Source organism: Pituophis catenifer, unplaced genomic scaffold (genome assembly GCF_029215685.1).
Source record: "Pituophis catenifer annectens isolate HBS135680 unplaced genomic scaffold, rPitCat1.0.hap2 SCAF_8, whole genome shotgun sequence".
Taxonomy (NCBI): Eukaryota; Metazoa; Chordata; class Lepidosauria; order Squamata; family Colubridae; genus Pituophis; species Pituophis catenifer.
In genome coordinates, this window is record NW_027256888.1 from 77,642,603 (window position 1) to 77,714,691 (window position 72,089).

At 43.3% G+C, this 72,089-nt stretch overlaps 1 protein-coding gene across 1 annotated transcript; it reads left to right on the forward strand.

The window, feature by feature from the left end:
• The first annotated feature begins 14,042 nt into the window (after window positions 1-14,042).
• SUCLG1 (succinate-CoA ligase GDP/ADP-forming subunit alpha) lies at window positions 14,043-43,501 on the forward strand. Its single transcript, XM_070948573.1, has 9 exons — window positions 14,043-14,165; window positions 21,219-21,322; window positions 23,968-24,084; window positions 28,402-28,614; window positions 30,979-31,036; window positions 33,246-33,329; window positions 38,546-38,697; window positions 40,503-40,691; window positions 43,248-43,501. The coding sequence occupies exons 1-9, from the start codon at window positions 14,114-14,116 to the stop codon at window positions 43,272-43,274; spliced, it is 996 nt and encodes a 331-aa protein (XP_070804674.1). The 5' UTR covers window positions 14,043-14,113; the 3' UTR covers window positions 43,275-43,501.
• Window positions 43,502-72,089: the final 28,588 nt, after the last annotated feature.

Here is a 72,089-nt window from a genome sequence, read left to right on the forward strand (position 1 = left end):
TTTGTAATTAGGTGGACTTCTATACCTATGTCTATCAGTGGAAGACTGTCTGCTGTTGTATTTACTTCTGTATTCTGATCTATGTCTTTCTTTGGTAATTTTGGGGCAATCCCTCCTACTATGTTCTTTGGACCCACAATTGTGACATCTAAATGTTTCATGATATCTTTCTTGAAATGTTACCTTTCTATACTGTTTGTGTTCTGTATGGTTGTCAGAGCGACTCCTCCTTGAATTGTCCTCAGCTATTAGCTTATTGGATAGACTTTCTATGGATAAGTATCCTAGATTGATTGTGTCTAAATGTGACATATAATTATCCCATGATGGGTCAAGTGAGTTGATGATAACACTTTTCATTGTTTGATCTGAAATCACCTCCCCCCTCAAATGCAGTTCTGCTCTAATTTTGTTTAAAGATATTAAATGTTCACTTATGGTAACCCCTGGCTTTATCCTGGAAGAGAAAAAATCTTTAGACATTCTTGTGGTAGTAGCTACACTATCACTGTGAAATAAATTGAACATACATTGAATAATTTCTGATACAGTCAGATTCTGCTTAATGCTGTGATACATGGCAGGAGACACACTGGAAATTAATAAGAAAAATGCTCTATGGTGTAGGCAATCTAACTCTAGAGTCCAAGGTCTTTTTGGGGGATTAGTGATAAAAAACAATAAGTTTTCCTTCATAAAAACAACCTGGAGCTGCTGATACCATTCTTGCAAATTAATGCCATCTATTCTCAGCTTTGGGAAGTCACTGGGTAAATTCCCAACGTTGTTGGGTCCATTACTTACAACCGGGGGTAGTCCGTGGTCTCGCAAATGCTGGAAATGGCAAAACGGCGTGGGAATGCTCGCAACGAGTCTGCATGATTCTCTCCGCATCTCATGTCTTCCTGGGTCGTCCTCGTAGTCCTGCGCATGCGCGTTGCTCATTTCTTTCTTGTAGTCGTCGTGAGAGGTTCTCGCTGCTGCAGCTCGTTCACCCTGCTCTTCTTCCGATGAATCGGTCTCCGGCTCTATCTTGGGAGTCCTGGTGATGGTGGGTGCTCGTTTCCTTCTGCTGAAGGCGCTGGTCCTTGGATCAATCTGAGGCGTGGGGTGGTATCTGCAAGGCTCTCTGGGTTCAGGTGTCGGTGCTCTCGTTGTCTGGATAGAAGCGGGTAGATTTTGAGGCTCTGGCTTGTTTGCTTGTTTTTTGGTTGACTTTTTAGTGATCTTCAGTTTCGGTCCAAATGCAGCAAAAAGCGTTTTCATTGCTGATTTTATTTGTAAGTCTGTTGAATCTTCTTCGTTCTCTGATTCTGATTCTTCTGAGGTATACATTTTTTCTTCTTTATTTTCTTTGTCGAGTAGGGCCTTTCGCGCCAAAAATTTTGAATCTTGCTTTCTGATTGGCTCTGCTTCGCTCATCTTGGGTGTCAGTTGAAACCAAGATGGCTGCCATTCGAAATTTTGCGCGGGATCGCTGCCCCTCTTCTTCACTGCGTTTTTGTCTGCAAGCGTTTCACTCACCATTTCTGAGCCCTTTATCTTTTCTGTAGCGATGTGCTTCTCTCTCGCTGCTCCGCTGTTCCTCAGCATATCTTGGAGGTTCGCAATGAGAATTTCATCGCTCTTTTGACTTTTTAAAAGCCTTAGTATCTCTGACCTGAGTTCGTTGTTTTCTATTTCTTTTTCCTCCTGGTCATCATCTTCATTTATTATTTCTTCGTCTTCTGTGGTGTATTCTTCAGATTCTCTTGAAATTGCATTCGTGGACTCATCGATTATTTCTTGGTCCGTTTCCATTTCTTTGCTGTATGCCCTGGTGTTGGGCCTATCTCTTTTAGACATATTTAAATTTTTATTGAGTCAATTCAACCATCCTCTGCTACCAGATTGTTACGATATTTTCAGGATCAGACTCAATAAAGTATTTGAGAATTAAGAGTTCAAATATATCTCTCTTTATTTACATAAGGCATTCTATATTTACTGAGTATTCACAGATAGAAGCAAAGAAGGGATGTATGCAGCTCCTTATATATACAATGGGTGGAGCTAGAAAAAAGGGATGATGAGGTATGAATACATTAAGAAGTGAAGAATAAATTAACCCTTGATACCCTGTTCATATATTATTTACATAATGGAGAATAAGGCATTTACTTGTGACATTCTAAATATCTTACCATAAATTTAAATTCAGGCCATGTAGGTAGTCCTCGACTTACAATGTTTCATTTAGTGACTGCCGGAAATTACAACGGCACTGAAAATGGGATCCACATTTTCACATTTACAACCTTTGCAGTATCTCCACGATCACGTGATCAAAATTTGGACGCTTGGCAACTGACTCATATTTATGACGCTTACAGTGCTGTTGCAGCCGGGGCCTCACGTGATCCTCTTTTGCGACCTTCTCACAAGCAAAGTCAATGGGGAAGCCAGATTCACTTAACAACTGTGTTACTGGCTTCTGTGATTCACTTAACAACCGTGGCAAGAAAGGTCGTAAAACGGGGCAACATTCACTTACCAACTGTCTCGCTTAGCAACAGAAATTTTTGACCTCAATTGTGGTCGTTAAGTGGAGCTCCTTCAATATTCCTAGAATCTCATCCAGAGATTCAATAGGCTTTCAATTCTGTTTAATTTACTGCAGAATAGGACAAGTTTACTTTACTTGAACGATTAAACTGTATAAAGTTGCAGAAATGATCAAACAGCTAACGAAGTCAGATTCCACCAGCATACGGAGACAATTTGAGAAACAGAAATTATACATTTGACTTCCAGGAAGTAGAACATTTAACTGTTGCGTAAAGCTTTTTTTTTTTTTTCTTTTCTTCTTTTGTGCATATTTGGTCTGTCGGATTATGGCCCAAAAAATCTGAGCTGGATAAGAGATGTAAATTCAAACAAATCAAAAATATGATTCATTCTTAAAGACAACACTGAGGGCAGATAAGGGGAAATTTGTTTTTCTTAATCTGCATCATTTTAATGGCAATCAAGCAAAGAAGGTTAATTCACGATGCTTTCATCACTGGTCCAGTTTATTTATATGCTTATTAGTCATTATTATTAGAGGTGGAGCTCTCGCCTCACAATCAGGAGGCTGTGAGTTCGATTCTAGATAGAGGCAGATATTTCTCTCTCTGGGCACGATGAGAATATATCTGCTGAACAAAACTCCGCACTGGCGACAGGAAAGGCATCCGGCCATTAAAACACTCTGCTAGCTCCATTCAGTTGCCCAGACTCCACCCCTCAAGGGATTATGGGGCCATTAAATGAAGATGATGATTAGTCATTATTATTAACCATGTGAGTGGCTGGCAATCCGGCAACGTATACATTGAATAAATTATTATTATTATTATTATCAACATCCCTTTCAAGGTGTATAGTTAGTCCTTGACTTGCTACTGTAATGGAACCTGCCCTTCATGGCTGTAAGTTCTGACGGTCATAAAGCAGGTCGCTCGCACGACCGACCTACTGGTAATTTCACAGGCAGTCCTCGACTTATGACCCCAATTGTGGCCCGGATTTCTGTCGCAAAGTAAGACAGTTGCTAAGTGAGCCATGCCCAATACAGGTAGTCCTCGCCTTACAACGGTTCATTTAGTGACCATTCAAAGTTACAATGGCACTGAAAAAAGTGACTTATGACCATTTTTCACAGTTTTTGTGGCGGTTGTTAAGTGAATGCTGTACCGTTAAGTGAGCCAAATGTCAGTTTTGACACAAAATGGAACTAAATGCTAACTTTCAGCAAAAATGTCATAAGATGCAGCCACGTGGCTGCCGATTGCTTCAAGTATAGTGACCCTGGAGAAGGGAAGCCATTGGAACATCAAGACCAAGTTATAAATAGCTTTGGCGTTGGGAAACTGTTGTAGCTTCAAACAGTCGCTAAGCCACCTCTTGTAAGTTGAGGACCCCATGTAGACCATAGAATAGAATAGAATAGAATAGAATAGAATAGAATAGAATAGAATGGAATGGAATGGAATGGAATGGAATGGAATGGAATGGATGGAATGGAATGGAATGGAATAGAATAGAATAGAATAGAATAGAATAGAATAGAATAGAATAGAATAGAATAGAATAGAATAGAATAGAATAACAGAGTTGGAAGGGACCTTGGAGGTCTTCTAGTCCAACCCCCTGCTTAGGCAGGAAACTCTACACCACTTCAGACAAATGGTTATCCAACCTCTTTTTAAAAACTTCCAGTGTTGGAGCATTCACAACTTCTTGTGGCAAGTTGTTCCACTGATTAATTGTTCTAACTGTGAGGAAATTTCTCCTTAGTTCCAGGTTGCTTCTCTCCTTGATTAGTTTCCACCCATTGCTTCTTGTTCCACCCTCAGGTGCTTTGGAGAATAGTTTGACTCCCTCTTCTTTGTGGCAGCCCCTGAGATATTGGAAGATGCTACCATGTCTCCCCTAATCCTTCCTTTCATTAAACTAGACACACCCAGTTCCTTCATATGTTTTAGCCTCGAGCCCCCTAATCAACGTTGTTGCTCTTCTCTGCACTCTTTCTAGAATCTCCACATCTTTTTTACATCGTGGCGACCAAAACTGAACACAGTATTCCAAGTGTGGCCATTGTTTTAACTATTGTGATGCATATGGAAAAAGAAGATTCCCTGAATACGACAATAGTCTCAAGAATAATAGCATAACAGAGTTGGAAAGGATCTTGGAAGTCTTCTAGTTCAATTCCCAGCGCAAGCAGGAAACCCTATTCTATTTCAGACAAATAGTTGTCCAGTCTCGTCTTAAAAACCTCCAGTGATGGAGTGTCCCCAACTTCTGAAGGCAAATCATTCCACTGATTGATTGTTCTCCCTGTCCGGAAATTTCTTCTTAGTTCTAGGTTGCTTCTCTCCTTGGTTAGTTTCCATCCATTGCTTCTTGTCCTGCCTTCAGAAGGTGCGTTGAAGAATAGTTTGACTCCCTCTTCTTTGGGGCAGCCCCTGAGATATTGGAAGACTGCTATCATGTCTCTTCTAGTCCTTCTTTTCATTAAACTAGACCTACCCAACTGTTCCTCATATGCTTTAGCCTCCAGGATTGTATGTCTTTGCTGGCAAAGTTTCTAGAAATAAGGGGTCTTTGGTGTTCTCTGAGCTAACTTGTTTTCCTGCAGATTGTTTTTTATTATTGTTGTTGTTGTTGTTGTTGTTGTTGTTGTTGTAACTTGTATGCCGCCCTGTCTCCAATGGACTCGGGGAGGCTCACAACAATTAAAACAAAACAAACAAATCATTAAAACAAAAATCCAGGTTAAAATTAACAAAAATTCAATAAAAACCCAGTTAAAATTCTATTAAAATCCCCATCAGTCCAGGGTGGCCAGGTGAAATAGCCACGTTTTCAGGCCACGGTGGAAAGAGCGAAGGTCTGGGGCCACCCGGAGCTCCTGAGGGAGTTGATTCCAAAGGGTAGGTGCGCCCACAGAGAAAGCCCTCTCCCTGGGGGTAGACAGCCGACACTGTCCGGCCGACGGCACCCTGAGTAGGCCCTCCCTGTGGGAACGCACCGGGCGATGGGAAGCTGTTGCTGGCTGCAGATAGTCCGCCAAATATCCTGGGTTTTATTACTCAAACTAGGTAACATCATCAGTGCTGCAAGAAAACACACAAGCTCAGAGAGCACCAAGGACACCTCAGGTCAACCCTGAGCTACAAATATTCTCTTTTATTCATTTCTAGACGTTCCTAGAAGGTTCTAAGGCATCTGAAAGCAGGTACCTCTTCCCTTTGGGTGAAAATATAAATAGGGCACCTCTGTTAGACAATGGGGGAGGTTGCTGAATGTTGCCAGATGCCTTCTGATGTTATATTTGGGCTGTGTGGGCTGGAGGTACAGTGTAACTCAAAATAAGAGGAGGAATCTATAACCAAGGGGCATAGCCGAATCAGAAAGACAGATCTGAAGGATGGAGTCTGATGGTGGAAAGGCTTCCAAGACTGTGTCCTTCATAAAGGACACAACAGATGTCCCTGAGGAAAGCTTGATAAAAGTCCTAAATGTCCCAAAAGTTCAAGAAAGAGCTATTTTTTAGCTTTGGGCCCCCCACCTCCTCTCTAAATTAAAAGGAAGTCTGAGAAATTGAAGTTGTTTAAATTTATCGGCATTTGATAACACAGCACCTGTGTTGACCAGGGAGAGACATGGTTGAGCTACTCTAAACAGCTCGGCTTAATAACACATGCTTAATTTGTATGAAGTACGGTTGCAGCATTGTGTCTAATTGGCTGTGTCTAATCTAATGAACGCTTACTCCTGGGGAAGAAAGCTATGGCAAACCTAGACAGCAGACTAAAAAGCAGAGACATCACCCTGCCAACAAAATAGTCAAGGCTATGGTTTTCCCCGTTGCAATGTCTGGCTGTGAAAGTTGGACCATAAGGAAGGCTGAGCGCCAAAGAATGGAGGCCTTGGAACTACGATGCTGGAGAAGACTCCTGCGAGTCCCTTGGACTGCAAGGCGATCCAACCGGTCAGTCCTAGAGGAGATCAACCCTGACTGTTCTTTAGAAGGCCAGATCCTGAAGAGGAAACTCAAATCCTTTGGCCACCTGATGAGAAGGAAGGACTCCCTGGAGAAGAGCCTAATGCTGGGAAAGATGGAGGGCAAAAGAAAAAGGGGACGGCAGAGAACGAGGTGGCTGGATGGAGTCACTGAAGCAGTCGGCATGAGCTTAAATGGACTCCAGAGGATGGTAGAAGACAGGAAAGCCTGGAGGAACGTTGTCCATGGGGTCACGATGGGTCAGACACGACTTCACAACTAACAACAACAACAACAAATCTAATGAAGAGAAGGACTAGGGGTGACATGATGGCAGTCTTCCAATATTTGAGGGGCTGCCACAAAGAAGACGGGGGGGGGAGGTTCAACCTATTCTCCAAAACAACTGAAGACAGAACAAGAAGCAACAGATGGAAACTAATCAAGGAGAGAAGCCATTAACCACTGGGACGACTTGCCTCCAGAGATTGTGGGTGCTCCATCACTGGAGATTTTTAAAGAAAAAAACTGGGCAACCATTTGTCTGAAATGGTATAGAGGAGTGATGACTAACTTTTTTGCCATCGGGTGCCAAAAGTGGGGAGAGTATGGTGGGGTCACTCACGTGCGTGCCCACACCCATAATTCTATGTGCCCCACCCCCCGCACATGTGTGTGCGACCCCACCGCGCTCCCCCCACTTTTAGCATGCAATGGCAAGGTAGGCCCGTTTTCCGCTCTCCCCAGGCTCCAGAGCCTTTCTAGGATGCTGGGGAGGGCAAAAATGGCCTTCCCCACTCGCCCGGAGGCCCTCTGGAGGCCGGAAACAGCCTTTTTCCTGACTTCCTGTGGGCCCAAAAGGCCCGAAAATCAGCTGGACGGCGCGCGCATTCACGCCGGAGCTGAGCTCGTGTGCCCACCGATATGGCTCGATGTGCCACCTGTGGCACGCGTGCCATAGGTTTACCATCATGGGTATAGGGTTTCCTGCTGCTTGAGCTTGGGGTCAGACGAGAAGACCTCCAAGGTCCTTTCCAACTCTGTTATTCTGTTTCTCTTAAGCTAATACATTAGAAGTACTGTAGCACAAAGTAATTACTTAAAAAACACTGTGAGAACAATCATCTATGTAATTTAGACACAAACTTACTTACCGTCTCACCTTTACAGGTGTGTAAATGACCTTCCTGTTCCCACAACTCTGTCAAATAATTTACTTAGACTGTATTATTATTTTAGTAATACAATTTAGTATAATTTACTTAGACTGTATTACTATTATTCTTCTCTTCCTTACTAGTACTGTATCTATCTCTTCCCATTTATTACTATAACCACGTTGCTTGCATCTTTCAATTTATACTGTTTTTATTTGTTTCCTAGTACGATTTGATACCTTGACTATCACTAAGTGTTGTATCTTGATGAGTGCATTTTATTCTCCTTATGTACACTGAGAGCATATGCACCAAAGACAAATTCCTTGTGTGTCCAATCACACTTGGCCCATAAAGAATTCTCTTCTATTCTATTGCGCATCTAGAAGTTCTTACCTCTATGTTGTGCTTTTGTAAACCTGGTGTAGCACTGTAGTCCTGATTGCCAGCCGAAATGTCAAGTCTGTTTTTGTGACGATGTTGCTTGGGTAACTCTTTGTAGAGGATTTTTCTCTCCTTTGGTGTCCCTCATACCGCCAAGGGCAAATGGAACGAGTTATTTTATCTAGCCTTCTTCAGATAACAACTCCAAAGTCAAATCTTTAAGCCATGCAGTAAGAGTGACATCTGGTGGACTTTCCATGAATGTATGGAAAACAGGGAAATTTGACTCAAAATTTGAGATTTTGAGCTGGCAAAGAGTCCGTTGGAGATCAAAAGTTCAAAATATAGTTAAATCAGCCAGTGGAACAGAAGTTGCCTCCGGAAGTTGTGAGAGCTTCATCACTTGAGACTTTCAAGAAGAGATTGGACTGCCATTTGTCAGAAATGGTGTAGGATCTCCTGCTTAGGCGGTGGAGGGTTGGACTAGATGACCTATAAGGCAGGAGTGAAATCCAGCAGGTTCTAACAGGTTCTGGAGAACCGGTAGTAGAAATTTTGAGCAGTTCAGAGAACCGGTAAATACCACCTCTGGCTGGCCCCCGAGTGGGGTGGGAATGGAGATTTTGCAATATCCTTCCCCCAGGAGTGGGGAGGGAATTGAGATTTTGAAGTATTCTTCCCCTGGAGTGGGGTGGGAATGGAGATTTTGCAATATCTTTCCCCTGCCACGCCCACCAAGCCACGCCCCCAGAACCGGTAGGGAAAAATTTTGGATTTCACCCCTGCTATAACTTTCTTAATCTGTTATTCTGTTAACACGGTTCAGGTTAGGTATGTCTAGTCTAGTGAGAAGAAGGACTAGGGAGCTGGGGTGGGCTTCCAAAATTTTAGCAAGGGGTTCTCTGCCTGGTTGCTGGGTGGGTGTGGCCATGGTGGGTTTCACGCCTAAGGCGGGAGTAGAATTCACAGTCTCCTAGTGATTGGCCCAATGTTAACCAACCAGCTTTCAGGCCTAAAGCAGGACTACATTTCACCATCTCCTGGTGATTGGCCTAAAGTCAGCAAGCTGGCTTTCATGGCTAAGGAAGGATCTGAACTCACAGCCTCCTGATTTCTAGCCTCGTGCCTTAACCGCCAAATGGGCTCTCTCTATATCGGTGGTCCGTGGACCACTGATGGTCCGTGAGAAAATTTTGGTGGTCCGCAGAAAAATTGTTTGCATTTTTTATACCGCACTAAATCAGGGGTCCTCAAATTACGGTCCCTGGACTGGATACGTGCAATGAACGTTTGTGTTGCTGCAGAGAGTCTCCCCCTTCAGGGTCTTCTTGTGTGGGTTGGAGGGGGGAAGAAATTCCGACTTGGGGTCTGCTTCGGCCTCCTGGTGTGGGGATTTGGGCGAAGGCTGGAGGGAAGAGCCGCTGGTGGTGAAGAGCTGGAGGGCCTCGTTCCAGTGGGACTGCATCATGGCCTGGAACTGGCTGACCATCTCAGCCCACTGAGCCTCCAGGCGCCGGTACCTGGCCTTGCACTCCCGCAGGTCTTCCCTCTGCTTGGAAAGCCTATGCTCCTAGTCCTCAGTGAGGTGCTTCTGTGGCGCCTCCTTCTTGGCCAGATTTGAACTGAGCTGTTTTGCCAACTCTTTTCTCCTGGTGGCTGCTTAGCTCCAACAACTGCTTCCTGTTGGGGTCCTAAGGAGCCCAGGTGGGGAGGTGAGGAGAAGCTGGGAGGGGAGGGGCAAGTAGAGGCCGGCGAGGCGCCCATCGACGTGAGTGACATTGAGTTGGCCATGCCCACCCAGTCACATGACCACCTAGCCACACCTACCCAGGCGATCATTTGGCAGATCATATTAGTGGTCCGTGGGATTTAAAATTATGAATGTAGTGGTCCCTGAGGTTCAAAAGGTTGGAGACCCCTGCGCTATATGGCTCTTTTACAACCAAAAGGCTAAGAAATCCAGCAATTTGGATTTCTGCAAATACTCTCCAATCCCCATTTTTGAAGAACATCCTAGAAATGCAATCCTTCTAGGTTTTTTTCTTAAATAAGTGTAGGAAGTTAGCACCCACCCCTTTCCTGGAAGAATGAAATATTTTAGGAAATATTGAAAAGGCAGAATATTATGTTTCCCTGGTTGAGAAATGGAGAAACATGTTTTAAAGACAAAGCAGAAGAGCCTTGGTAGTACAGTGGTCTAAAGCACCCTGTTATTAAGAACAGCGGCCTGCAATTACTGCAGGTTCGAATCTCGCCAAGGCTCAAGGTTGACTCAGCCTTCCATCCTTTCTAAGGTAGGTAAATTGAGGACCCAGTTGTGGGGGCAATAAGCTGACTTTGTATAAATATACAAAAGAATGAAGGCTATTGCTTAGCGCACTGTAAGCCGCCCTGAGTCTCCGGAGAAGGGCGGCATATAAATCAAATTAAAAAAAAAAAAAAGCAACTCCCACCTTCCTGCCCCCCTCCCTTTGTTAATGGGCCAGAGGCAGAAACTCAATCTTTGACAATAGGACCCATCTGCAACACAATAGCAACAGAAAAGTAACACAATGGGACCCATTAAGCAACAGAAACTCACCACATGGCACCTGGGAAGATTACATCAGCCAGCAAGGCTAGCTAAGACCCCCACCCCCTGGAAGTCTGACAACCAATCAGGATATTCTTTCGGGGCCCCAGGAAGTTCAAAGCCAGAGAGGGAATAAAACCTGGGGACTCGCAGCATCTCCCCCCTTTTCTGTTCAGGAACTCAAACCATGTGATTCTGTCCACCATTAAACCATCTTTCCAAGCAGTCTCCATGTTTCCAGTGTCTTTTTCCCCACTTGGAGCAGAACCCAGAAGGATATTTCTTCCAACGATAGTAAATAATATAACCCTGAACAGAAGAAGAGAGAGAATGTCAAGGGGCTTTAGCAGATAACAATTTCTTTTTTATTTGCCTCTGGGCCACTCAGAAGCCACTCAAATGTCAAGATAACTTTTAGCAGATAACGGTAGGGAAGGGGTGCTGAGTGATCCCAGCTGAATACGTACCAAAGAATCTAAAGGCGGCCGCTTTTCAAAAGACCCGGGCAGGCCATTAAAGCATCCGTCTCAAAAGGGAGACACTGTGATAAGAAGGTCAACAGAGAGGAAAGCCAATGACAACAAGGAAACGCAAGCGACAGCAACACAACCGGAACAAGGCACACAATGGTGTCAAAGAATGTGAATGAAATAAGGGATCCGTTCAAGTGGTAAGTCAGTTTTTCTCCAGCCTGATCAACGCTCTGATATATAGAGTCCGTCTTTTGGAATTTGTTTTGTGAGTGAAGGTACAAAATAGCCGCAATCGCAAAAAGACACACGGATCGGATGGAAATGAGCAGGATGGCATTATTATTATTATTATTATTATTATTATTGTTGTTGTTGTTGTTGTTGTTGTTGTTAGGGTGTGTGTAAAAAGTATTTGTTGCTTGTGCAACGAGCAGAGCAGAAACACACAGGGAAGGAGATAAACGTGCAGCTCGTGTGAGAAAAATACTTTATATACAAGATAATAAGCAGTCTCGGTGTAGGTAAAACAGTCCAAGGTCATAAACAGTAATATCAGTCCAGTAAGTATCTTCCCTTGCCAAAGCAAACAGACTTTAGTAACTCTCGGTATACAGTACCATATAACAATCCAGTCTAACACCAATCAGCAGAAAGACGCAGGAAGCAACAGGAACAGGAACAATCAGGAAACAAAGAACGCTTCTCTGCGCTGCTTATGTATGCACTGTAGCCTAATTACAGGGTTCAGCAAACCCTGATTACGTGGCTCAGTTGTTTCTTAAAGAAACAGATATATTGCCTGACCAACAAGTTAGGAGTAAGCTACAAGCTGAACCTAACAATTATTATTATTATTATTATTATTATTATTATTATTATTATTATTATTATTATTATTATTTATTCAATTTGTATACCGCCCTTCTCCTAGTGGACTCAGGGCGGTGCACAGCCAGAACTAAAATACATAACAATACAAAATTTAAAATTAATTAAAAGAATTATATACTTTGGCCCGAATTAAAACAATGCGAATTAAAACCCATTAACAGATTAAAACTAAACAATTAAAAACTAAAAAAGGGGGCGGGGAACAATGCCATTCAGGTTATTTTTAACCTTGTTTTTCTAAGCAAGGACAACAGCGTCCCAATGGATTATTCTCCTTATCTGCCGGGATGGTTAAACTGAGATGCTTCCTTTATCTCTCTCTTTTTTTTAAAAAAAGTCAAGACTTGACTGCCAAGAATGAATCTCAGCTTCCTATTTCGGTGGTGTCAAATTGTCTGGGTTCATGCATTGGGATAGGATAGGATACAGGGGTGCTATTCAATAGGTTCTGACAGGTTCTGGAGAACCGGTAGCGGAAATTTTGAGCAGTTCGGAGAATCGGCAAACACCACCTCTGGCTGGCCCCAGAGTGGGGTGGGAATGGAGATTTTGTAATATCCTTCCCCCAGGAGTGAGGAGGAAATGGGGATTTGGCAGTATCCTTCCCTGTCTCCATGCCACCAAGACACGCCCACCAAGCCACACCCACAGAACTGGTAGTAAAAAAAAAATTGAATTCCACCACTGGTAGGATAGGATAGGATAAAGAATAGAATAGAATAGAAAATATGGAATGGAATGGAATGGAATGGAATGGAATAGAATAGAATAGAATAGAATAGAATAGAATAGAATAGAATATTGCTTAACGCATTGTAAGCCGCCCTGAGTCTCCGGAGAAGGGCGGCATATAAATCAAATTAAAAAAAAAAAAAAAGGAATAGGAATAGGAATAGGAATAGGAATAGGAATAGAAAATATGGAATGGAATGGAATGGCATAGCATAGCATAGCATAGCATAACATAGAACCGAACCGAACCGAACCGAACCGAATAGAATAGAAAATATGGAATAGAGTGGAATGGAATGGAATGGAATAGAATAGAATAGAATAGAATAGGAAATATGGAATGGAATGGAATGGAATGGAATGGCATAGCATAGCATAGCATAGCATAGAACCGAACCGAATCAAACCGAACTGAACCGAACTGAACAGAATAGAATAGAAAATATGGAATGGAATGGAATGGAATGGAAAGGAAGAGAAGAGAAAAGAAAAGAAGAGAAAATATGGAATGGAACAGAACAGAACAGAACAGAACAGAATAACCTTATTGTCACTTTGCATGTACACTGATCAGCATACATTAAAATGAAATTTCATTTCTGCAGGGATTACTCATTTAACAGCTGCAGGGACTAGGTGGCTCAGAGGCTAAGACACTGAGCTTGTCGATCAGAAAGGTCGGCGGTTCGAGTCCCTAGTACAGGTCTCTTGCGGTGAGCAGTGGGGTTGGACTAGATGGTCTCCAAGGCCCCTTCCAACTCTGTTACTGTTACAGATACAGTAATCTGACTTGTTACTTGAGAAACGTGGCAAGGAAAGTCGTAAAATGGACCAAAGCTCACTTAATTTCTCACATAGCAACCTAAATTTTGGGCTCAATGGGGGGGGGGGGGGTCGTAAGTTGAGGACTACTTGTACACGCTGCGAATAGCATGCTCCTCTCGCCGTTTAGCTCAAGACATTTCCATCCCTGAACTACCTCCCCCATAATTCCTCGCGGCAAGGATTGGGTAGGGCCTCTTTCCTAAGGATTAGACACCTAAATGCCTGATTGATTTGCCAACCCACGGCCGGACAGAGAAAACGGCCTTCCTCGTGAACGCACACATACGTATCCCTATTGTTCTGGATGGCGCTGGGGTGGGGGGAATTAAAAAAAAAGGGGTGAAAAAGGACCGAGAGGATATTCCTCTCAGGCGCAAAGGCCACCGCTCCGCGCTCTCCGACGCATGCGCGATGCGGTCAAGAGGAGGGGATTTTAAAAAAAAACCCTGAGGACCCCGACCGGAAGAGGCGGGCCTTAGCGCCATCCCCGCCCGGCGCCCCTTGTCATTGGCGGCCCTGCTTTGGAGGCACCGCAGGGACGGCGGCGATGTCTTGCTGCGGAAGCGGCGCCGGAGGCCTCGGCCGCCTCCTTCTGCTCCGTAAGTGTGTGTGTGTCTGGCCGAAGGGGGGGGCGCCCTCCCCTTCCGGCCGGGGTCACGTGACCGCGGGGGCCCCCTCTTGTCCGAGGGACTACAAAGCCCATCATCCATCCCCCAGGGTAGTTTCAGGGCGAGGCAAGCTGGGGATGATGGGTGGTGGTGGGGAGAGGAGGGAAAGGCTAGGCCACGCTGGCAGAACGGGGGGGTGGGTGGGTGGGAAAGGGACTACCTCCTTACCCATCATCCCCAGCCGGCCTCATCCTGGCCCAGTTAACGTTGGGCGACAGGACAGGCCTGGCCTGGCCTTTTTTTTCCTTCCTGGCTAACCTGGAGCATCTTTTTTTTTTTTTCTCCCCTCTCCCAGCCTGGCCTTTTTTTTTTTTTTTCCCCTTTCCTTCCCCTTTTGGTCCTGGACTACAACTCCCATTATCCCCAGCCAGCAAGGCTTCTCTCTTTTTTTGTGATTCCCCCTTTTTTCCCCCCTACTTCCCATGGTTCCCATCGCCTGGGGGAGGATTATTGTTTTTTTTTGGGGGGTGGGGGGTGGGGATCAAATCAAGGTGTCCCATCCAGGAGTCTTTTAAGGACCTGAAGTGACCTAAAACCCCCCCTGAATAAAATGAAATAAATAAAAAGTGGAATAAAGACCAAATAAAAATGGAATCAATGAAATTCTCTTGCGACGGAACTCCCTTCAGCCGTATTTCTGCTGGAGTGAGGCCTGTGAGTTACAAGACGGTTGGGGCCTCCTTGCCTTGCTACTACAGGGTTACTCTCCTGGAAAAGGAACCGATTCCATCCATTCAGATTAAAGGGAATCGATTCGGAGAGTTAAAAGTTTGGTCCGAGTGGTTAAGGCGCCTGGTTAAAAAGCAGGTGACGGTGAGTTCTAGTCCCGCCTTGGCTATGAAAACTGATTGGGTGACTGTGGGCCAATCACCAAGAGACTGTGAGTTCTAATCCCGCCTTAGCTATGAAAGGCAGCTGTGACTTGAGCCAATCACCAGGAGACATTGAGTTCTAATCCTGATTTAGGCATGAATGCCGCCTGGGTGACTTTGGACCAATCACCAGGAGACTGAGTTCTAGTCCCACCTTAGCTATGAAAGGCGGCTGTGACTTGATCCAATCACCAGGAGACAGTGAGTTCTAGTCCCACCTTAGCTATGAAAGGCGGCTGTGACTTGAGCCAATCACCAGGAGACAGTGAGTTCTAGTCCCACCTTAGCTATGAAAGGCGGCTGTGACTTGAGCCAATCACCAGGAGACAGTGAGTTCTAGTTCCACCTTAGCTATGAAAGGCGGCTGTGACTTGAGCCAATCACCAGGAGACAGTGAGTTCTAGTCCCGCTTTAGGCACGAATGCTGCCTGGGTGACTTTGGACCAATCACCAGGAGACCGTGAGTTCTAGTCCTGCCTTAGCTATAAAAGGCGGCTGTGACTTGAGCCAATCAACTCTGTAAAATGTTTTTTTTAAAAAAAGAAAGTGGGATTTTCATTTGAATACTGGCAGATCTATTGTATCCCGAATATCTGCAGAGAACAAGAATTGGATACTTTCATTGCTAAAATTGTGATGAGTTGATAACTGCCCTGTGTGGACAGCTAGTGTGTGCACCATCCTCACAAAAGTGTGTTTTGTTTGCAGATGGGGCTGGGCGCTTGATAAAAGTAACAACACGTAGTAAGGCAATTCTGCTTGGAAAGTTTAGCTTGGGTGTCGTGCGCACAATCGTGGCTCCTTCAAAACATTTAACTCCTATTTGTTGGTACTTATAAAATGCAAATACAATTGTCAATCTGTGCAGGAGAATCTCAAGAGCTACATTTCCTCATTTTGCTCTTAAGTTCTGTCGACCTGCATTCCTTCTCTTTCTTAAAACAGCAAAATAAAAAAATGTAATAATGCAATATGAAGTTCAGTTCCTGGCTAAGTATTAAGTCGGGCAAAGGTCTGAGTCTTAATTGCTCTGTAATTCATTAAACAAGAGGTAACTAATGCAACAATAATAAGCTTTGGGTGACACCCAGTATAGCAGAGGTGTCCATCTTTGGCAATTTTTAAGACTGGCGGACTTCAACTCCCAGAATTCCCCAGCCAGCCAGCATGGCTGGCTGGGGAATTCTGGGAGTTAAAGTCCACAGGTCTTAAAGTTGCTAAGATTAGACACTAAACACTACACGGTTTCACTCCTTAACCTTCCTAACTGGAATGTTGGCTATTTCCAACATTCCCTCGGGAGAAGGGTGGTATACAAATATAATAAACTAACTAACTAACTAACTATTTCTGTATCTTTGATGTAATTCACATTTGGCTGGAGAATCAGTGAAGACTTTTAAAAAGAGTTTTAAAATCTCTGTTCTCCTAAATATACTGAGCAGGGTGGATTTGATTTAAATCGAGTTGATTTAAATCACAATTTAAATCACGATTTAAATCACTAGTAAAAAGGCTTGATTTAAATCAACTCGATTTAAACCATAATTTTTAAAGAGCAACTGTCATCTCTGCTACTCCTTTGACCCACTGTTGACTCACCGATAGTCCCAGTGTTGCAGAATATACAGCCTCCTGCTACATAAAAAAACTAAGAAACTAAGCTCCATTTCATGCTGAATAAACTAAATTATTTATGTATCTTAAATAGAAAACTATCTTACGATAGATTTTTACCCCCAAAGTTTTTTATTAAAATAAATTCGATAAAAATCAAAAAAATCCAATTTAAATAAAAAAAATCTGATTTTTTTGATTTTTTTTTTTAAAAATCATTGATTTTTATCCACCCTGATACTGAGACACATCTTCCGAATGTTGCTGCTTTTCTTTTTCTGGAGTTTTTAAAGAAGTGCCATTAAAGGTGCAAACACAGGTATCTACCTGGTTCCTTCCACACCTGGTCCATCCTTTGTAACCAACTGACCTATGGGCCCATTCTCCAGTCTTAGCCTTCTCCTCCCACCTCTGCTTACGAATACAAGATGGCCACGGTGAAACATGGTGGAACCCAGTTTCCGATCTTACCATGTTGCCCAACATTATTGGAGCCTGGCTCCTTTCCCCATCTACACGATTAAGTAGATCGTTCTTAAAATCGTGTGGCAATTGCAAGCGTCAGCTCTTTCTTTACAGGTTGAAATTAAAATAGGTTTAATTGCAGTGCGCTGAGATAATCAGAACTATAAAGAACCTAAGACGAAGATAATACAGTTGTGTGCTTAAAGAAGGTTAGGTGGGATACGCATCACAAGGGGGCAACCACACAAGTGAAAATGGCTTAAACTTAAGCAGCGACAATCCATGAAAAAAGAGCTGTGGTGGCGCAATGGTTAGAATACGATATTGCAGGCTAACTCTGTCCATTGCCAGGAGTTTGATCCTGACCAGCTCAAGGTCGATTCAGCCTTCCATCCTTCCGAGGTCGGTAAAATGAGGGCTCAGATTGTTGAGGGCAATGCGCTGACTTTGTAAACCGCTTAGAGAGGGCTGTAAAGAATTGTGAAACGGTATATAAGTCTTTTTTTCTCCAAGTTTTTTATTTTTTATTATTTTTTTTACAAACGTATCAATGCATGAACAGTGGCACCTGGGTGTCATACATTCTAATACAAGAGCCTTGGTAGTACAGGGGTTTAAGGCACCCTGTTATTAAGCTTATTAAGACCAGCTGCCTGCAATTACTGCAGGGTTCGAATCTCACCAAGGCTCAAGGTTGACTCAGCCTTCCATCCTTTCTAAGGTAGGTGAAATGAGGACCCAGTTTGTGGGGGCAATAAGCTGACTTTGTATAAATATACAAAAGGATGAAGGCTATTGCTGAGCACATTGTAAGCCGCCCTGAGTCTTCGGAGAAGGGCGGCATATAAATCAAATTAAAAAAATAAATAAAATAAAAATAAAACTAGTAGAATTAATCATAGTTATTACATTCAATCAACTTCTATATTTCTAATAATAATACACATATTAAGTTGCAGTCTGTCATTGTTCAATTATTCCACATTTTCTTTTGTTATTGCTTTTATTTTATTATTTAAAAGGATATTTATTTATTATTTATTTATTAGTCATATTTCTATGCCGCCCACTCTCCGAGGATTCTGGGCGGCTTACACCAAAGACAGTATACTAAATAGCATATTGCCCCCAACAATCTGGGTCCTCATTTTACCCACCTCGGAAGGATGGAAGGCTGAGTCAACCTTGAGCCGGTGAGATTTGATCCGCTGATCTGCTGAACTAGCAGTCAGCTGAAGTAGCTGCAGTACTGCACTCTAACCACTGCGCCACCTCAGCTCTTATAAGTATATCGGTATACACTAATATTCCCCCTTCTCTTATTTCTATCTCTTCTTCTAAGTTTTAATCATGTTACCCTTTATTAAAAAACGTTTTCTTTCTATCCTGCCTAACTTCTAGTCATGTCACCTACCTGAAAAAAGAAAAGAGAGAGAAAAAGAAAAGCAAATCAGAACAACAACAAAAAATAAATCATCTATCCATCGTCTCTTGCCCACTTCAGTACTTTAATTGCTATACTTTTTTTTGACTTGCCTCCCTCTCATATTCCTCTTTTGGATCTTTATCTCTGTCTGTATCTATTTCTTTGCTGTCCAATCTAGATATTTCTCCCACCTCCGTGAAGCGGTATATATAACTCTTTAAGTGCTATTGCTAAAAGGAAATAAGCTATGGCTAAAAAAAATGGGGCTGAAGAAGGAAAGGAGCGTGTCCCTCACAGAGCTCAGATTTTTCAGGATTAGCCAGCATCCTGGCTGCAGAAACCAAGCCTCTTCCCAGATCGTACATAAAACCAGGGTGGATTTGATTTAAATCGAGTTGATTTAAATCACAATTTAAATCATGATTTAAATCACTAGTAAAAAGGCTTGATTTAAATCAACTCGATTTAAATCATAATTTTTAAAGAGCATCTGTCATCTCTGCTACTCCTTTGACCCACTGTTGACTCACCGATAGTCCCAATGTTGCAGAATATACAGCCTCGTGCTACATAACTAAGCTCCATTTCATGCTGAATAAACTAAATTATTTGTGTATCTTAAATAGAAAACTATCTTACGATAGATTTTTACCCCAAAAGTTTTTTATTAAAATAAATTCGATAAAAATAAAAAAAATCCGATTTAAATCAAAAAAATCTGATTTTTTTGATTTTTTTAAAAAAATCATTGATTTTTATCCACCCTGCATAAAGCACACCGACATAGAAAAAAACAGAAGGGACAGATTCTCTCTTAGAAAAGTCTACTGCCTTGCTAGAGACGGGTCCACCCTACAGTAGTGGCCAAAATTGTGGAAATCTTTTGGGAAAAGTGTATTTTTGAGGTTTAATGGCAAATAACACCACTTTTTTTCTTTTGGAGTTTCAAGATCATCCTATTCCACTGCTGGAATGGCCTGGGAATAGCCCAGACCTTCACCCAATTGGAAATATATGGAGCTGACTAGAGAAACTTGTTAGTCAGAAGCGACCTAGCAATAAAACCCAGTTAATAGAAGCCATCATTCAATCTTGGTTTCACATTATAACAGCTGCAGAACTCAAAGACTTGGTTCACTCCATGGGAAGACGTTGTAAGGCTGTAATTCATGCTAAAGGTGACCCAACTAAGTATTAACTGACATGGGGATCATTCTTGTATCTCTCGTTTTTTCTATGGTGATCATTTTTGTGTAGCTCGTTTTTTCTATGTGTTTCACTTTTCTTCTTTATACTGTAACTGCTATTCTAAGAGCAAATCCTTCATCAAAGTTATTGCATTACATTCTTGACTAAATTATCTTTCCATTGATATATAATTTTATGGTACTACTCCCCCCCCCCAAAAAAGTGATGTTATTAGTTACTTTTAGAAAATACACATTTCCCAAAAGGTTTCCACAATTTTGACCACTACTATAAAGCCCAAGGAAAAGTTTAACCAGCCAGAAATGGGGCTAGGTCAGGGGTGAAATCCAGCAGGTTCTGATAGGTTCTGGAGAACCGGTAGCGGAAATTTTGAGTAGTTGGGAGAACCGGCAAATGCTACCTCTGGCTGGCCCCAGAATGGGGTGGGAATGAAGATTTTGCAATATCCTTCCTCCAGGAATGGGGAGGGAATGGGAATTTTGCAGTATCCTTCCCCTGGAATGGGGTGGGAATGGAGATTTTGCAATATCCTTCCAGGAGTGGGAGGGAATGGAGATTTTGCAGTATCCTTCCTCCAGGATTGGGGAGGGAATGGGAATTTTGCAGTATTCTTCCCCTGGAGTGGGGTGGGAATGGAGATATTGCAATATCCTTCCCCCAGGAGTGGGGAGGGAATGGGTTTTTTTGCAGTATCCTTCCCCTGGAGTGGGGTGGGAATGGAGATTTTGCAATATCCTTCCCCCAGGAGTGGAGAGGGAATGAGTTTTTTTGCAGTATCCTTCCCCTGGAGTGGGATGGGAATGGAGATTTTGCAATATCCTTCCTCGAGGAGTCGGGAGGGAATGGAGATTTTGCAGTATCCTTCCCTTGGAGTGGGAAGAGAAGGGAGATTTTGCAGTATCCTTCCCCTGAAGTGGGAAGGGAAGGGAGATTTTGCAGTATCCTTCCCCTGGAGTGGGGAGGGAATGGGTATTTTGCAGTATCTGTCTCCTGCCACGCCCACCAAGCCATGCGCACAGAACCAGTAGTAAAAAAATTTGAATTTCACCACTGGGTTCCCAGTATTACTCTGATCAAGTTAACTGTCCAATCAGTTTCCAGCTTTTTCCTGTGCATTTGTTCCAATGTGTGTATGTGTGTGTGTGTGTGTGTGTGTGTGTATATATATATATATATATATATATATATATATATATATATGTGTGTGTGTGTGTGTGTGTGTGTGTGTGTGTGTGTGTGTGTGTGTGTGTATGTATGTGTATATATATATTTATTTATTTTAAATAGCAGGGCGTCTTTCCTATAATTGATGCATCTTAAGCTGCTGAAAATTTGCAGATGCTCTAAAGATGAATCATTTATCGTTTTTCCCTTTTTTCGTGTTGTTGTTTATAGTGCAGAAGAATGGGGTACGGCACTGCTCCTATTCGGCCACCCGGAAAAACCTGTACATCACTAAAGATACAAAGGTTATTTGTCAAGGTTTCACTGGCAAACAGGTACGTGCCCGAATGGCCAATTTCTTGTACCTTTGCTCATGTCGTAGTCCAGTAGCTTTTGCTGTACGTTTGCGGGAAGCGTAGAATTCCTTATCAGGGCTTCCTTATTGCAGAGATCAGAAGTACAAGCAGGCCTGCCTCTACTTACCATCGGTTGATTAGCGACTTTTTGAAGTTTACCATGGACCCCCCCCAAAAAAGGGATTTACGACCCGAATCTGAAGTACTGATGGCCTCTCACACTCTCTCTGTGTCTCACACACTAAAGGTCACATAACTGCACTTCAGGGGCTTAGCAACACAGTTGTATGTAAGATGAGATGAGACAAGCAAGAAGCAAAGATAACCTTTATTATCCTTTTTTTACTGGGAGCACACGGGCCCACATTAAAAATGAAATTCTGTTGCCTGCTGTCAAAAGAAATGATAATTGATGTATTGCACACATACACATTCTATACACACATCTATTCATCCATCTATTCTACACTGTACTGTACTATACTCTCTCTCTCTCTTTCTCTTAACTATACTAATACGATACTATACTATCCATCCATCCATCATCCTATCCTATCCTCTCTCACACACACACTATACAATACTAATACTATACTGTATTATACTAATTCTATACTTATACTATATTATACTAACCCTATGCTATACTATGAGGAGATCAACCCTGACTGCTCTTTAGAAGGCCAGATCCTGAAGAGGAAACTCAAATACTTTGGCCACCTAATGAGAAGGAAGGACACCCTGGAGAAGAGCCTAATGCTGGGAAAGATTTGAGGGAAAAAAGAAGAAGGGGACGGCAGAGAAGGAGGTGGCTGGATGGAATCACTGAAGCAGTCGGCATGAGCTTAAATGGACTCCAGGGGATGGTAGAGGACAGGAAGGCCTGGAGGAAAATTGTCCACGGGGTCGCGATGAGTCGGACATGACTTTACAACTAACAACAACAACAAAATGCTATGCTATATTATACTGATACTATATTATACTAATACTATACTAATACTAATACTATACTATTACTATACTATATTAATACTATACTATACTATATTATACTAATACCGTGATGGTGAACCCATGGCATGTGTGCCACAGGTGGCATGTGGAGCCATATCGGTGGGCACGTGAGCTCAAAAACGGACCTTCGGTCCCACTGGAAGTCAGCAAACAGGCCATTTCTGGCCTCCGGAGGGTTTCTGGGTGGGGGTGGGGAAGGCCTAGAAAGGCTCTGGAGCCTGGGGAGAGCGAAAAAACGGGCCTACTGGGCCCGCTGTGCCAAAAGTGGGGGGGGAGCGCTAGGGAGTCACACCCATGCACGGGGCATATAGAATTACGGGTGTGGGCACGCGCATGCGCGCCTTCCCGCACTCCCTCCACTTTTGGCACACGATGGCAAAAAGGTTAGCCATCACTCTACTAATACCATACTATACTATATTATACTAATACTATACTAATACTAATACTAATACTAATACTATACTATACCATACCATACCATATTATACTAATGCCATACTATATTATGCTATATTTACAGCCGTTTGCTACATCCAGCAGTTACGCAATGGCATTTTGCAACGATTTTGCTAAAAGTTGCATGCAACGAAATTTCATTTTAACTTCCCCCTTTTTAAATGTGGAAATTTTAAATTTTTAAATTTTAAATTCGTCTTTTTATAGGGGTATGGGTAAGGCATTTTAAATTGGGGAGCCATTTTAGATTTAATTCTGTTTTAAACGTATTTTAATTGTTTATATTGTATGTTTTTTAACTTTGGCTGTGCACCGCCCCGAGTCCTTCGGGAGAGGGGGCGGTATAAAAATCTAATAAATAAATAAATAAATAAATAAAACAGGCCTACTATACTATACTATACTATACTAATGCCATACTATACTATATTATACTAATACTATACTATACTAATACTTATACTAATACTATACCATACCATACTATTATACTAATTATATACTATTATATTATATACTATTATATACTATTATACTAATACTATATAATACTAATACTATATATACCATACCATACCATATTATACTAATGCCATACTATACTATATTATACTAATACTATACTATACTATACTATACTATACTATACTATACTATACTATACTAATACTAATACTAATACTAATACTAATACTAATACTATACCATACCATACCATACCATACCATACCATACCATACCATATTATACTAATGCCATACTATATTATATTATACTAATACTATACTATACTAATACTATACTATACTATATTATACTAATACTATACTATACTTCCATCCATCCATCTATCTATCTATCATCTATCTACGCCCATGCAGTTATATACATGTAAATATTAATCACTGTCCATTTTGAATACATAGCGGAAAAGGGAAACTTGAGAATTGACAAGGCTGATGCTATATTTACAGCCGTTTGCTACATCCAGCAGTTACGCAATGGCATTTTGCAACGATTTTGCTAAAAGTTGCATGCAACGAAATTTCATTTTAACGTATGCCGATCAGTGTGCATTCAAAGCGACAGTAAAGTTGTTCTAAGTCCATTGCATCAGTTGTGCTTTTTGATTGTACCTCCCCACACAGGGCACTTTCCACAGTCAACAGGCCTTGGAGTACGGTACCAATTTAGTAGGAGGGATTTCGCCAGGCAAAGGGGGCAAAAGCCACTTGGGACTTCCAGTTTTTAATTCCGTCGAGGAGGTAAGACCACGGAACCACTATACGCCGAGCGCTGTTTGGGTCATTTCAATTCCGTTTCATCGCCTTGATGTTTTCTATGTGGCTGCTTTTTTAAAAAAAAATAGTTGTAAATTTTCTCGAGACAGAATTATCAGGTGTTTGAACCCCATCGTGCAAACTGTTCGGCTAAGATGGGTTGTGATAGAAGAAAATATTCGTAGCTCAGGGTTGAGCTATGGAATCCTTGGTGCTCTCTGAGCTTGGTGGTTTTCTTGCAGACATTTTATTACCAAATCAGGCAACATCATCAGTGCTAGAAGGGACTGGGGTTTGCGGAATGGAGAAGAGGAGGAGGAAGAGGACTGTTGGGGATCCTCTGTGTTCTCTGAACTTGGCAGTTTTCCTGCAGATATCTGTTCTGCCCCAGCTATGGACCCCAAAGAATGCAGCACACACAAAAGTCCGTTCAAACCTTAGTTTACTAAATAAACCAGTTTTTTACAACAACGGCTGTTAATTAACTGCATTAGTAGCCGCCAAGAATTCAAAGACTACTGAAAGCTTACTGTGATTTGCAGAATGCCCAGAAGCAATTTGCAGGAAGCTGATAAGATAAGCAAGGCAAGACACGAAGGTATGTGAACAAAGTCGTTCCCTGCAAATTGCTTCAGTCGGCGTTTCTCAAATAGGTTAAGGGAGTGGCCAATTAGCCCCAAGCCTTACTCTCGAGGAGACCTCCTCCTGAGGAGCCACTTCTGCCTTTTGGCAGCTCTGCATGCCCATGCATTGAGAAGAGGCTCCTCCTCTTCATCCTCTTCACCCATGGAAGCTTCTGGAGGTTCTGAAGGCCCTAGCTGAATCCTCACCTCTGGCACCACATCTTCTCCAGCCTCCTCATTGTCCAACTCGAGTGCCAGCTGCACAGGCTGCTGGCGTAGCACCACACCAGCCTCCTCGCTGTCGGAATCAGCTACTAGCTGCACAGGCCCCCGACGGGCCACAACAATATCTCATGACCAACCTAGGTAACATCATCAGTGCTAGAAGGGATGGTTATTTTGTTCGTCTGAGTTGATCAGCCATCAACAGGCATGTAGAGATAAACAACATCTACATGCCATTCGAAAGAGACAACCATAAAGCTAAAAGACCATAAACCATAAACAGCCTTAGTAGTACAGTGGTGTAAAGCACCCTGTTATTAAGACCAGCTGCCTGCAATTACTGCAGGTTCGAATCTCTCCAGGCTCAAGGTTGACTCAGCCTTCCATCCTTTCTAAGGTAGGTAAATTGAGGACCCAGTTGTGGGGGCAATAAGCTGACTTTGTATAAATATACGAAAGGATGAAGGCTATTGCTTAACGCATTGTAAGCCACCCTGAATCTCCGGAGAAGGGCGGCATATAAATCAAATTAAAAAAAACAACAACTCATCAGCAATCAACAGCCAGATAAGCAGAGATTAACACAGAGATTAATACGAGACCAACAATCAAATAAAGAACTACCAACTCGGGCAACCAAGTTTAACAGTAAGCAACAACATAATCAAGGAACCACCAAGAAAATCCTCACCAACACTGACAGGGCAAGCCACTAATGTATTTAAAAGTGCCTTCTGTCACTGATGATGTTATCTAGATTGGTAATAAAACGTCTGCAAGAAAACAACTGAGATTGGTGGCCTGTGCATTTGATGGCTGAAGTTAAAATGCTGTTTTTTTTAAAAAAAAACCTTTAAAGTCCTGAATTTTTTGAAACCAGATTCTTGGAAAGATAGCTTTTACCTGCCTGGGCCCTAACTTTTAAATTTCTGAGGTTCTGCTTGCTTGCTGGCCCTGCACAAACCCTCAGATTGTAGCATCTTTTTGACATGACTTCTCATCTTTAGATTTCCCTGTCATTTGGATTTTTTTTTTTTTAATAAAAATCCATTTTTTGTCTTGGTTTCATTTACTGTGTGTTTTCATTACAGCTGATTCATTTGTTAATTTGTTCATGGACCTTTTTTCTTAAAGATAATTGCATGTTTGTTACTCTCTGTTAACAACAATAACCTGCATTTTTACATTTTTTTTTTTAAACTAGCAGGGTAGGAATAAAATCGGGAAGAGGTGGTGGGAGGAGATTAAGCTAAAATGTAAGATTGTAAAGGTATATACCAAGAACATTTTCCAACAGAGTGAGAAGTGTGTTTGTTCTGTCGAAAGTTGTTAGTTCCTCAGGGTGAAAATTGTTGCGGAACCAGTCTCAAGAATAAAAAGTGGGCAGAGCATCTAATTGTATAATTACACCCTTTTAACTTGAAATTAGATATTTAGATTTTAACGGGGCCGTGTGAAACATTCAGAAGAGGGCTTCGCAAAGCTCATTAATGTGAATTAAGACCCTCTTATCAAATTGTTCAGGCAACTGCATCTTTTGCAAAGCTCTTGTAAAGGCCACAGGTGGACGACGAATAAACCGAGCGCGGCGGTTCAGGAGGGCTGACGATTTGCAGGTTTGCGTTTGAGACCCGGTTGCTGTCACGAGACTGGGTGAGCTCCAGTCACGTGTTCCAGCTGACCCAGCAATTTGAAAGCAGCGGCTGCAAGTCGATAGATGGGTACCACTTTGGTGGCCAGCTTAACGGGGACACAAAAAGAGGACCCCCAACTGGGCATCCCCTCAGCAGCGGTGATGTAACCTTTCGTCCTTTCAATCCGGAAGCTCTTCGGTGCTCTCCACATGACTGTACTAGCGGTAGTGTGCAAACGCAGCCATTGTGTGCAAAGATGTATGCTGAGAGCCAGAGATGGCTTTTAAAGCAGCAGCTACCTGAATCTTTCAAAAGATGCAGGTACTTTAATGAGACAAAGAGAGGTGTTTCATTTGTACTCAAAAGATGTTATAAATCATTTAATTCAATCGCCAAGAGACAATGAGTTCTAGCCAGAGTGGATTTGATTTAAATCGAGTTGATTTGAATCACAATTTAAATCATGATTTAAATCACTAGTAAAAAGGCTTGATTTAAATCAACTCGATTTAAATCATAATTTTTAAAGAGCAACTGTCATCTCTGCTACTCCTTTGACCCACTGTTGACTCACCGATAGTCCCAGTGTTGCAGGATATATAGCCTCATGCTACATAACTAAGCTCTATTTCATGCTGAATAAACTAAATTATTTATGTATCTTAAATAGAAAACTATCTTACGATAGATTTTTACCCCAAAAGTTTTTTATTAAAATAAATTCGATAAAAATAAAAAAAATCCGATTTAAATAAAAAAAAATCTGATTTTTTTGATTTTTTTAAAAAAAATCATTGATTTTTATCCACCCTGGTTCTAGCCCCACTTTAGGCATGAAAGTTGGCTGTGTGGGTGACTTTGGGCCGATCACCAGGAGACTGAAATAGTTGTGACAATTCAGCACTTCCATTTCCTTTTTCACTTTTAGAAGTCTTTCAGACTCTTTCCTCCTCTACTTCAGGATGTTAAGCCAGTTTTCTGAAGGCTTCAGAGCATTTAATCTATGCTGGAGAATTGCTTTAAGGTTTAAAGAGACAGTCAAATGAATGTGGGCTGTGTCCTTTATTGATATAGGTCGGTGGCCGAATCTCCCCCATGGTCCTGTTCTGAGCTAGGCTTCCCCAGCAGCATGAAGCCGGATCCTCGTCCCGATAAACCCCTTTTATTTAATTTACTTTATTTAATTTTATTTATTTAATTTAGTGAATTCCTCTCCAGCAAAGTCTTTCCTCTCTCAAGGTCTTTCAAGATAGTTCAGAATTACCGACCTTTATCAGGCTTGGAGAGTGGCCAGGCCGATATCTTTCAGACTCCCGCAATACTTGGCAAGAATGCAGGAATGAACTAATTGTCTCCTGCAAACTCCACTCTCCTTTTGCTCCTCTTTTATTCCTTCTGGGAGGGGCCATTCGTCGTCCACCTGTGGTCTTACTCCCAAGTCGCCCCTTGTTCTTTAGCTGTTCCCTTTGTCTGGCAACTCTGCGCATGCGCACACTGGGAACAGGCTCCAGCTGTTCCTCTGCCTCACTGATGTCTGACTCCGAAGGCAGCTGATACCTGTCAGACGGCCCTGACCCCCTCTCTGCCTCTGACGCAGAGCCCTCATCAGAGCCTTCCCCAGGCTCCAGGACTGGCCCATGTTCCTCCCCAACCTCCTCACTGTCCGAATCTGCTGCCAGCTCATTTCAGTCGCGCCTCAGGAAAGCCAGGGGGGCAAGAACGGGAATGCCTAAACGACAGATGTGTTCTTACAGCATGCTGGATTGCCTCAGTGGAAGAGTGATCTTTTTTTTTGTAAAAGAAGTGTATTTGGATCTTAGGCAAAAGTAAAAACGGGTGCTACCGCCTCGTCCATATACGTGCCGCCGCCCTTCGCTGCCGCTGCCATCAATGAAGCCATTGACGCAGAAATCTCCCTTGTTGTGTGCATTACAGAAGGTATTCCCCAGCAGGACATGGTGCGCGTCAAGCACAGGTTGCTTCGTCAGAACAAGACTCGACTGGTCGGCCCAAATTGCCCGGGAGTCATCAACGTAAGGGGGGGCGGGGCGCTTGGGACGGGGAAGCTGGCGGGTTCTTCCTCTTCTTCTTTGCCCAAAGGGATCTGTGCCATGAGATTGGTAGGCCAAGGGCCAGTTTAAGGGAGGTAGTGAAAGCATTGGAGTAGTAGTCCATTGTCAGTAGTGGGGTCTTGAAGGTTGACTTCATATCTCCCTCTCTTTTCCCGTCAACCCCTTTCCTGCAGTCTTCTCCTCTTTCCTTTCCTCCCCTCCCCTCTCCGGTCCTCCTCCCCTTCCCCTTTCCCTTCCCCCTCCCCACCTCTCCTCGCCCTATTCTGTTCTCTCCTCCCCTGCCCTCCACCCTGCCCTCCTCTTCCCTTCCCACTTTCCTCTCCTCCCTTCCCTCCTCCCTCTCCTCTCCTCTCCTCTCCTCTCCTCTCCTCTCCTCTCCTCTCCTCTCCTCTCCTCTCCTCTCCTCTCCTCTCCTCTCCTCTCCTCTCCTTTATTTATTTATTATTTATTTATTAGTTTGATTTATACACCGCCCTTCTCAGGAGACTCAGGGCGGCTTACAATGCTTTTAAGCAATAGCCTTCATACTTTTGTACATACCTGCTTAGTAGGGCTTTTTGCCCCCCCCCAGCGGTATTCTTTTTTATACAAAGTCAGCTTATTGCCCCCACAACTGGGTCCTCATTTTACCTACCTCGGAAGGATGGAAGGCTGAGTCAACCTTGAGCCTGGTGAGATTTGAACTCGCAGTAATTGCTGGCAGCTAAATACTACTTAACAGTAGTTTCGCCACCAGGTTCTTTCCCCTCTCCTCTCCCCTTCCTCTCTGTCTCCTTTCCCCTCCGCTCCTCTGTCCCCTCCTTCTCTCTCCCTCCTTCTCTCTCCTGTCTACCTCCCCCAACGCCCACCCCCCCAATCTTGCAATCATCAAATGCCTCCCCATGGCTCAGATCATTCAACCCCCATACCTTATCTTGTAGAGTTGAGGCTCTGAGGCTCAAACGAAGGGGATCCCATCATGGAAACTGTCTTATGTTGAATTCTACTGCATAGTGCAATATTAATGCAGCATCCAGAATACTGCATTAATTCTTAGAATTAATGTAGAATTATTACAGAATTAATGTAGAATTATTACAGAATTCTACTCTATAGCGCAGTATTAATGCAGGGGTTTTCAATTCAATTGTGTAGGATGTGTGTTTTTGTTTTATTTATTTTTTTATAGTTTTCCTATGTAGCATATACACTGAAGATGGCATTTAATTTCATTGTACGAGGTGCAGTGACAATAAAGTAAACTTAACTTGAACTGGAGAAAAAAGGATAATATAAATCTTTGGATAATAAATACTCTAACCCGATCTTTGCCGTTATCCTTAGTGACTGTTAGGGTTAGGCATGGGGAAACATAAATTCAAAAGTCCACTTAGCTCAGAGATTCTCATTCGTTTCTTCAGGCCAGATTAACACTACTATGGAGGCAATGAAGTTTGAGGATGTTTATAAGCCTTTCTTTCTTTCTTTCTTTCTTTCTTTCTTTCTTTCTTTCTTTCTTTCTTTCTTTCTTTCTTTCTTTCTTTCTTTCTTTCTTCTCTCTCTCTCTCTCTCTCTCTCTCTCTCTCTCTCTCTCCCTCTCTCTCTCTCTCTTTCTTATCTATCTATCTATCTATCTATCTATCTATCTATCTATCTATCTATCTATCTATTTGATTTATATGCCACCCTTCTCCGGAGATTCAGGGCAGCTTACAATGCTTTTAAGCAATAGCCTTCATACTTTTGTATATACCTGCTTAGTAGGGCTTTTGGCCCCCCCAAGCGGTGTTCTATTTTATACAAAGCCAGCTTATTGCCCCCACAAACCGGGTCCTCATTTTACCTACCTCAGAAGGATGGAAGGCTGAGTCAACCTTGAGCCTGGTGAGATTTGAACTCGCAGTAATTGCAGGCAGCTGGCAGCTAAATACTACTTTAACAGTAGTTTAGTCCATTGCACCACCAGGCTTCCCAAGCAAAGCTGGCTGAGGAACTCTGGGAGTTGAAATCCACAAGTCTTAAAGTTGCCAAGGTTGGAGATCCCTGCTTTAGGAACTTCCTCACTGTATAGTGAGGACATTAATGAAAATAAACTTTTTTTAAAAAATCCAGTTTAAATAGCGCCACTTAAGCAGGGCTGACGGTCCCTGAAAAACGAGTTTGAAAGTCAGAGGTTCTGTAGCAATTGCATAGGAATTTCTGTGCATTCTGAATCCTTCAAAAGAGAGACTTTGTATTTCTAGAAAGCACGCATCTTGGTGTTTTTCTAATAACTTTTGCAACAGGTTTAAAAAGACGCCTAAATCCAATCTGATCGTGTTTTGGGGGTTCTATTTTTGTTTTTAGCCTGGAGCATGTAAAATTGGCATCATGCCTGGACACATTCACAAGAAAGGAAGAATCGGTAAGTTCTGGAAAAAAATAAATAAATAACATGGTACGTTTTTAAAAAGTCTCCTTGCTCTGTTGCACAACATTGTACATTTGAATTCCGTATCTTTAAAAGTGCATGTGGATAAGGTTTATGTAAATGAAACTCTAGACTACTCTATAAAGCCTTAGTAAGACTACACCTAGAATACTGCAACCAGTTTTGGTTACCACACTATAAAAAGATGTTGAGACTCTAGAAAAAGTGCAGAGAAGAGCAACCAGGATGATTAGGGGACTGGAAGCTAAAATATATGAATTGCCTCCGGAGATACAGATGATCCCTGACCTACGCACCTTTCGCTGTGCCCTCAAGACGTTATTGTTCCAACAAGCTGGGCTGGCCTAAACATTAATTTTAATGGGTTACTTTTGTTTTTTAATGATGTTGGGGTCAAATTATTTAATATGTTTTTAAATTGCTTTTAAATTGTATATATGTGTTTGTTTTATCTTTGGCTGTGCACCACCCTGAGTCCTTCGGAAGAAGGACGGTATAAAAATTAGATTAAATAAAATAAATAAATAAAATAAATAAATAAATAAATATATGAAGAACGGTTACAGGAACTGGGCATGGCTGGTCTAGTGAAGAGAAGGACCAGGAGAGACAGGATAGCAGTCTTCCAATATTTGAGGGGCTGCCCCAGAGAGGAGGAAGGGAGTCAAGCTATTTTTGAAGGCCAGACAAGGAATAATGGATGGAAACTGATCAAGGAGAGATTCAACCTGGAAATAAGAAAAAAAATTCTGACAGGGAGAACAATCCACCCATGGAACAGAAGTTGCCTTCAGAAGTTGTGGGAGCTTCATCACTGGAGGCTTTTAAGAAGAGACTGGACTGCCATCTGTCAGAAATGGTGTAGGATCTCCTGTTTGGGCGGTGGGTTGGACTAGATGACCTACAAGGTCCCTTCCATGATGAGTTGCTAGTCCTGGTTAGGGTCATTAAGTAAGGACCACCTATTCCTATTCCCCTTGCATTGCATTGCAATTCTTTTTTTTTCTTTTATTTTTATTGAAAAGTTTTATAAAAGATACAAACATTTTCTCCCCCCCCTCCCACCCCTCCACCATCACCCCATCCCACCCCCCTTGCCCACCCACCCAACCTTTCCCCCCCACCCCCCTCCCTAGACTTCCCAGAATAAGCACAGGGTATAGCATTCACAAACATAAAACTAAAATATGCTAACGATTTGTTGGCTTCAAATTCTCCCTAGGTCTTTAACTCCTTATAACCTTAAAACACTATAAACATAAACTAAAGATTAAAAGTATTTCATTCATAAGCTATATGAAACTTCTTAGTCTGATACGTGTTTTGAATATGGTCAATCCATCTTCTCCATTCCGATATATATCTTTCATTTGAGTGATAGTCATATCTTAATGATGAAATTTTTGCCATCTCTGCCAAATGCGCGACTTTTAGTGTCCATTCCTCAGTAGTAGGTGGATCTTCTTTCTTCCAATACTGTGCCACCAGTAACCTGGCTGCTGTTATTAAGTTTAAAACCAACTTAGTCTCTGTCACAGTACAATCCGTAACTATTCCCAACAAAAAAAACTGTGGTGTAAATTTAATCTTTTTCTTTAAAATATTTTGAATAATCCGCCATATTTTTATCCAAAAAGCCTTAATTTTTTTACATGTCCACCATATATGAAAATACGTAGCGTCTTCACACTCACATTGCCAACAATTAGGTTGTAAATTTGGATACATACAGGCTAGTTTTTTTGGATCTAAATGCCATCTATAAAATTTCATTGCAATTCTTAAATTCACGATACAGCAGTTTTATGCCATGCACACAGATACTCCTCAACTTAGGACCGGTCGCTTAACTTACCTCTGAGAGACTCCGGAAAAAATTACTTATGACCTGTCCTCAAAGTTACAACTGCTATGCCATCCCCATGGTGGCATGATCACAGTTCAGGTGCCTGGCAATCAGTTCGTACTTACAACCGCTTGCCAAGTATTCTGCCATCGTGGGATCGCCGTTGGTAATCTTCTCTCCTGGTGTCCCCAGAAATTTCCATGCGTACGCGAATGAAAACGCGCAAGAATAATTCTGAAATTGTTCGGCTCATCCTTTGCATCGTAGGAACGGTGAATCCGACTATCATACTCGATACTTCATTCTCCCGTTTCATTTTTTTTTTTTCTTTTTCAGGTATTGTATCCAGATCTGGCACTTTGACTTACGAAGCCGTCCATCAAACAACTCAAGTCGGATTGGGACAGTCCTTCTGTGTTGGTGGGTTTGAAAGAAGCTCAGTTCATGCGTAAGACCTCACACACATGATTGTAGAAACTACATAGACACGCTTCCCCTCATCCTTTCTCTCTTAAATGTGTATTTTGCAAAGAGAATTAAGAAATACAATTTTAGCCATGTCAGGGGAAGATTTCTGGTGATTGCCATAGATGCCTGTGAAGATTCTCCATCATCCAAGATCACGTGAAAGGTTAATACCACTTTATAATGCCTTGGTAAGGCTACACTTGGAATACTGCATCCAGTTTTGGTCGCCACGATATAAAAAAGATGTTGAGAGTCTAGAAAGAGTGCAGAGAAGAGCCACAAAGAGGATTAGGGGACTGGAGGCTAAAACGTGTGAAGAAAAGTTGCAGGAACTGGGTATGTCTAGTTTAATGAAAAGAAGGACTAGGGGAGACATGGTAGCATTATTCCAATATGTCAGGGGTTGCCACAAAGAAGAGGGAGTCAAGCTATTCTCCAAAGCACCTGAAGGCAGGAGAAGAAGCAATGGGTGGAAACTAATCAAGGAGAGAAGCAACTTAGAACTAAGGAGAAATTTCCTGACAGTGAGAACAATTAATCAGTGGAACAACTTGCCTCCAGAAGTTGTGAATGCTCCAACACTGGAAGTTTTCAAGAAGAAGTTGGATAATCATTTGTCTGAAGTGGTGTAGGGTTTCCTGCCTAAGCAGGGGGTTGGACTAGAAGACCTCCAAGGTCCCTTCCAACTCTGTTATTCTATTCTATTCTATCCAGGTGATGGTTGTCCCACAGGTGCTTTTTCCACAAGACAACTGGACTTTCTTGCTTTTTTTTTTTTTCCTTGAAGAAGCTTCACTTCTTATCCAAGGACTAAAGAAGCTTCTTGGATGAGAAGCGAAACATTTTCAAGGGGGGGAAAAAAACCCAAGAAAAGTCCAGTTGCCTCTTGGAAAAAAAAGCACCTTTGGGATACCCATAGATGCATTCACAAAATATTCTTGAGTCTTATTTCTTTAACCAGAAGGGAATAGCCTGACAGTGGAAGAATGGGTATCCTTCTGAGTTTGACTTCACGACAAAGTGAAAAAGGAGCCTGGTGGCGCAGTGGACTAAGTGCTGTTAAAGTAGCACTTAGTTGCCAGCTGCCTGCAGTTACTGCGAGTTCAAATCTCACCAGGCTCAAGGTTGACTCATCCTTCCATCCTTCCGAGGTAGGTAAAATGAGGACCCGGTTTTTGGGGGCAATAAGCTGACTTTGTATAAAATACAACATCGCTTAGGGGGGCCGAAAGCCCTACTAAGCAGGTATATACAAAAGGATGAAGGCTATTGCTTAACGCATTGTAAGCTGCCCTGAGTCTCCGGAGAAGGGCAGCATATAAATCGAACCAATAAATAAATAAAATAAAGTGATGTCTGAAGCCAGTTCTGAGGAAGGGCAGTGTTAAAATGGCAGAGTTTCATTTAATTTTCTTTGGATGCCTCCGCTCCTGAATAAAAGTTTCTAATTAGAAACCCCAAGTATGTGAAGGTTTATAGGATTTAACAGAAGAACAGAGATGAAAGGGACCTTGGAGGTCCTCTAGTCCAACCCCCTGCCCAGGCAGGAAACCCCACGCCACTTCAGACAAATGGTTATCCAACATCTTCTTAAAAACTTCCAGTGTTGGAGCATTCACAACTTCTGGAGGCAAGTTGTTCCACTGATTAATTGTTCTCACTGTCAGGAAATTCCTCCTTAGTTCTAAGTTGCTTCTCTCCTTGATTAGTTTCCACCCGTTGCTTCTTGTCCTGCCCTCTGGTGCTTTGGAGCCATACCATGTTTCCCCGAAAATAAGACCCTGTCTTCCATTTTTTTGAACCCCGAAATAAGCACTTGGCCTTATTTTCAGGGAGGTCTTATTATTTTGGGGCACGTGGAGCAAGATGGGGCTCCTCTTGCCGTCTTACCTGATTTCCAGCTCTACGTTTAAATATTTTCGGGGAGGGCTTATTTTCAGGGGGGGAGGCTTATTTTAGCGCATGCGCTCAAAAGCCCAATTGGGCTTCTTATCAGGGGATGTCTTATTTTCAGGGAAACCGGGTAGCTTGACTCCCTCTTCTTTGTGGCAGCCCCTGAGATATTGGAAGTCCGCTATTATGTTCACCCTCTAGTCCTTCTTTTCATTAAACTAGACATACCCATTTACTGCAACAATCCTTTTGTATGTTTTTGCCTTTTTTTTGATGCCTTTATGATTTACGCTGGTTGGCCCATGCGATCGCCATTTCAGCCTGGCCCAACCAACTTCCGATGAGCAAAATCACTGGGGCGAAGCCAGATTCGCCTTACAAATCTCACGATTCACTTAACACCTGCAATGGTTCGGTTAACACACTCCTGCCAAAAAGGTCATAAAATTGAGCGTTAGTCACTGAACAACTGTCTTGCTTAGCAATGTTTAATTGTTCTCACTGCCAGGAAATTTGTCCTTAGTTCTTAGGTTGCTTCTCTCCTTGATTAGTTTCCATTCATTGCTTCTTGTCCTGCCTTCTGGTGCTGAAGCTGAAGTTCTGAACTTTGCAGTTCTCCTGCGTGTAACCTGCTACCTTGCAAAATTGCCCATGGGGGGAAAGAGATGATATAACTGCCTTCTATTTATAGGGCAGCAAAGGCAGGCCTTTACCATATGAAACATACTCCCTGCATTCCTCAGTGTGGTGTTAAGACTGAGGATAGGCTCTCAAATGTCCACGCAAAACGGTTTTGAGTCAAATGAAATAAAAATTTAGCAAAGCGTCCATTTATATTGTAATGAGTTTTGCCATTCCAGTCAGAGGCTTCCGACACCCCCTTTGGTCGAGGTGTGAATTTAATCCTTTCTCTCTCTTTTTTAATGTTTAATTTTTTTTAATATAAACATTCCATCTTCCCTTAAGCAGCTTTTCGTCTGGGTACAAATACTTCTGTGCAATAACCAGCAAGATTTACAACAGCATTGTAAAACATTGATATTAATTCTCTAATCTTACAATTGTAGTATTGAACATAGTAAACCTATTCATTTTTTCCCTCTTGACATATCTTCTAATAAGAATATAATAATAATATGAAGCATAATAATCCGAATAGTCATAGTAACAATCACATTGTTTACATTTCTAAACATATTTTCTACTCTTCTTTAATCTCCTTTTTTTAATTTCCAACTTCCATTTCTATTCTCTAACCATTGATACAATAATTCCCATATCATATAGTATTCAGTTTGTGCTGTCTCCTTAATGGCAAGCATTAATCTCTTCATTTCTGCACATTCTAATATTTTCCTGATCACCTTCTCATCAGTAGGGATCTCTTCACTTTTCCAATTTTGTGCAAATACAATTCTAGCTGCCGTTAATACATGGATAATTAAATACGCGTTCTCTTTACTATAAGTTCCAGGTAAAATCCCCAACAAAAATATTTCTGGTTTTAAATCAGTGTGCTGCTTTATCATCTTTTTCCAGGTGTGGACTTAATCTATGCGTGATTAAGTTCTCTGAGTAAATTGTCAGCCAGAGAACCTTTGAGTAGTTCATTTTTTTTGCAGGTCCAATATTCATCTGGCTGTGAAAAACAATGAAATCTGTTTTATTCTGTAATTCTTCTGCTTTCCTTTGAGTTCCATTCTGTTTCAATTCTGGCCGGATTTTAAATTGGGCTGTTTTTCTATACCAGAATTAACTTGTCATTAACCGAGTTGGAAGAGACCTTGTAGGTCATCTAGTCCAACCCCCCCCCCCCAAGCAGGAGACCTTACAGCATTTCTGACAGATGGCAGTCCATCTCTTCTTGAAAGCTTCCAGTGATGAAGCTCCCACAATTTCTGAAGGCTCAACATGTGGGAGGGGGGCATTCTGCTCCCTTCTGCCTTTCAGCTCCAATCCAGGAGCCCTCAAGCAGTCGCATTCACGACAAACCATTTTTATACCAAATTTATATTTTTGCTGATCAAGAAATAAAGGGAGACTAGTAATAGATCTATTTCAAGCTTTTTAGCTTTCATCAGTTAGCCATACCCTTACTCGGATTCGAACTTGAGGGCTCTGGATTGGAGCTGAAAGGCAAAAGGGAGCAGAATGCCCCCCTCCCACATGTTGGGGTAGACCAGGTGTCTCGATAGATAAACACTTAATCTTTCCCCTGGCTCAAGCTGATGAAGGGAGGAGAACTTGTGGCTCAGAAGGTTAATTCAACTGCCTAACATGCAGGAAGCCCAAGTTCGAATCCGAGTAAGGGTATGGCTAGCTGATTTTACGACCCATCTTGCCACAATGTGAATCGTTGTAATGGTTCAGTTAGTAACACGGTTGTGCTTCCCCCATTGACTTTTTGCTCACCAGAAAGTCGCAAAAGGGGATCACTTTTCTCTCCTCCTCCCCCTCCCCCCCCCCCGGGGACACTACAGACGTCACAAACATGACGAATGTTCAAATTTTGATCACGGGGACCACGGGGGATGCTAAAGGGGTCACAAATGTAGAAAAGAGTCAGAAGTCATTTTTTTTCCAGTGCCGTTGTAACTTCCAGTGGTCACTAAACAAACTGTTGTAAGTTGAGGACTATCCGTGTTTATATTTTGCCCAAAAAACCAGAAGGATCGGTAATTAGTTTAATTTAGTTTAGTTTATTTGATTTATATACCGCCCTACTCCCGAAGGACTCAGGGCGGTGAACAGCCACAAGATAAAAACACATAAATACAAAATTTAAAAACAGAATAAAACCGAATTAAACAATTTGGCCGAAGACAGATTTAAAACACCCCAATAAATTAAAAACGAATTAAAATTTGCGTTTTAAAAAGGGAAAAATTAGGCCAGGCCAGCCTGATGGAATAAAAAGGTCTTGAGAGCGCGGCGGAAGGTGTGTAGATCCAGGATCCTCCGTATCTCCGGGGGAGCTCATTCCAGATAGTAAGTACCCCCACAGAGAAGGCTCTCCCCCTGGGGGCCACCAGTCGACATTGTTTGGCTGACGGCACCCGGAGGAGCCCCTCTCTATGAGAGCGTACCGGCCGGTGGGAGGCTACTGGTGGCAGAAGGCGGTCCCGTAGATAACCAGGTCCTAAGCCATTCCTTGCAAAAAAAAAAAAAACAGTTGAAAAATCACAACGGTTATTTAACGCTAAATCTTCAGGGGCCTCCGAATGCATAATGTCGCCCCTTGGCGGCTCTTTTAATTCAATTTTATTTTCTCACAGGGATAGGAGGAGACCCCTTTAACGGGACAAATTTTATTGACTGCCTGGATGTCTTCCTGAAGGACCCCCACACTAGTGGGATCATATTGATAGGGGAGATCGGCGGGAATGCCGAGGAAGACGCCGCGGATTTCCTTAAACAAAATAACTCTGTAAGCTGGAATGTTCCAGAAATGTTCTGACTGAGGTGGAAACTTTCTGGGTTTTTTTGAAAAGGAGGTGGTGGGGGGGGGGGAAATTGCTCGTTTAAAAGCTCTCTTAAAGCCATTGGATTGCCTCCAAATACAGTATGTCTTTGCATTCAGGGAGATTTTGATACACTTGTATAGACGGATTTCTGAAAAAGATGAAATTCAAACTGAAAATGTGCTTTTCTTGCACACAGTTTTCCACAGAATAAGAAGACAGTCTTTCCTTATCTCCTTTAGTGAGGTTGATTTCCTTTTTTCCTCTCTCCTCTCCTCTCCTCTCCTCCTCCTCTCCTCTCCTCTCCTCTCCTCTCCTCTCCCCTTTCCTTTCCTTTCCTTTCCTTCCTTTCCTTTCCCCTTTCTCCTTTCCTTTGTCTTCTCTTCTCTTCCCTTCCCTCTTTTTCTCTTTTCTTCCTTTCCTTTCTCTTTTCTTCCTTTCCCCTTTCCCCTTTCCTTTCCTTTCCCTTCCCTTCCCTTCCTGTCCCTCTTTTTCTCTTTTCTTCCTTTCCTTTCTCTTTTCTCCCTTTCCCCTTTCCCCTTTCCTTTCCCTTCCCTTCCCTTCCCTCTTTTTCTCTTTTCTTCCTTTCCTTCCCTTCCCTTCTCTTCTCTTCCCTTCCCTCTTTTTCTCTTTTCTCCCTTTCCCCTTTCCTTTCCCTTCCCTTCCCTTCCCTCTTTTTCTCTTTTCTTCCTTTCCTTCCCTTCCCTTCTCTTCCCTTCCCTTCCCTCTTTTTCTCTTTTCTTCCTTCCCTTCCCTTCCCTTCTCTTCCCTTCCCTTCCCTTCCCTCTTTTTCTCTTTTCTCCCTTTCCCCTTTCCTTTCCCTTCCCTTCCCTCTTTTTCTCTTTTCTTCCTTCCCTTCTCTTCCCTTCCCTTCTCTCTTATTTCTCTTTTTCCCTTCCCTTTCCCTTTCCCTTTCCCTTTCATTATTGAATCCTGCTGAATCAGTTACTTGTGTGGGCTTTCTGGATGTGATTGCTGCTGCAAACGCTTGACAGTCCTTGCAGCAAATCGCGAACAGCCAGATCAGCTTCAGCACATTATTGCAGCCTGATTCAGCACGAGCAGCTGATTGGCGGTTGGATCGGCCTCCCCAATCAGCTGTTCCAGGTTCCAGGGATTGCCACAGACTATCGCCACCTCTGTGCCTTGCTACAAAAACTAGCTACGTTTTGGCTACATTCGGTGTATAAGACGCACCCAAATTTTCACCCTCTCTTATGGGGGGGTGAGTGGGGGGGGAAGTGTTGTCTTATACTCTGAAAAATACGGTAAATATTCCTTCAGCTATTCTCTCCTACAGATTTTTTTCATGGCTCAGCTGCTCCATGTTTCTCTCCTCTGTTTTACCTTTAAAAAGAATGATGGAACAATTAGCTAAAATAGTCCAAATTCTGCATGTGTGCCTGTGTGTATATATTTGGGGAGCTGCCGTTCTATCAATAGCACTAACTCGGGCTCAGTTGGAATTAGGCACCGTTTAGGAGGCCACCCAGTGCTCGTTTCTGCTTCGAATATTTCCAGCAAAAGCTGTTTTCTGTCTGTCTCAGTTTAACTTTTATGGAGTTTTCATGACCGGCTTGTGCTCAGCACAGCAGTTCTGCTCCAGTTTTCTGGGCTCCCAAACTCCAAGCTGCTATTCCAGCATCCCTTCTCTGAGAGCTTAGATGCATCCTTTATTCTCTGGCCGTGCTGTTAATTACTCTCCCCGGGCCAATTGTATTTCTGCTTGGCTTTCTAAAATGCGCCTCTTTTTTTTTTTTTTCTTTCCCAGGGTTCGAACTCCAAACCCGTGGTCTCGTTTATAGCCGGAGTCACTGCTCCTCCGGGCAGGAGAATGGGCCACGCGGGAGCCATCATTGCCGGTGGGAAAGGTGGAGCCAAAGAGAAGATTGCAGCCCTGCAGAATGCTGGAGTCGTCGTCAGTATGTCTCCCGCCCAGCTTGGATCCACGATGTATAAGGTTAGCCAGTCGGTTCTTGGAAAATTCGGGTAAACGAGGCTGCTTATTTGAGGGCGTCCCGACAGAACCCAAATCTTGGACATTGTGAAGTCTGCTCTACTTCTTTCTTAGGTGGGGGGAAAAAATATGGGACAGATTTGGAAATGTGTGCTCCAGCTCTTATTCGATCCTGCAGTGTGGCTTCCCTGGCTTAGCTCACATTTCATGTTTCTTGCGAGGTTAAAACGAGGCAATCGTTACCTGCCAGGCTGAGACGGATGGATGGATGGATGGATAAGTAGATAGATGATAGGTAGGTAGACAGAGAGAGAGAGAGAGAGATAATAAGTAGGTAGATGATAGATGATAAATAGGTAGATGATGGGTAGATAGGGAGAGAGAGAGAGAGAATAAATAATAGATAGACAGACACGCGGTGGTTCAGTGGCTAAGACGCTGAGCTTGTGGAACAGAAGATTGGCAGTTCAGCGGTTCGAATCCCTAGTGCCACGTAACGGGGTGAGCTCCCGTGACTTGTCCCAGCTTCTGCCAACCTAGCAGTTCGAAAGCACGTAAAAAAAATGCAAGTAGAAAAATAGGGACCACCTTTGGTGGGAAGGTAACAGCGTTCTGCGCGCCTTTGGCATTGAGTCATGCCGGCCACATGACCACGGAGACGTTTTCGGACAGCGCTGGCTCTTCGGCTTTGAAGCGGAGATTAGCACCACCCCCTAGAGTCGGGAATGACTAGCACATATGTGCGAGGGGAACCTTTACCGATAGATAGATAGATAGATAGATAGATAGATAGATAGATAGATAGATAGATAGATGGATCGATGGATCGATGGATCAATGGACAAATAGGTAGATGATAGATAGATAGATAGATAGATAGATAGATAGATAGATAGATAGATAATAAATAGGTAGATGATTAGATAGATAGATAGATAGATAGATAGATAGATAGATAGATAGATAATAGATAATAAATAGGTAGATGAGATAGCTAGATAGCTAGATAATAAATAGGTAGATGATAGATAGATAGATAGACAGATAGATAGATAGATAGATAGATAGATAGATAGATAATAAATAGGTAGATGATAGATAGATAGAGATAGATAGATAGATAGATAGATAGATAGATAATAAATAGGTAGATGATAGATAGATAGATAGATAGATAGATAGATAGATAGATAGATAGATAATAAATAGGTAGATGATATAGATAGATAGATAGATAATAGATAGATAATAAATAGGTAGATGATAGATAGATAGAAAGATAGATAGATAGATAGATGATAGATAGATAGATAGATAGATAGATAGATAGATAATAGATAATAAATAGGTAGATGAGATAGCTAGATAGCTAGATAATAAATAGGTAGATGATAGATAGATAGATAGATAGATAGATAGATAGATAGATAATAAATAGGTAGATGATATAGATAGATAGATAGATAATAGATAGATAATAAATAGGTAGATGATAGATAGATATAGATAGATAGATAGATAGATAGATAGATAGATGATAGATAGATAGATAGATAGATAGATAATAAATAGGTAGATGATAGATAGATAGATAGATAGATAGATAGATAGATAATAAATAGGTAGATGATAGATAGATAGATAGATAGATAGATAGATAGATAGATAGATAGATAATAAATAGGTAGATGATATAGATAGATAGATAGATAATAGATAGATAATAAATAGGTAGATGATAGATAGATAGAAAGATAGATAGATAGATAGATGATAGATAGATAGATAGATAGATAGATAGATAGATAATAAATAGGTAGATGAGATAGATAGATAGATAGATAGATAGATAGATAGATAGATAGATAGATAGATAGATAATAGATAGATAATAAATAGGTAGATGATAGATAGATAGAAAGATAGATAGATAGATAGATGATAGATAGATAGATGATAGATAGATAGATAGATAGATAGATAGATAGATAGATAGATAGATGATATAGATAGATAGATAGATAGATGATAGATAGATAGATAGATAATAAATAGGTAGATGATATAGATAGATAGATAGATAGATAGATAGATAGATAGATAGATAATAGATAGATAATAAATAGGTAGATGATAGATAGATAGAAAGATAGATAGATAGATAGATAGATAGATAGATGATAGATAGATAGATAGATGATAGATAGATAGATGATAGATAGATAGATATATAGATAGATAGATAGATAGATAGATAGATAGAAGACGGTTCGGAAGAATTTGTTGCAGCTTTGGTGATTGTTGGACTCGTATCAGAAGCACCGAGGTGCTTCCGGGTTGAAAGGATTAGCCAGTGAGATCGCTATTGCCCGAGGGATGCCCACCTGAGGACTCCTTTCATGTCCCCGGCAGGAGCTGGAGCAAAGGGTGGGAGCTCACCCCATCCATTGGCAACACTCGGGTCTCGAACGCGAGTTTGCTAACCTGAAGCCAGCATCCTAACCACTGTGCAGCTTCGGTTAAAAACTTCCTTTTTGTCTCTTTTTCTTAACCCTCCAGGAATTTGAGAAGAGGAAAATGCTATGAGAAAAGTATGGTCGGGATGTCTCTGCAAAAAAATAAATAAATCACACACTCTTCACTTCCCTCCACGCCCTGTATTCTCCGCGTACTCCTGTTTATTTGTCGGAATACAGCAGCGCTCTGTCTTACAAAAGTCAAATTTTAACACCACCAGGGTTGATTTTGGTGGGTTCATGATTTCACATGTGATTGTACATCGATAGTCAATAAATCAATCTACTACTACTGAATTCGATTCTTTGAAACATGGATGCTTGATACCGTTTTCCTTACATTGCTAGCACCGGGGGATTTAGAAAAAAAATCCGGTACCTAAACTGTTTAGACGTTTTACCATCTGCTAAAATTTATACTCTAATGTTGCTTTTCTGTTTACGTTTGGGGTTTTTTATGCCTTGTGTTTGGTGGCCGTTGTGCCTGATGCAGAAACAGCTATGCTTCCTGTTGTTTGATTCACCTATTAGTCCTCAAAACAATTTTTTTTTTTATATACATTTTTCTCAGCTAATTTTTTCTGCCCAAAGTTGGTATTAAAATTCCAGGCCAGTGTGAAGATTGTGGACTCCATTGTACTAAGAGGTGAAACTGCAGTTGCCCGGGGTTGCAATTCATATTTTGTACCGATGCGTTATGGTCACAATCCAAATTTTTGCAAAAGCGTCTTTTTTTTTTATTTAATCCAGATACAGCAATGCTTAATCTTACAAAATAAACTTTTTAACGCCAGCAGAGTTGATTTGGGTGATTCTTAGGTAGGTAGGTAGGTAAAATTCTTCCTCGTGAAGTTTTCCTAAATGAATGAGGGGAAAAGAAATATAAAAAGACTTATTTTTTTATATTCGTGGACTAGGCATCTTGAAAAAGTTTTAAATAAAGGAAATCTGATCCTTCAGTTCCGTGCTCTGTTGAGCCAAACCATAATACTTCTGTGGGATGTTACATGTCCTTAAATATTATGTAACAGTTTGTTAATTCAGATTCTGCATGTAGAATCCCAGTGTTGGGATTTCAGGATGCAGACTTAATCTCCAAGTACTGTACATGTGTCATTCTTCTACTTATAACATCTTCCATAATAAACATTTTCCCATAAACTTCTCTGAATTCCAACTTCCTGCTTTGTTTCTACGTTAGAATCTCTGCCGATAGCAGGGCCAAAACTGAAACAACTTTACATCGCATTCAGTGTTAAAATGTGTTGTGACCTAGGCTTCCTGAGTCATTAAAACACACGAGTAGTCCCAAAAACCTCTTTTATTGCAGCAGCTGTGAATTACGTTCATTCACAGCTGAGTCCCAATTAGTTGCAAAAAGTCCTTCGGGATAATCACCTTTATCTCCCTTGACACTCTGCCAAAGATCTACTTGGCAAAGCCACACGGATTCCAGAATCAAACAGAGATGCCGACTGGGAACAGAATTAACAATGTTGCTTTCCTGCAAAGTGCCAACCTGCCTTTGCTCCTCTTTTAAGCCTTATGGGAGGGGCCAATCATCTCCAGGCCTTACTCCTGAGTTGTCTCTTTTGGTTTAACTGTTTAACTGTTTGTACCTTCTGGCAGCTCTGCGCATGAGCGCACTAGGTACAGGCTCCTCCTGTTCCTCTGCCCCTCTGCTGTCCAACTCTGGAGGCTCTGGAGTCCGCGCATCACTCCCAGATGGCCCTGGCCCCATGTCTGCCTCTGACGCAGAACCCTCATCAGAGCCTTCCCCAGACTCCAGGACTGGCCCATGTTCCTCCCCAGCCTCCTCACTGTCTGACTCTGCTACTAGCTCCGCAGGCTGCTGGCAGATCACAACAAAATGATAGACCTACAGTACCACTTAACCTTTGCCAAATGCTCTACAGCGGGGGTGTCAAACTCAATTTCATTGAGGGCCGCATCAGGGCTGTGGTTGATCTCGGGGGGGCTGGGGGGGCATGGTCGACTGGGTTGGTGAGGCCAACTGGGTGGGTGTGGCCAGCTTGACACCACTCCCCAAGCTGCTGGCATGTTTCCTCTTCGCATTGGGTAGACCGGGCCGGAGTGACGGGGGCCGGTCCCTCTAGGATGGCCCCATGGGCCGGATCTGACCACACTGTGGGCCAGGTTCAACCCGTGGGCCTAGTGTTTGATACACCTGCTCTACAGGTCCTCACGTTACGACCGTAATGGAGTCTTCCCATTGCGATCGTTAAGTCTTGACAGTCACAAAGCCTCTAAAAGGATTCTACAATCTCTGGTAATTTTTAAGCAAATACCACAGTCATAAAGCAAATCCCTGGTTTGCCGTGGGTCGGTTTTTCCTGACACCTGGAAGTAAATGCCAGTTTTTGGCAAAACCATCATAATATATGATCATGGGACACTAGACAGTGGAAAATATGTGCAGTCGTGACTGTCCGAATTGTAAGAATCATAAGAGGCGTGGTGGCGCAGTGGTTAGAATGCAATATTGCAGGCTAATTCTGCTTAGGGTTTTTCTTCCCACGTAGCTCAAGATGTTTGTATAGTTGGGTGATAACCACTTTCAGGCTTTATCAGACATTTTCTGTTGTCTGCTGTGAGACTTAAGGGAGACTGGGATAGTACTATTTCTGCCTTGTGAGGCTTCTTCAGCCAGCCACACCCTTAAAAACCCTAACTAGAAAAGTATTATACATATAAACCTACGAATAAAAAGAGGTTTTTTCTGAGGTTTTCGCGGGTATTTGTATGTAGGTCTTTGGTTATTCGGGTTTTCTCCCGTGTAAAATTGGAAGTGTCTTGGTGACGTTTGGACGAAGTCTCATTCGTCATCTTCAGGCTGGTGTTGTCGGCTTCGTGTTTCTAGGAGCAATGTGAGATTGCAGCTGTTTCTTCCTTTTAACTGTGCTACTAAAACTGTGCTATTAAAAGGAAGAAACAGCTGTGATCTCACATTGCTCCTAGAAGCACGAAGCCGAAAACACCAGCCTGAAGATGACGAATGAGACTTCGTCGAAACGTCGCCAAGACACTTCCAATTTTACGCGGCAGAAAACCCGAATAACCAAAGACCTACAGATATATATATGTCTTTTAATGACCCTGTAATCCCTTACATCAGGGTGGAGTCTGGGCAACTGAATGGAGCTAGTAGAGTGGTTGTTTTGTTTTGTTTTTAACAGCCAGATGCCCTTCCTGTTGCCAATGCAGAGTTTTGTTCAGCAGATATATTCTCATTGTGCCCAGAGAGAGAAAATACCTGCCTCTACCTAGGATCGAACTCACCGCCTCCTGATCGTGAGGCGAGAGCTCCACCTCTAGGCCACTGCACCACTCACTTCAGAAATCTCCATAACCTCCTAAAATACAGATCGTTCATTTTCTTCAAGGCTTAATAAAAAAAAAATCCTTGTGTGTCCGATCACACTTGGCCGATAAAGAATTCTATTCTTTCTTTTTTTTTTTAATAAATACTTTATTGATTTTTTCCAAAATATAAAAATAGTATACAATCTCTTTCTTGATTAGAGGTACAGTGTTTATACAATTTGGTACATTGTACGTTGAATAAGTTCATCTTTAACTATACAGTGTTCTATACGATTAAATCCAATTCAAATGTATACCAAGTCATATCCTATGCTCATACTTTTATTTTATTCTTCAACCAGTTATACCAATTTCCCCATACTAAATAATATTTAGCATTCTCCTCATTTTTTAACTCACTCGTCAATTTTGCCATTTCTGCGCACTCTAGAATTTTGTTTATTAATATTTCTTCTGAGGGCGTAGATTTATTTTTCCAGAATTTCGCAAAGGCTAATCTAGCCGCTGTTGTAATCTGAATTATGAGTTGCGTTTTGTTATTATTGAGGCCATCTTCAGTCATACCCAAGAGGAAAGATTCTGGGGATAGGGCTATCTCCTGTCCCGTTATTTCCGAGAGCCAGAGTCAGATCTTTGACCAGAACTTTTTGGTCTCAGGGCAGGTCCACCATAGATGATAGAAGGTGCCGACCGTTTTTCCACATTTCCAACATGTGTCTGGGAGATTTGGGAATATTTTTAGAATAGAATAGAATTCTTTCCACAAAAACGGTCGGAAATGTGGAAAGAATTCTATTCTAAAAATAGGAGACATAACGTCAGATTGGCACCATTATCTCTGATGAGGCTTTGGCTCAGTCTGTGGCAGAATCCCTTAAAAGTTGGGAGGTTACCTTCTCATGATCTAAGCAGAAAAGGGGAAGTTGTGTTGAAAAAGTTGCTGTGTCAAATCTGATTCAAAGTCTCTGTGAGCATATACTGATGGGGCATTGTGTTATTCTAAAACCGTCTTGTTTTTGCAATCAGAATCAAACACCAAGTGCTTTCTGACTTTCGCTTCTTCACACATAGCTTGAATTGCATAATAATAATAAAAAAAAAATTAAGGAATGCGGTGGCTTAGTGGCTAAGACTCTGAGATTGTCGATCGAAAGGTCGGCAGTTCAGCGGTTCGAATCCCTAGTGCCGCGTCACGGGGTGATCTCCAATATAACTTTTCCAATCACGATGTGATTTACAGTTTGACATTGGATCCTGCAGTCACACTGAAGGATGATCAGGCGATCACCCTGCTAGGGATCCCGATTTTTTAAAAATACGATCTGATCTTTTTTTGGTAATAAAACGGCTGCCGTGAGCTTTTGCCAGCACTAGAGGGCAGCATATACTATGGGGAAAAAAAAGGGGGAAGGTACTTTTCAATTAAAGTACTTAATATTTGGGATCAAGAAAGAGCAACCTTTTGTGGCAGAAAGGGGCAAATGTAACATCCTGGAGAATATGAGGACCAAGTAAGCAAGGGATCAATCCAGGGGGTGAAATCCAGCAGGTTCTGACAGGTTCGGGAGAACCGGTAGCGGAAATTTTGAGCAGTTCAGAGAACTAGCAAATACCACTTCTGGCTGGCCCCAGAGTGGGGAGGGAATGGAGATTTTGCAATAGCCTTCCTCTGCCATGCCCACTACGCCACACCATGCCCACCAAGCCACACCCACAGAACCGGTAGTAAAAACATCTGGATTTCACCACTGGATCAATCCATTTTTCTGTTTTCTCCAGATACTCTGAGCCACTGGGGAAATTCAAATTTTTTTTTACTACTGATTCTGTGGGTGTGGTGTGGCTTGGTGGGCATGGCAGGAGAAGGATACTGCAAACTCTCCATTCCCACCCCACTCCTGGGGGAAGGATATTGCAAACTCGCCATTCCCACCCCACTCTGGGGCCAGCCAGGGGTGGTATTTGCCGGTTCTCCAAACTACTCAAAATTTCCGCTACCGGTTCTCCGGAACATGTCAGAACATGCTGGATTTCACCCCTGCTCTGAGCGTGCTGGTAGATAATGTATGCAATGTACAGAACTTCCTTTTTTTTTCCCATTCAGTTTTGTGGGAAACCCGCTCCCCCCATTCAAGAGAATGAAATATTTTGGGGAATATTAAGAGGCAGAATGAATGGTGCGGTGGCCTAGAGGTGGAACTCTCGCCTCACAATCAGGAGGCTGTGAGTTCGATCCTAGGTAGAAGCAGATATTTCTCTCTCTCGGGCACGATGAGAATATATCTGCCGAACAAAACTCCGCACTGGCGACTGGAAGGGCATCCGGCCAGGAAACGTTCAGCTCCATTCCGTTGCCCAGACTCCACCCCGCAAGGGATTATGGGGTTGTTAAAAGATGATGATGATTAAGAGGCAGAATATTATATTTTCCCAAAGGAGAAATGGACAAACATGCTCTTAAAGGCAGAAAGCAGCCCCAGTTTCCTGCGTAGTAAAACAGCTTCCAGCAGATGCCTGAAGTCTTTACAGATGGATATTTTGTGCCTATTAAGAAATACAGGCCAATCTATTCACAAACAAAACACCTTCAGCTTCCAGGTGAGGGGATTAAGATGGATAGGAGGTGACCTATCCATCTTTTAGGACATAATAGGATTAACCCACTACTATTGAAATAGCAAAAAGACACAAAAGCCCCTTCATTGCACAATCCCCAAGAACAGTTCAAACTTCAAAGTCACAGAAACCTATAAAGATCCATCGACTCATTCAACCAATTTGTCAGCTGTCCCAGAACCGCATGCTGTTGTTGGTTCTGCTTCATCCGTAAACAGAATCCTTTCCAATCAGCCTCCATTTTATTTCCAGGTTTTTCCTTTCTCCCGGATTGGAACCGGTCCGGATTTTTTCCCCCCAACAGTTTCATGAAAGGCTTACCGTCAACATTTCATTCAAGGGAGAGGAGAATGCAGTGCACACTCGAGGAGGCCCAGGTCTGCGCGAGAATGTGTGTTTTGTTCTTTTGATAGTATAATTATCTCTCCAAGGCAGCCATTCTCAACCTTTTTTACCCAGAAGGAAGTCTTGAAAATAAGGCTCAGCTCTTCAGGAAAATGCAAAATCCTCTCCACGGAATTCTATTTGAACCTGCACAAATGTTTAACAGCCTTTATAACAATCACAAACTCTCAACCACCCACTGAGTTTGGATTTCTAGGAATTCCCTGTGAAGGCTAGCATTGCATAGGGCACGAAGCAGTGGTGGAATTCAGCCGGTTCTATCTAGCGGCGATTGTGGGATGCTCCGTCCACGTGCCCGGATGTCATCACGTCCCGTTTTTTACCCTCTGAGCATGCGTGAAAGGCTCTTAGCATATGCACGGAGGTGGTGCGTGTGAGTGAAGCGAGCGCATGTGTGCGCACGCTCACATTTGCAAACCAGTAGCGATGCGGTGGCTCAAGTGGCTAAGAGGCTGAGCTTGTCGATCGAAAGGTCGGCAGTTCAGTGGTTCGAGTCCCTAGTGCCGCGTAACGGGGTGAGCTCCCGTTACTTGTCCCAGCTTCTGCCAACCTAGCAGTTCGAAAGCAGGTAAAAAATGCAAGTAGAAAAATAGGGACCACCTTTGGTGGGAAGGAAACAGCGTTTTCCGTGCGCCTTTGGCGTTGAGTCATGCCGGCCACATGACCATAGAGACGTCTTCGGACAGCGCTGGCTCTTCGGCTTTGAAACGGAGATGAGCACCACCCCCTAGAGTCGGGAACGACTAGCACATACGTGCAAGAGGAACCTTTACCTTTTAACTTTAACGAAAGTAAGTGAATACCACCCCTGGCACCATGTTTTTTTTAAAAATGTTTACAGGTAGTAAACCTCGACTTATGACCACAATGGGAGGGGTCCGGGCTGCTCTCTGAGTTTGCTTGTTTTCTTGCAGGCGTTTTGTTATCCAAACTAGGTAACACCTTCAGGTGACATCAAAATTGACCACAATCGAACCCAAAATTTCTCTTACTCGGAGAGATGTTTGCTAAGTGAGTTCTGCCTCGTTTTAACGAATTCCCTTGCCACCGTTGTTAAGTGAATCACTTCCGTCGTTAAGTTAGTAACATGGTTGTTAAGTGAATCTGGCTTTCCCATGGACTTTTGCTTGTCAGAAGGTCGCAAAAACGGATCACACGACCCTGGGACGCTGCACCCGTCGTAAATATGAGTCAGTTGCCCACCATCTGAATTTTGATCACGTGACCATGGGGATGCCGCAAAACGTAACATGGGGCAAAACTCACTTAACCAATGTCTCACTTAACAACAGAACGTTCCAGCTCCACGGTGGTTGTAACTCGAGGACTGGTTTTGAAATCCCACTCCAGTGAATGTTTGGGATGGAACAGCCCGACTTTTTAAAAATGCGTAGAAAAAAAAAACCTTCATTGGCTATGAGAAGGCAAGGATTTCTGAAAATAACTCCCACAACGCCACTTTAAACAAAGCAAGGACTTGACACATGTGTGGGCTTTAGCAAAAATGGGGAATAAAATTATATATGCCGGCAGTCACCAGCACCAACATGTGTAACAGATGTTTAAAAATCAGAAATGGGGAAAAAAAATGTGGTTTAAAATGAGAATCTAGAATGAGGTGAGATATGTACCAGGGGTGAAATCCAGCAGGTTCTCACAGGTTCTGGAGAACCCGTAGCGGAAATTTTGAGCAGTTCGGAGAACCGGTAGCGGAAATTTTGAGCAGTTCGGAGAACCGGTAGCGGAAATTTTGAGCAGTGGCTGGCTCCAGAGTGGGGTGGAAATGGGGATTTGGCGGTATCCTTCCCCTAGAGTGGGGTGGGAATGGAGATTTTGCAGTATCCTTCCTCTGCCATGCCCACCAAGCCATGCCCACAGAACCGGTAGTAAAAAAAAATTTGGATTTCACCACTGGTATGTACCCCAGTGTTTTTGAACCGTGGCAACTTTTAAGATGGGTGGACTTCAACTCCCAGAATTCCCCAGCCAGCAGAAGAAACGACGGTAAGTAAAAACAGCAATTGGGACAACTTGCAAATGAGGATGTTTTGAGCAGAGGTCCCAGCTGGCACTTAACGGGGATGAAAATACCAGGTTCCAATTCAAACCAGAAGAACATCTCCCACCAGGAAATGTAGAAGATGCTCTTATGGTGAGCAAGATGCTGATGGGGACGGCATATCTGTGAAGTTAGCCGGAAACAGAAGTACAGGTAGTCTTTGACTTATGGCCACAATTGGGGCCAGAATTTCCATTGCTAAGCAAGACAGTTGTTCAGTGACTGATGCTCAATTCTATGATCTTTTTGGCATGGTTTGTGAACTGAACCATTGCAAGTGTTTTTTGCTCTCCCCAGGCTCCAGAGCCTCTCTAGGAGCCTGGGGAGGGTGAAAACGGCCTTCCCCACCTCCCACGGAGGCCCTCTGGAGGCCAAAAACAGCCCATTTGCTGACTTCCAGTCTCACCCACAGGCCCTCCGGAGGCAGGAAACAGCCTGTTTCCCTACTTCCGGGTGGCACAGAAGGCCCGAAAATCAGCTGGCCGGCGCACACATGCCCGCCGGAGCTGAGCTCGCGTGCCCACCGATATGGCTCCGCATGCCACCTGTGGCACGCGTGCCATAGGTTCGCCATCACGGGTATAGAGCATCAAGAAATGGCTGAGCATGTAGTTGGATAGAAGACTCCAAAGCCCCTTCCAATCTTAACCCTAACCCTGGCATGCCAATTGCCAAGCACCTGAAGTTTGATTGTCTGATCGTGGGGATGCTGTGACTGTCATTAAACCTAGGAAAGATCATAAGTCACTTTTTCTCTGCTGCTGTAACTTTGGACACTCACTGTTAAGGATATTGGTGTTGTGTTACCAACCAGCAGAGTAAATGCACAAGGAAACGTTGCTGAGAGCAATGAATAAGAGATATGCAAACTGGTTTATCAAAAGCTTACTTTATAGTAGAAAAACAGTCTCATAGTCTTTAAACAAATTCTAAGTCTTTGCCAGTTAAATCAGTCCAGTAGTTACAGAATCTTCTTACCCAACAAACAGTAGTTGGTTAGAATAACAAACTCACTCTGGTTCACAAACCACGATGGTTGCAGATCCATCCAACGATGATTATCAGATAACAACTCCTCTCAATGGTAGTTTATCATAGCAGCTTCATCATCTCATCATCTTCATACACAATGGCAGCATAGCATAGCAGCTTCATCATCAAACTGAATAGTTACAGTACCTTGCTTAAATACTCTCACAACCTGTCATTACCTAATTACAGCATGACTCAGCATTAAAGTCACATAATACATTTACAGATTAAAGTTACAGTACACATATATTGCCTGGACAACTAGTTAGGCTCAAACCATATCCTAACACTCACTAAATGAACGGGTTGCACGTCGAAGACTATCTTCTCTGTGGGAGCCCCTGCCCTTTGGAATGAGCTGCCCCCAGAAATTCGTAAAATCTCTGATCTCCGTGTATTTCGCTGTGCCCTCAAAACCTTGTTGTTCCGCCAGGCTGGGCTATCAAGGTCAAGATTTTAATTGGGTTTTTAAAAATGGGATTTTAAATTTGGGGTTTTAAATTGAGCCTATCATTTAATAATCTTAATTATTTTTAAATTTTGTCTGTCTTTGTGCTTTTAATCAGGCTGTACACCGCCCTGAGTCCTTCGGGAGAAGGGCGGTATAGAAATAAAAATAATAATAAAAAATAATAATAATACCTGTATAAAATCATTTGTGGAGTTGTACGGTATTCCCAAAGGTGCTTTTTCAAAAGCCAACTGGAGTTTTGTTTTTTCCTGAAGACATTTCGCTTCTCATCCAAGAAGCTTCTTCAGTTCTGAACTGAAGGGCTTCAGAACCAAAGGAGCTTCTTGGATGAGAAGCAAAATGTCTTCAAAGAAAAAACAACAACAACAAAGAAGTCCAGTTGCCTTTAGAAAAAGCTTCTTTGGGACAACCATGATCTGGATCAGGGGTGAAATGCTCCTGGTTTGGACCGGATCGCCCAATCTGGTAGCGATGGAGGCGGGTGGTTCGGAGAACCGGTAGCAAAAATCCCTCCCCACCCCCATGCCCAGCTGAGCTGCGCAATCATCAGAGGCTTTTTTTCAGAGCATTTTTTCTACAACCTCTTCATCCGAAAAATGCTTTTAAAAGTAAAAACAAAGCCTCTGCCGATCAAGCAAGTCAGCTGGCATCGTCAGAGGCTTTTTAAAAAAAGAGAAGCCTCTGCCGATCGGGCAAGTCAGCTGGCATCGTCAGAGGCTTTTAAAAAAAAGAGAAGCCTCTGCCGATCAGGCAAGTCAGCTGGGATCGTCAGAGGCTTTTAAAAGCATTTTTTTACAGCCTCTTCAGCCGAAGAGGTTGTAGAAAAAATAGTTTTAAAAGTTTTTTTTTTAAAAGAAAGTTGGCCACGCCCACAGAACTGGTAGTAACAAATTTTACATTTCACCACTGATCTGGATGACTAAGAACCTCCATAGACGTTGGTATGGTATTCCTGCTTTTTTTCCAGCCTGTGGATAGCTCAGGGCTGCTTAAACCTGTCAATTTTTTACTCCATTTGCCTAGAATCTTGCAAGCGTCATTATTCAGCGTGAGTTTCTCGGTAAGATGTGATTTGGCAAAACGACTCAAAGCATCCAGGGATATATTTTTTTATGGAAATCTGGGGTCAGCTAAGGTAAGAAATGCTGGAACCAGATATGTACCTTAGGGCGGAAAATTCTCAAGGTAAATATATACATATAAGTGAAATCAGACGTTTTCCTTCAAAGTTCGATCGATAAACGGATTGAAAGAAAATATGGGAGTTTTGTGTCTTCTTCTTGTTGTTGTGCTATATCCGTCATCGGACGTTGGCAATCATGTCGGCGATCCTATTTTTATCAGCAGCCGCACGAAAAAGTGCTGCTGAGTTTTGTCCAAACCGGTTCCTTAGATTTTGAAGCCATGATCTTCTTCTTCTGCCTGGACCTTGTTTGCCTTCAATCTTTCCCTGGAGGATTAAGTGAAGGACGCCGTATTTTTCTGGGTGTCGCATCACCTGTCCAAAATATTCTAATTTATACTCCTTCCTTCTTCCTGTCTGCAAGGAGTATAGCTCCTTCCCTTCCCCACCGTCCAGTCAGAGCTGAAGAAGCTTCTTGGATGAGAACAGTGGGGAAATGTAAAATTTGTTACTACCGGTTCTGTGGGCGTGGCTTGGTGGGGGGCGGGTAATATGACTGAGTGGGCATGGCCAACTTTTTTTTAAAAAAAATTTTTTAAACCATTTTTTCTACAACCTCTTGGACTGAAGAGGTTGTAAAAAAAATGCTTTTAAAGCCTCTGATGATCCCAGCTGACTTGCCTGATTGGCAGAGGCTTTCTTTTCTTTTTTTTAAAGCCTCTGACGATCCCTGCTGACTTGCCTGATTGGCAGAGGTTTTCTTTTTTTTAAAAAAAAGCCTCTTATGATGCCAGCTGAGCCGCGCGATCATCAGAAGCTTTTTTTTTTAACTTTTAAAAGCATTTTTTCGGCCGAAGAGGTTGTAGAAAAAATGATTTTAAAAATAAAAAAAAAGCCTCAGATGATTGTGCGGCTCAGCTGGTCATGGGGCGGGTGGGGGGGGCAGGGATTTTTGCTACCGGTTCTCCGAACCACCCACCTCCATCGCTACTGAATCGGGCGATCCGGTCCGAACCGGGAGCATTTCACCCCTGGATGAGAAGCAAAATGTCTTCAAAGAAAACCCAGAAAATCCAATTGCTTCTTGAATAAAAAAAAGCACCTTTGCGATATACACGTGTCGTTGCTGTTTGGTTAGGTACGTAGCAAACGGTCTGCTCTCACATTTCTTTCCAGTTAAATCACAGAGTAAAAGGATGTCAGGAAGTGACCCAGGAGTCTCCGGCTTTGTAGAGTTCTTAGCGGTAAATACTCGCTGGAGTGCCTGTATTTAAAAGAGCTATGGAAACTAATTCCTCCATTGGTTTCTGGTTTTGATCTTTGTCTTAGAGGCTCTGCAAACGTTGATCCATTTTAATCTCAGCGCTTTGATGTTCTTGAGCCATAGGATGGGGCTCCGAAGTGGTGTTGCAATCTTTATTTTAGAGCTGGCTTCGGCAATTATGGTGATTTATAGCCTAGCTTGCCTGACCCAGCCAAGGAGGTGTTGACACGCCAGGGATTAAAGACGGTTTAGCTTAATTTTTCTGGTGGTCCCAAGCGTGAGACCCTTTTCTCTTTCTTTAGATCTATCATCTTCATCATTTAACAACCCCATAATACAGAGATCCTCCAACTTTTTAAACAGGGGGCCAATTCACGGTCCCTCCGACTTTTGGGGGCGGGGTTGGACCAACTGGGTGGGCGTGGCTAGGTGGGTATGTGACTGGGTGGGCATGGCCAGGTGGGTGTGGCTAGGTGGTCATATGACTGGGTGGGAGTGGCCAATTTAGCAGTCCATTAGAGCCTTGGTAGTACAGTGGTTTAATGCACCCTGTTATTAACACAGCTGCCTGCAATTACTGCAGGGTTCGAATCTCGCCAAGGCTCAAGGTTGACTCAGCCTTCCATCCTTTCTAAGGTAGGTTAAATGAGGACCCAGTTTGTGGGGGCAATAAGCTGACTTTGTATGTATAAATATACAAAAGTATGAAGGCTATTGCTTAGCACATTGTAAGCCGCCCTGAGTCTCCGGAGAAGGGCGGCATATAAATAAAAATAAAAATAAAAATAAAAATAAATTTTGCCTTTGTCCTTCCTAAGCTGTACTTTCTGCATCAAGGGTGCTGTTCAGCAGATTCTGACAGGTTCTGGAGAACTGGTAGCGGAAATTTTGAGTTGTTCAGAGAACCGGCATATACCACCTCTGGCTGGCCCCAAAGTGGGGGTGGGAATGGGGATTTGGCAGTATCCTTCCTCTGGAGTGGTGGAGGAATGGGGATTTTGTAGGATCCTTCCCCTGGAGTGGGGTGGGAATGGAGATTTTGCAGTATCCTTCCCCTGCCACACCCACCAAGCCATGCCCACCAAGCCATGCCCACCACGCCCACGGAACTGGTAGTAAAAAAATTTGAATTCCACCACTGTGCTGAACCCAAGGCATCTATTTATTTACTAAGACTCCCCCCCCAAGGGAAAAAGAGCACACAGTTTCTTGCCACTTGCCTAACTTCAGTACAACAGCAGCTTCAGGCTCCTTAAAATAGGCCATTAAATAATCCCTCGCGGGGCGGAGTCTGGGCATCTGAATGGAGCAAGCAGAGTGTTTTAATGACCGGTTGCCCTTCCTGTTGCAAATGCGGAGTTTTGTTTAGATGGATGAAGGCAATTAAATCTTCTATTAAGGCTTCTTTGGGGGGAAAAAGTGACTTATGACTGTTTTTCACACTTATGACTATCGCAGCATCCCCATGGTTACGAGATCAAAATCTGGACACATGGCAAGTGGTTCACATTTATGACGGTTAAAGCATCCTGGGGTCATGTGATCCCCTTTTGTGACCGTCCGACAAGCAAAAGTCAATGGGGAAGCCAGATTCACTTAATAAGCATGTTACTAGCTTAACAATTGCAGTGATTCACTTAACAACGGTGGCATGAAAGATTGTAAAATGGGACAAAATTCACGGTTCCCTGGGTTGTAAAATGGGACAAAATTCACTGACAGCTGTCACGAACAACTGTCTCACTCAACAATGGAAATTTTGGCCTCCATTGTAGTCGTAAGTCGAGGACTACCTGTATTGTATTCTTTTTAAAAAAGGACAGATTAGGTATGCACACTTTTGAAAAAGTTCTATTTTCTTATGTAGCCCAGAGTATGTGAATAGATGAAAGTTGGTGTCAGGGTTCTGACGGATGCCCTAATTAAATCATGAGCCTCGAGCCAAGCTTCAAAAGAAATCCAGTTATTTATTAGGAGCTTCATGTCAGGTGAAGCCAACTCTGACCCCATGTAATTTACACCCCAATCATGACCCTGTTTCCCCCCTCCCCCCCAGGGTGTGTCATCAATCACATTCGCCAACGGAGCAATTTTGCGGACTGTAGAGATCACTCCTCTCCGGTCGCTGTGGGTAACCCTGGGAGACAGCCTTGAGAGAGATATGTCTGGAATGTACTTCTGTTTTTGGCTGCCATGCTGCTTCGTTGGTTTCCCATCCCCTTTGCCTATGGCAATGTCAAGTATTTGCAAGCCATTGGCACATATATCATACAGACACTAGTGGAGGCAGGAAGTGCCCCCACCCCTATGTGGAGAGGAGGGGCTTACACTGAGTATAAAACCCCCTCTAACCTTTCCACCATGCTCTCTTTTACGTTTGTTCTCCATGAGACATGATCTTTGATAGGGGTAGTCACACACGCTGTGTGCCCCCTATCCTAATGGATATTAAGACAGCCTTTGTATATAGTTAATATGTTTTGTTATATGAATAAATACATTTATCACATTTATTCATGCATCTGCCTTTGGACTCTTCTATGCTCCTGGGTGTTTTCTACGATCCCAATTTTCCACAGAATGGTAGCAGAGGGAATGGTAGCAGAACTCCACTCCAGGAGCTGTTGAAAAGGCAAGATGCCCTCCAAAATAACCTGTGAGAGAAGCTCCCCTGTTGTGACCAGAGGCCTTCAACGGAGGAGAACTTCACAGCAGCCCCAGACTGAATCAACGATGGAAAACATTGAAGGGGGTTTCCATCCTGCTACACCCTGGCAGCCAGAGGCCACCCAGATGCAGCAAGAGATCCCAGGGGCCGAGCCAAGCGATGCTGGAGAAGGCTTCTTCAGCACTGACGAAGAGGGGGCAGAAGGACCAGATGAAAGCCTGGACAGGCAAGTGGCTGAGATGTCAGAAGAGGAGTGCAGAGCAGCGCTCGCCTGCCTCCTGAAGACAAGGGCAGCAGCCAGAGAGAGGCCTGAGGAGGCAGCACCAGAGATGCCTGCCATCCCGGTAAGGACTCCCCTGCCTGATCTCTCCAAGATGGCGCCTGCCGCCAGAGAGACTGCCCCCCCACCCAGTTTCCCGCCAAACAAAATGGCCGCCAGGCCACTTCTGGAGGCAACTTCCTCCAAGATGGCTGCTCCCCTGGGCACTTTGCCAGAACCACGAGCCAGGCCCTCCCCAGCTCCCCAGCCCAGGCCTACAACGCCAGCCAGTCAGTTCAGCCTTCCAGGGGCCCAGAGGACCACTCCGAGCCCACAAGGCCCTTGCCAGGCCCCGCCTGCCATGGCAAACATCAAAGAGGCCATAGAGGCCCTGGTCGCTGCCCTGCAACTTATGGAGCAACCACCCACTGCCCCCCCCGAGGCCCCAGACCCAGCTGCCCACTTAAGGAGGGCCCCAAATCCAACCTCCCACCCCCGGAGGAACCCAGATGGACCTGCAGCCTCCCACCCCCCACTGCAGAGGCGCTCACCATTCACTGAATGCTCCAGGGAGGCCCAGGCTGAGGCCTCCGCACCTTTCCGGCCCTGCTGGGATGACCCGGAGCTGCAATCCTGCTCCTCTGATGGAGAAGAGGAGATCCAGAGACATTTCCAGGCCTACCCAGCCCATGGACCTCATCTGATGGGCCTCCAGTCTCCAGAAAGATCTCCAGGCCTTCTTCCCACTCCTCCAAGGCTTCCCCACCACATCGCTGATGTCCCGGCCTATTCTGAGGCTCCAGCCAGACCTGACTTCAGAGCTCAGAGAGGGAGATCGGAGCTCCAACAAGAAAAGGCTTTGGAGCATGCTCCATTTCCTGCACGTGCCCAGTTGCTTCAAACTACAGAAGGACTACAAAAAGGAGCCAGACCTAAGCAATCGATCCCAGGCTTAGGGATCCCAATGCCATTCACATCAGGATCTTTTCAGCCATTTGAACAACTCCCCATGCAGTTTAATGGCAATAATTTTGTAACTTTGCCAAATAATTTTGAAAAATTACATTTAAGTGGTCAGAATTTTAAAAAATGGTGTAAAGAGATTCAGATAATTCTCTTAAGAGAAAATACTCTGGACATGATCAAAAGACCACCCCCTTTACCTTGGAGCCCTGAAATTGAGTTCCTGCATAAAAGAGCTTACACAACCCTGTTAAGTTCTATAGACACAGCTCTGTATGCCAGTCTTTCAGATGGCCTCACAGCTCAGGAAGTTTGGACTGCCCTATATAATTTGTTCCATAGTGACAATATGGCTGCAACCAGCAGATTGTCAAGAATGTTCCACAACTACAAACTCAGACCTGGTGTCAAAATGGGGGAACATTTGGCAACGCTTAAAGCCATGAGGGATGAGCTTATACAGAGGGGGGAGCCTGTTTCTGAATCCACTTTAATTAGTGTGATGTTGAACTCCCTAGACAAATCCTGGAGTCCCTTTATTATTTCTCTAGAAGGGGTTTCTAGGGAACAAAGAAATATAGAATACTTTTCTGGCCGCTTTATTGAGGAAGATTTAAGGCGCAGAGATGAGGAACAACAAGAAATGAAGGAGGCATATCACAGGCCTAGGCCTCAGAGGAGGCGCCAGGACACAAGTGAAAGGATTAATACCCTTCCCACCTGCTTTGACTGTGGCATACAAGGTCACTTTAAAAGGGAGTGCCCTCGCTCTAGGACCAACACGGCTGGACTTAAGCACAATAAAAATAAAAGAGGCCGTGGAAGAGGGGGAGGTGGTCATAAAGGATACCAATTCTGTAGTGTCACTAGTGACAATCACACCTCCCAGGTAAAGGATGCTGAGGGGCTGTGGCTTCTTGATTCAGGTGCATCAACGCATATAGCCAACACGAAGCAACGATTTAAGGTTTTACACCCACTCAAGTCCTCAGTAAAAGTTGCCACTGGGGACAAGGCAGAGGTAACTGGGGAAGGCGTGATCAATGTGCCTGGTATAGGAGATGTCACAGAGGCACTGTATGTTCCCTCAATCAAGAACAACCTTTTAAGCATCTTAAAATTGACTGAGGATAAAAATGTAAAACTGGTTTTTGAGAAGGGTGGAGGTTATGTTTCCGAAAATGGGAGTGTTGTTGGCGATATTGTAAAAATCAACAATTTGCCTTATTTTTCCCCAAAAGCACAGGTCAAAAGGCACAAGAAACCTAACAAGAGGGCTCAGGGAGCTAACGCCCAGATAGAGCAGAAAGCTTCTGTGCCAGCCCCCAGGTTGTCGAAACTCAAGGACCCTGGACCTAAAACCAATGAAGCTTTTAAACCAGCTCCTAGGACATCCAAAGCCATTAAGGCTGAGCCCATTAAGGTCACAACTCCTCAGCCAACCCTGAGGAACTCTAAGGTGACCTTTAATCCAGTGCCTACTCTCATTACTGAACAGACCAAAGCTTGTAATGGTAAGATACATAAGGTTGACAAAGTATGTATGGGTAAACCTTTACATTTGGATTGTGCTCATATATTACACCGCAGGCTAGGCCATGCCAGCTTCCCGGTTATTAAGAAAATGCAAGATTTTTCTGATGGGCTTAAGATAAAGAATTGTAATACCTATTTGGAATGTGCCATCTGTAAGGCAGCAAAATCTAAAACTGCTGCTATACCTAAGGTCTCTTCCCGTCGTGCAAGGTACCCTTATCAGCTGGTACACATGGATTTGGTTGGTCCTTTTAGACCCTCCCTTGGTAGGGGGCGTTATTTTTTAACGGTAGTAGATGATTACTCTCGTTATGGCCATGTATTTATTTTAAAGGACAAAACTGAAGTCTTTACCAACTTCAAATATCTTTACAACCAGATCCAAACGCAACACAAGGTGTGCATCGCTCAGGTGCAGAGTGATAGGGGGACTGAGTTTACATCCAAGATTTTTGAAAAGTGGATGAAGGAGAGAGGTATCCTCCATTTTAAATCATCCCCTCGAACTCCGTCCGAGAATGGTATTTCAGAAAGGAGAAATGGAGTGCTGCAGAATGTCATGAACTGCCTACTTGCAGATGCTGACATGAGCCAAGTTTTTTGGGCAGAAGCGGTCAAAATGGCTAATTATCTAGTCAACAGGACGTGGAGTAGTGCCATTAACCAAACCCCATACTTCCTGGTCCATGGAAGGAAACCTAGTCTCTCACACTTGAGAATTTTTGGTTCCTATGCCTGGGTCCATATTCCCAAGCACCTCAGAAGAAAGGGGGGCAAGGCATCAAGGAGGCTCAGATTTATAGGTTATGCAACCGGCAGCAAGGCCTCTAGGTTTGTAGACAAAAATAACCTTGTCATTGTCTCTAGATCAGCTTCCTTTGAGGAGGGGTCAAATTGGTCAAAAATTCATTCCAATGAACCCGGTTATTCCCCTATTAGAAGCGACACTGAACAAGCAGCACCACCTGAAGAGGATGAACCAACAAACTCCAAGCAACTGACCAGCGAAGATCCAGATGGTGATGAATCCCTACCTGACTCTGACGATTCAGACAAGGAATCCCTGGGTGACTTCACACCTCCTGCCTCACCTAAACGACCATATCTTCGCAGCGCCTGGGACAGAGGCCCGCCCCATTTTGATTGAAAAGATACTTCCGGCAGCTCCAATTCTGACACCGATGCTCCGGATGACAATGATGATGGTGAGTGGCAATTTCCCAGACGGTCAAAACGCTCCAATAAAGGGGTGCCACCCAAAAGGTTGGACATTGGCTGTGTTGCCTCGGTCAACAGCGTTACCATGGCCCCTAAAACGTACTCAGATGTCCTTCAGCTTCCCGAGGAAGAACAGCGCAGGTGGAGGGTGGCAATGGAGCGGGAAATGGACAGTCTCAAAAAATTGAAAGTCTTCATCCCCATGGAAGTCCCCAAAAAGAGGAAAGCAATTGGCACCCGTTGGGTCTACAAGGTCAAGCCAATGCCCAACAACAAACTCCTCTATAAGGCCCGGCTGGTAGCACAAGGCTACGCACAGCGCTACTTGCAGGACTTTGATGAAACATACTCCCCCACCGTGAGAGCGGAAAGTGTGAGGGCTGCTTTGGTCACCGCAGCAGCACATGGGGAACACATTTTTCAATTTGATGTGCAAACTGCTTATTTACACGCACATCTAAAACAAGAAATTTACGTCAGAGGTGCCCCCGGATTTCAACGGCAGGAAGGCCACACCTGGCTTCTGAAGAAAAGTTTGTACGGCCTCAAACAATCAGGCAGACTGTGGTACAAATGCCTGACTAAAACTCTCAAATCACTGGGTTTCCATCCATCTCCAGCTGATAAATGTACCTTCACAAGGGATACCAAAGGGGGGCTGGAGAAAGTCCTAGTATATGTCGATGATCTTTTATATATAGGGCCTGACAAGGGGGGAAGTATTATATTTGCCAGGACCCTACAAAAAAAGTTCACTCTAAAGTCTTTAGGATATGTGGACAAGTACCTAGGCGTACAAATCATCACTACACCAAAAGGCTTTGCTCTCTCACAAAAGGAAAAGATAGAGGAACTCTTGGTGAAATGTAAAATGGAAGATAGCAAGCCAACGGCTATCCCAATGCAGACCGACTATTATGGATTGGCACACAAGGATAGCCCAGAGTTCCAAAATAATACTCTATTTAGGTCAGTGATTGGCTCATTACTATATATAAGTAACTGGAGCCGTCCAGATATTGCCCTGGCCGTAAACCTGCTATCTAGACAAGTGGAACATCCTACCCAGTTCCACTGGTTAGCCATTAAAAAGCTATTAAGGTATCTCAAGACCACAGCAGATTACGTGCTTCGCTTGGAACCTGAGAATAGAGACAAGGCCCAATTAAAATGCTTCGCAGATGCGGACTGGGCCGGAGATACCAAGACACGTAGGAGTACTTCGGGCTTCTTGGTACTATTAAATGAGGCACCCATCCATTGGCATGTGGGGCAACAGAAATTTGTTTCGTGCTCCACCGCTGAGGCCGAATATGCATGCTTATCAGAGGCAGGGAACGATCTGATATGGTTTGATGCCTTAATTTCTAGCATCTGGACACCACCGACTTTGCCCATCCAAATTATAGAAGACAACACCGGGGCCATAGGCATTGCCAAAGCCTATGCGGTGGGAAAAAGGTCCAGACATATTGATATCCGCTATCAAAATGTTAGGCAACTAGTAGAGATGGGGTTTATATCTTTATCACATTGTCAGACCAAATATCAAACAGCTGATATTTTCACAAAACCTCTACCAGCAGATAGGCACAAAGATCTGTGTAAAAAGTTATGTCTCACAGGGTAAAATCTGTTGTGCATTGCATTTGTATGTTTGCATGCCATTGGCTCGCAAGGAGGGGAACTGTCAAGTATTTGCAAGCCATTGGCACATATATCATACAGACACTAGTGGAGGCAGGAAGTGCCCCCACCCCTATGTGGAGAGGAGGGGCTTACACTGAGTATAAAACCCCCTCTAACCTTTCCACCATGCTCTCTTTTACGTTTGTTCTCCATGAGACATGATCTTTGATAGGGGTAGTCACACACGCTGTGTGCCCCCTATCCTAATGGATATTAAGACAGCCTTTGTATATAGTTAATATGTTTTGTTATATGAATAAATACATTTATCACATTTATTCATGCATCTGCCTTTGGACTCTTCTATGCTCCTGGGTGTTTTCTACGATCCCAATTTTCCACAGGCAACTCGAGAGCAGGCCAGGGATGGTTTGTGAGTTTTCAGTTGGTGCCTTTGTTATGCAGCTTCCCAGCTATTCATCTTCCCTGATATTTCTAAAAAAAAAAAAAAGCAATAATTTAAAATAAAACATCTAATGAGAGATGTTTGGTAAACCTTAAGAAAAATGTCATTTGTAAGTCTGGTGGCTACAGACCCCAAGTTGGGCTCCCCGAAATTAGCATCTGCAATTCACCTTCACGTAATTAAAAGTGTGCAGATGTATTTGAACATTTTTTTTTTCAAATTGTGTGGGTGTAGATATTGATGTGTTTGTCTCTTAGAGCGATAATGCGGTATTTTGACACTAAAGTTAAGCACAAGATCAGAAGACGATGTTTGTCTGGTATATTTTTAGCTGAAAGGACACGAGATGCTCCGTTTTGCTTTTCATTGACAAGGAAAGGAATAAACTGGTGTCTTCTCATTTATCAAGATACCTGAAGTTCTGTTACCTCCCCATCTCTCCCAGGTGTTCCTCAATGTGTCTATCTTATAATAACTAGAGGCAGGTACACCATGACATTATTGCTTAAATATTTCTGAGATGGTTTTTAAGGGAGGTATTATGAATTTAACACGCCTGGTTAAGAAGCCAATGAGGCATTTAATTTACATGGATCTGTTTACAGGATTTATTTAATTCATCCAAGAAGGTTCCAGAATGATCAATAAGCATCAAAAGAAGAAAAAGAATAGAACAGAACAGAACAGAACAAAATATAAAATATAGAATAGAATAGAATAGAATAGAATAGAATAGAATAGAATAGAATAGAATAGAATAGAATAGAAAATATGGAATGGAACGAACGAAACAGAACAGAACTGAACTGAACAGTACAGAACAGAACAGAAAAGAAAATATGGAATGGAATGGAATGGAATAGAATAGAATAGAAAATATGGAATGGAATGGAACAGAATTCTATTCTATTCTATTCTATTCTATTCTATTCTATTCTATTCTATTCTATTCTATTCTACTCTACTCTACTCTACTCTACTCTACTCTACTCTACTCTACTCTACTCTACTCTACTCTACTCTACTCTACTACTCTACTGTACTCTATTCTACTCTCTATTCCATCCTATCCTATCCTATCCTATCCTATCCTATCCTATCCTATCCTATCCTATCCTATCCTATCCTATCCTATCCTATCCTATCCTACCCTACCCTACCCTACCCTACCCTACCCTACCCTTTCCTATCCTATCCTATCCTATCCTATCCTATCCTATCCTATCCTATCCTATCCTATCCTATCCTATCCTATCCTATCCTATCCTATCCTATCCTATCCTATCCTACAACCGATAAGAATCACAAGCTAACAAAAAAGGAGCTGGGACGTTTTTCAAAGGATGAAGATGCTACAGGTCCATTCTTTGAAGGTAAGGTAGAAGCTTTGATGTCGGAGAAATGCCAAGTCTCTAATTGTTATTCTAACAAGCTGACTCGGTACTTTGCTGTGGACAGAGATAAGAGCGTAACACTGGGTAACCTTGAATCTGCTGTTTTGCTAAAGGCATAAATTCTAAAAAGCATTTCGGTCACCGAACCGTTCGATAGCACAAGATGATGCAACCGCTAAATTTCCCCAGGTGAACGTGCCTGAAGGTTGAATCTCGACAACTGGACCCAAACTTTGCTAATCTGAGATATTTCATTGCTCATCCAAGCAACTTCATCAGTCAGAACGAAATTAGTTAGGCAGAGAATCAGAGAGTCGTTGGAGTGTACCAATTCTTGCCAAACCGACTTCAGGGGTTTCTCCCCAACATGGCTTGCAATCAAAGATTCAGCCGGTTCGAGCTGAACCGGTAGTGGTGACCTGCAGGTGGGGGCACAATCCTGTCCTATATCACTGTGGATTTGATGCCGCATGGATGTGCGGCCGGCGCGTGTGAGTGAATTGCCATGTTGTTTAACGTCGCACACATGCGTGGATGGTGAGCACGAGTGAATTGCCGTGTTTTGTGACACCACATGCATGCGTGGATGGCACATGTGTGAGCGAAGCAAGCGCTCAGATTTCCAGTGATGAGCAAACCGGTTGCTACAGTACGTGACTCCTACTTCTCCTTGCAATATGCCAATGAAAACTCAGTCTTCCAGGTTCAATTATGGCAACCGGATGAAACTTTGTTAATCTGAGACGTTTTGTTGTTCACTTTAATTCTGAAATTAAACTGATGAAGTTGCTGGGTTGGGCAAGGAAACGCCCACGATTAACAAAGTTTGGCCCAGTTGCCATGACTGAACCTTTAGATGCTTTTGGCCTGGATGATAGAGTTTTCACGGACATACAGGGAGTCCTCCTTTAGGGACTGTTCAAAGTTACGACTGAAAAAAAAAGGAAACTTATGACCGTTTTTCACAGTTACGACTCAATGATCGCGTGATCAAAATTCAGAGGCTTGGCCACTGGTTCATACTTATGACCGTTGCTGTGTCCCAAGGTTGTGTGATCCGCTTTGGCGACCTTCAGACAACAAAGTCCATGGGGGGAGCCAGATTCACTTTGCAACCGGGTTGCTAACTTATTAGCTGCCAAGGTTCACTTTACAACTGTGGCAAGGAAGGTCGTAAAATGGGGCAAAACTCACTTAACAAATGGCTCCCTTAACAACAGAAATGTGGAGATCCATTGTGGCCGTAAGCTGAGGATTTTGTTGGAAGAAATTTCCCTGGTTCGTTCCCCAGCTGGGAAGCAATCACAGACGCTGAGAAGAAATAGATTCAGAAGCAAGCTGCCAGAAAGCAGGATCCTTTAATTCAGGAAAGCAAGAAAAGTAGTGACACAGCTCGAGCGTTCCTGGCTTGCAAGCAGATTGGGGGAGGCAAATCCATGCCTTCTTATACTTGATTTTTCTTTGAAGCTCCTACAGTTTGATGGAGTTATTTGTGTGCCTCTAGTTAAAGTGATTGCCTTGGATCCTGTCTTCCTGTCTTAATGCATTAATCCTGTCCCAGGACCTTTGTCTTTCCTATCCTGTGGGTTAATCCTGTCAAGGGGCAGGAAAAAGGGAGTCCTGGCTTTGCCTTGGTGAGTTATTTTTAGCCTGATTATCCTTATCTTAATGGCTCTACTTACCATATTTTTCAGAGTATAAGATACACTTTTTCACCCCCTAAAAGAGGGTGAAAATTTGGGTGTGTCTTATACACCGAATGTAGCCAAAAACGTGAGGCATGGAGGTGGTGATGGTCTGTGGCAATCCCTGCAGCCTGGAACAGCTGATTGGGGGTATTCCGGGAGGCCGATCCACCCGCCAATCAGCTGCTCATGCTGAATCAGGTTGTAATAATATGCTGAAGCTGACCAGACTGTTTGCTATTTGCTGCAAGGACTCGGAGTTTGCAGCAGCAATCACATCCAGAAAGCACACACAAGTAACAGATTCAGCAGGATTCAATAATTTCTCTTTATATATAATATAACACATGAAGTAAAATATACAATACCAAAAGCAGGTTTTCCAAGCAAAACACAAGCAGAGGAGAGGAGTTTCAGTTTCAGTTTTGAGCAGCAGACTAGCTTGCAGCTTTAGCACAAACTCAGAGCAGCAGAGCTAAGCCATACCCAGGCTCCTTGCTGTCTCCTTCCTTGTTGCTCACACAGCAAATACTGTTTCCGTTTCCAAACAGCCCTCAGCTCTCTCATACACTGACAAGACGCTAGCCAGATGAATACCGACGGATGCTGGTAGGCAGAGGCCGATTTTTTTTTTCTTATTTTTCTCCCCAAAAACTAAGGTGCGTCTTATACTCCGGAGCATCTTATACTCCGAAAAAATACGGTAAGTGTTTCTATTGTCAACTCTGTTAGCAGGGGCTGCTCTGCGTTTTCCTTTCAGCTGTGCTTCTTGATTTTCTTAATGGGGGAAGGCCTGGCTTGAATCTCTTGGCACTGTTTTCTGAGGTTTCCGGTGCTGTCCTTTTGGGGTGTACTTTCTACAGTTCATTGTATTGCCCACGTAAAGGAGTGTTGTGGCCCCGCCCTCTGAGCCTATCTCATCGGAGGAAGAAGGCTCTGAACATGAGGGAGAGGAGTCAGCCAGGCCTCCCTCTCCAGGCCCCTCCCCTCTGGCACTGTCTCAGGTGCCGGCCAAGGGAGAGGAGATTAGCCAGGAGCCAGGTGTCTCGGATGAGAGTGAGGAAGGAGAGCCGTCGTTCCTGGATGCACGCCAACGAAGGCGTGATAAACGGTTGCAGCAGTTAAGGAGGCGTGCTAGGGATTAGAACTGAGTCACTGGACCACACCCCAGAGACTATATAAGAGAGGGTGGTGGCTGGTAAAACTCCGTGACGAACAAAAACTAACTCTGGCTAGTCACTTGAACAACGTCTGAAGCTGCCGAAGGGATATTGTTTTGCTGGACTATTTGCAATGCGTATGTAATTTTATGTTATCTGTTGCAGTAAAAGCTCTTGGCAGACGGTGCTTATATTGTTGCCAAGTTTGAGATAACGACCTGTGTGCGTGCCAAGTACTTTCTTAACCCTTGGCTGGCTGTGTTTGTGTGTGTGTGTAGACGGGGACAGATCAAGGAGCATCGGTGGGAAGGTAGGCCGAAAGGAATGACAGAAAGGCATAATCAAAGCTTACGAAACGCTTACTTCAATCCTCTACACCCCCACATTGTTACGTGTGCTACCCTGTCCCCAAAACATCACCCACCCCTACTTTTAAAGCGTTCTTCAAACTCCCATTTCTTTCTCGCAAAAGTGTAACGAATCTAACCAGGATATAATAAGAGGAAAAAGAACATTTTTTGTGTGACTCTCCCTTAAAAGGGCACAAATGGTTTATAATGGCTCTTCAGACAGTGTCTCTTTTTTTCCCCCTTTTCTTTTACCTCCAAAGCTCAAGGACAGAGTCTTTCTTTTTTACAATTATATGTGGAATGTATTTTAATTCCTGTTTATTGCCCTTTAAGGCATTAGCCGAGGAGGGATTCGATCAGCGGGGTTTATTTTATGGGATCCAGGTCCCAATTTTCCTTTGTTCATAAAGTTTTGATTTTAGAAGCTTGCTGGGAGAATGAGACCCCCCCCCCAAAAAAAAAATGGTGAAGGAAGCTTAACAGTTTTGTTTAAATATCATTAGATTCTATTTTTCATCACAGCCAGAAATGGAATAGACGAGAGGGTTAGGATTATTATTATTATTTTCCCCCCTCTTCTCTCGCTGCCTTCATTTTTTCTCTCCTGTTTTTTTTTTTTTTTGGAGAAGTCTATGATGAATGCTAAGAAACAGCCATAATTTGCTCCTATAGAAATCCACTTTAATGGGGGATTATTAGAGATATAGGAAATATGAGATTTCCTATACAAAACTCCCTTTAATGAGAGCGATTTAATGAAAGGGGAGTGGAGGACGGGATAATATTTGCCGATAGGAATGAAAGAAGGGAAAGTCTGTGTTAATTGTATTTTGGCAGTTTGGTGCTACTGTTTGTGCAGAGATAAAAGTTTTAGATGGATTCCAAGTTTGCCTGCCGGCATTTAAAAGCGACTTTTGTTCCGATCTCAAGGAAGAAAGCGGAAGGCTTCCGTTCTTTTAGAGGTCAGAAACTTCACTTATTTTGTTCGGCAAGTGGATGATCTGAGAAAGGTTTTGTCGCACAACCGGCTGGCTGCCTCCTCATGTCAGACTGTGGTAGGGGTCCTTGGTGGTCTCTGAGGTTGGTAGCTTCCTGGCAGACATTTTGTTATCAAACTAGGTAACGTCATCAGTGCTGGAAGGGAGTGGGATTTTCTCTCTGCTTTTCTACAAGTGGCTTGCCCGGCAGAGAGTAAACCTCTAGCACTGATGATGCTGTCTGCAAATCCTTCTCCCTTCTAGCACTGATAATGTTACCTAGTGGGGTCATGAAGCATCTGCAAGAAAACAAGTAAATTCAGAGAGTGCCAAGGACCCCACAGTCCTCCTCCTCCCCCCTCCTCTTCCTCCTCCTCTTCCTCCTCCTCCTCCTCCTCCTCCTCCTCCTCTTCCTCCTCCTCCTCCCTCCTCCTCCTCTTCCTCTTCCTCCTCCTCCTCCCCTTCCTCCTCCTGCTCTTCCTCCTCCTCTTCCTCCTCCTCCTCCCTCCTCCTCCTCTTCCTCCTCCTCCTCCTCCCTCCCCCTCCTCTTCCTCCCCCTCCTCTTCCTCCCCCTCCTCTTCCTCCTCCTCCTCTTCCTCCTCTTCCTCCTCTTCCTCCTCTTCCTCCTCCTCCTCCCCCCTCCTCCTCCTCTTCCTCCTCCTCTTCCTCCTCCTCCTCTTCCTCCTCCTCCCCCCCCTCCTCCTCCTCCTCCTCCTCTCCGCAAATCCTTCTCCCTTCTAGCACTCATGATGTTACCTAGTGGGGTCGTGAAGCATGAAAACAACCAGGTTCAGAGAGTACCAAGGACCCCACAGTGCTCCTCTTCTTCCTCCTCTTCTCCATTCTGCAAACCCCACTCCCCAGAATACTCCCACCAACACTGATAGGGCAATCCAGGGGTTGGATTCAACCGGTTCAGACTGGTTTGGGCGAACCAGTAGTTGTGACCTGCGGGTGGCGCCTACCCACCCATCCACCCACCCCTATGCCGCCCTATTTAGCTGCATTTTTAAAGCCGCATGCATGCGTGCAAGGACGTGCGAGCAAAGTGCACGCACAGAAGGCCGGGAGAAGTGAGCATGCATGTCCGCTCACATTTTCAGTGCAGGGGCGAACCGGTTGTTAATTCACGTGCCGCCCGCTTCTGGGGCAATCCACTAGTATATAAAAACAGCACCTCCCTTCTAGCCGTGATGACGTTATCTAGTTCGGTAATGCAACGTCTGCAAGAAAACCTCCAAGATCGGAGAGCACGAGGATAATCTGCTCCCTCTTTCCTTTGAAAACTCTTCTTTCATGTTCAAAATGTTTGCAGGAATCATCTGCCGCTTGCAGAGAAAGAGAAAGTCGTGGAAACCAGTCCGAGACAACCAGGGATGGGTTCTACTTACCTTTACTACTGGTTCACAATGGGAGCGCTCATGCATGCTCCCTTCGCTCGTGCGTGTGCGCTTCTGTGCCTGCGCAGAAGCTTCTGCGCATGCACAATCAATTATGACGTCCGGGTGGGTGGGCAGGAGGGTGTGTGGAGCCTCCTGCCGCTTTTACTACCAGTTTTAAAGAACCAGACAGAACTGGGAGCAACCTACCACTTGTTCTGCCCCAGTTATGTACCCCAAAGAACGCAGCACACACAAAGCCCGTTCAAACCTTAGTTTACTAAACTAAATCAGTCTTTTACAACAACGGCTGTTAATTAACTGCATTAACAGCCGCCAAGAATTCAAAGAATAATAACTGAAAGCTTACTGTGGTTGGCAGAATGCCCAGAAGCAATTTGCAGGAAGTTGATGATAAGATAAGCAAGACAAGACACGAAGGTATGTGAATGAGGTTGTTCCCTGCAAATTGCTTCAGTCGGCGTTCCTCCTTAAATAGGCTAAGGGAATGGCCAATTAGCTCCAAGCCTTACTCTCGAGGAGACCTCCTCCTGAGGAGCCACTCCTGCCTTTTGGCAGCTCTGCCCGCCCGTGCATCGAGAAGAGGCTCCTCCTCTTCATCCTCTTCACTTATGGAAGCTTCTGGAGGTTCTGAAGGCCCTGGCTGAATCCCTGCCTCTGGCACCACATCTTCTCCAGCCTCCTCATTGTCCGACTCGAGCGCCAGCTGCATAGGCTGCTGGCGCAGCACCACACCAGCCTCCTCGCTGTCGGAATCAGCTACTAGCTGCACAGGCTGCGTACGGGTCACATCACCACTAAACATCTAAAATGCCCGTTGTCTGAAGGAAACATATCATAAAACAGAGAAACAGAGAAAACAGA

What these genes read in the sequence shown, in the direction of transcription:
- SUCLG1 (XM_070948573.1), top strand. Translation starts at nt 14,114, where the DNA reads ATGTCTTGCTGCGGAAGCGGCGCCGGAGGCCTCGGCCGCCTCCTTCTG. An exon ending in ATTGCCCGGGAGTCATCAAC is followed by an intron (nt 28,615 to 30,978) that starts GTAAGGGGGGGC and finishes TTTTGTTTTTAG; the next exon opens with CCTGGAGCATGTAAAATTGG. An exon ending in GGGACAGTCCTTCTGTGTTG is followed by an intron (nt 33,330 to 38,545) that starts GTGGGTTTGAAA and finishes ATTTTCTCACAG; the next exon opens with GGATAGGAGGAGACCCCTTT.